Genomic DNA, 64,427 nt, shown 5'->3' on the forward strand with positions numbered 1-64,427 from the left:
ATAATGAAAACATGGACTGGACCTCTGTAATGTTCACTAGTAGGTTACACTACAGTAGTTATCAGTATAATGAAAACATGGACTGGACTATCAGTAATGTTCACTAGTAGGTTACACTACAGTAGTTATCAGTATAATGAAAACATGGACTGGTCCTCTGTAATGTTCACTAGTAGGTTACACTACAGTAGTTATCAGTATAATGAAAACATGGACTGGACTATCAGTAATGTTCACTAGTAGGTTACACTACAGTAGTTATCAGTATAATGAAAACATGGACTGGTCTGTAATGTTCACTAGTAGGTTACACTACAGTAGTTATCAGTATAATGAAAACATGGACTGGACTATCAGTAATGTTCACTAGTAGGTTACACTACAGTAGTTATCAGTATAATGAAAACATGGACTGGACCTTCTGTAATGTTCACTAGTAGGTTACACTACAGTAGTTATCAGTATAATGAAAACATGGACTGGACAGTAGTTATCAGTTGAAAATCAGTATAATGAAAACATGGACTGGACCACCAGTAATGTTCACTAGTTGGCTACACTACAGTAGTTATCAGTATAATGAAAACATGGACTGGACTACCAGTAATGTTCACTAGTTGGCTACACTACAGTAGTTATCAGTATAATGAAAACATGGACTGGACCTCTGTAATGTTCACTAGTTAGAATACACTACAGTAGTTATCAGTATAATGAAAACATGGACTGGACTAGACCAGTAATGTTCACTAGTAGGTTACACTACAGTAGTTATCAGTATAATGAAAACATGGACTGGACCTCTGTAATGTTCACTAGTAGGTTACACTACAGTAGTTATCAGTATAATGAAAACATGGACTGGAGACCAGTAATGTTCACTAGTAGGATACACTACAGTAGTTATCAGTATAATGAAAACATGGACTGGACTATCAGTAATGTTCACTAGTAGGATACACTACAGTAGTTATCAGTATAATGAAAACATGGACTGGACTACCAGTAATGTTCACTAGTAGGTTACACTACAGTAGTTATCAGTATAATGAAAACATGGACTGGACCTCTGTAATGTTCACTAGTAGAATACACTACAGTAGTTATCAGTATAATGAAAACATGGACTGCTAGACCAGTAATGTTCACTAGTAGGATACACTACAGTAGTTATCAGTATAATGAAAACATGGACTGGACGACCAGTAATGTTCACTAGTAGGTTACACTACAGTAGTTATCAGTATAATGAAAACATGGACTGGACTATCAGTAATGTTCACTAGTAGTTTACACTACAGTAGTTATCAGTATAATGAAAACATGGACTGGACCTCTGTAATGTTCACTAGTAGGTTACACTACAGTAGTTATCAGTATAATGAAAACATGGACTGGTAGACCAGTAATGTTCACTAGTAGGATACACTACAGTAGTTATCAGTATAATGAAAACATGGACTGGTAGACCAGTAATGTTCACTAGTAGGTTACACTACAGTAGTTATCAGTATAATGAAAACATGGACTGGACCTCTGTAATGTTCACTAGTAGGATACACTACAGTAGTTATCAGTATAATGAAAACATGGACTGGACTACCAGTAATGTTCACTAGTAGGATACACTACAGTAGTTATCAGTATAATCTGGACTGGAAATGTAAGGTCAGTAGTGTTCACTAGTTGGTACAACACAGTAATTATAATGTAATGCAAATGAAGGTATGTCCAACACTGCAATATCTGATAATTAATCTGACTGTATTAGTCCAGTGTGATAAATCAGTTGATTTAGATGGACTACTTGTAAAGGTGCACCATCATCATGTAATTTAGTTGACCATTTTCATGTCAGTAGTTTCTAATTAAATTCTTGTCACCAACTGTAGAGTTTAATTAGTTTCAGACAGTCTATAGACTGTAGTATTCACCACTCCACCATTTTAGGCCATATGTATCTGACGGAGAACCGGGATTCATTAAACCTCACAAGTAGCCTAGTAATTCATAAACACCTGACCCATTTTATTCAGAAAAAGTGACGTTTCAGATCTTGTTTTTGCAGTGACGCTACGAACTTATCAGATCTCACAGCGCCTGGAGAAGTATTCATCACGTCAGGAAACCCATTCATGTGACATAGCAATCTTGGTAACGCTTCATTTCAACGGATTCTAATTGCAGTGTAATTATATATGAGATGACACTAACAAGTATTGTCATTAATTGTAATAATTCATAGTTACACTGTAATAACAACATGCAACTGGTTGTAATTGCAGTCTGTAAGTCCAGGGATGTAACAGTGAATGGCTCTTACAGGGCTGTTACGGTGACCGTATTACAGCCGCACCGGCAGTCACGAGTCAGGAAGACAGTCAAATCCCACCTGACAATTTAGTCACGGTAATTAGGCTTCTCCAAGCTCTGATGCTGCTGATGGTCATTAGTAGCCTACCAAACCTGATAATGGCCTGGTACTCAGCACTCTATTGTCCCTCTAATCACTCTGACATCAAGGCAAATGTTATAAAAAATCTAAGAAAAAAACACTTGATGAGAGCCCAAGAGCTCATGTTGCTCAACATTTCTATAGGCTCTGAAATTGCATGAGAAAACAGTGATATTAAACAGAGGAGGATCCCATCAGGTTTCTATAGGCTAGGCTTACTATATTTATTTCTCAACTTGCCTAATATTAAGTGTAACAGTATAACTTCCGTCACACTCCTCACCCCAACCTGGGCTTTGAACCAGGGACCCTCTGCACACCTCAACTCCCTCGAAGCATAACCCTCGAAGCTCGTTACCCATCGCTCCACAAAAGCCGCAGCCGCGGCCCTTGCAGAGCAAGGGTAACCACTACTTCAAGGTCTCAAAGTGAGTGACGTCACCGATTGAAACGCTATTAGCGCGCACCACCGCTAACGAGCTAGCCATTTCACATCGGTTACATAAGTTGGGAAAAGAGTCCTCCAATCGCTATTTCAGTGCATAGACGACATGTATTGTTTTCCCCCCGCCCCTGTTTGAGACAGTTTTCAGCTGTGCTAACATAAGGGTTTTCTAATGATCAATTAGCCTTTTAAAATGATAAACTTGGATTAGCTAACACACCGTGCCATTGGAACACAGGAGTGATGGTTGCTGATAATGGGCCTCTGTATGCCTGTGTAGATATTCCATTAAATATCAGGCGTTTCCAGCTACAATAGTCATTTACAACATTAACAATGTCTACACTGTATTTCTGATCAATTCAATGTTATTTCAATGAAAAAAAAGGTGTTTTTCTTAAAATGTTTAAATAAATGTCCCCAAATGACCCCAAACTTTTGAAGGGTAGTGTGTGTATGTAATTATGTATGTATGTATATATATGTATGTATACATATATATGTATGTATATATATGTATACAGTGCCTTGCGAAAGTATTTGGCCCCCTTGAACTTTGCGACCTTTTGCCACATTTCAGGCTTCAAACATAAAGATATAAAACTGTATTTTTTTGTGAAGAATCAACAACAAGTAGGACACAATCATGAAGTGGAACGACATTTATTGGATATTTCAAACTTTTTTAACAAATCAAAAACTGAAAAATTGGGCGTGCAAAATAAAATTATTCACGCCCAATTTTTCTGTTTTTGATTTGTTAAAAAAGTTTGAAATATCCAATAAATGTTGTTCCACTTCATGATTATGTCCTACTTGTTGTTGATTCTTCACAAAAAAATACAGTTTTATATCTTTATGTTTGAAGCCTGAAATGTGGCAAAAGGTCGCAAAGTTCAAGAGGGCCGAATACTTTCGCAAGGCACTGTATGTAGTTCTCTGTTTCACTCTCTCTTTGTGTATTGACCTCTCTATTGTTTGAGCACCTCCATAGCACTTTGTCATCACCTGTGAGTATTGTTTTGGTTATGGTGTTTGTTTGTTTGCTGGTGGGAAAAGGGGGAACCAAGACAAGTCGCCCATGGGCATACACTACCCGTAGGTAAACTTTGTTAAATACACTAGTTAGAACTGGGCGGACCACCCACCGTATTTTGGTTAGTTAGTTAGCTGTTGTTAAAGTAGGCTAGTCTAGCTCAGGGGTGTTTTGGATGCTTATTGTTTCTTTCCTTGGGTCCAGCTCAGCCCCTTTTCCTGCTCCCCCCATTACCGTGTGTTTATTAATAAACCCTGAGTTTGACGGTAGATTTCAGTTGTCGTGGTTATTTCGTTCACACTTTTACTTTGTCACTATTGTAATTTGCATGAGTTATGTTACGGGTCTCATTACCATCCCCCCCTAGACTGTCGGGCCAAAAGGGATTCGTAACAGTATGCACAGTAGGCCGGAGGGAGGAGGAGGTGTCACTGGATGGAGTGGGCGGGTGGGTGTTTTGGAAGAGCAAAGTGGGATCCGTTTCAGGAGCTGAGTTAGCAGGTGATGGCTCAGGTGGCTATGAGAGAGGATGTGGATAGTATGAATAACTGGGTGAGAACAGCGTTAGTGGGGGCAGCTACTGAGGCTATACCTAAGAGTTCAGGGAGGAGGAAAGCAGTCCCGTGGTGGACGGAGGAGTGTGGGGCAGCGGTGAGGAGTAGGAACAGGGCATTAGAGTACTGAAAAGAAAGCATAACTTCCAACATCTGATTCAGTATCAGCAGGCCCTGGTGAGGAGAACTATCCGTCAGTCTGATTCAGTATAAACAGGCCCTGGTGAGGAGAACTATCCGTCAGTCTGATTCAGTATAAACAGGCCAGGCCCTGGTGAGGAGAACTATCCATCAGTCTGATTCAGTATAAACAGGCCCTGGTGAGGAGAACTATCCGTCAGTCTGATTCAGTATAAACAGGCCCTGGTGAGGAGAACTATCCATCAGTCTGATTCAGTATAAACAGGCCCTGGTGAGGAGAACTATCCATCAGTCTGATTCAGTATAAACAGGCCCTGGTGAGGAGAACTATCCATCAGTCTGATTCAGTATAAACAGGCCCTGGTGAGGAGAACTATCCATCAGTCTGATTCAGTATAAACAGGCCCTGGTGAGGAGAACTATCTGTCAGTCTGATTCAGTATAAACAGGCCCAGGCCCTGGTGAGGAGAACTATCCATCAGTCTGATTCAGTATAAACAGGCCCTGGTGAGGAGAACTATCCATCAGTCTGATTCAGTATAAACAGGCCCTGGTGAGGAGAACTATCTGTCAGTCTGATTCAGTATAAACAGGCCCTGGTGAGGAGAACTATCCGTCAGTCTGATTCAGTATAAACAGGCCCTGGTGAGGAGAACTATCCGTCAGTGTGATTCAGTATAAACAGGCCCTGGTGAGGAGAACTATCCGTCAGACAAAGAGGTCATGTTGGCTTCGTTTCTGTAACACAATTGAAAGGGCAACACCTGTGGGAGAAGTGTGGGTTATGATTAAGTGGATGAGTGGGGTCAGAGGGGAGTGGTATTATCCAGTGTTGTTGAGTGGGAAGGATGTGGCAGTAACAGATGAGGACAAGGCAGAGATGATGGCCGCGTTGGTCCAAGTGCATAGCTCTGTAAATTTGTCACAGGAGGGGCAGAGAGAGGACGAGAGAGGAGAATCCTAGAGTGCTGGATTGTAGGGAGGATGTAAATTATGCGTTGAATGCCCCATTTACCATGGCAGAGATGAAAAGGGCAATAGGTAAGGCTGTGTTAACTTCACCTGGAAAATATGAGTTGTGCTATGTTATGTTGGCCCATCTTAGTGTTGAGGCACTGGATAAGGTATTGGTGTTGTACAACAGAGTGTGGGAGGAGGAGAAACTTCCAGGCAGCTGGAAGGAGGCAGTAATGGTACCAATCCGGAAGCCAGGGAAGGACCCAACGAGGCCAACAAGCTAATGGCCAATAGCCTTAACATCACATGTATGTAAGGTTAAAGAGCGTATGATAACGGAGAGGCTAACTTACTTCCTGGAGAGCAGGGGGTTAGTATCGCCACATCAGAGTGGGTTCAGGAAGGGTAGGGGAACAATGGACCCAGTGTTCTGCTTAGAAGCAGAGGTCAGGAAGGCTCAGGTGAACAAGGAGACTGTTGTAGCTGTATATTTTGATGTGGAGAAGGTGTATGATATGATGTGGAAGGAGGGGCTGTTAATCAAGCTTGATATTATGGGAGTAGGAGGAGAAATGCACAACTGGATAAAGGAAGTCTATCAGGCAGCTACCTGGTGGATAATGTTACACCACAGGGGAGCGTGATTAGTCCTCTGTTGTTCTCAATCATGATCAATGATGTTAACTCTCAGGTACAGCTGGATATTGGGAGGTCGTTGATTGCAGATGATGGGGCCTTATGGAAGAGAGGACGAAATGTACCATACATAGTCAGGAAGGTACAGGAAGCAATACATGAGGTAGAGCGTTGGGCATTAAGGAGGGGATTCAGGTTCTCAGTAGAGAGAACTCAGACAGTGTTCTTTACCAGGAGGAAGGTGGGAGATGAGGTATGCTTGAGGTTATATGGGAGAAACTTGGAGAGGGTGGGGGCCTTCAGGTTCCTTGGGGTATACTTTGATACTAGAATGAGCTGGGCAGAACACATTGAGAGAGTGGTGGGAAAGTGTAAGAAGGTGCTAAATGTGATGCGCTGTCTGACAGCGAAGGAGTGGGGGGCTGGGCGTGCCTCATTGAAGACCATATATGTTGCATTGATCCGATCTGTAATAGACTATGGCAGTATAGCGTATGGTTCGGGGGTCCGGACATCCTTGGAAATGCTAGATGTCATACAGGGACAAGGACTCAGAATATGGACTGGGGCATTTCAGACGTCCCCAGTGGCTGCAGTACAGGTGAAGATGGGGGAATTGCCATTGCAGATTACGAGACAGCAGCTGGCAATGAATTATTGGGTCAACCTACAGGGACATGGGGTATCTCATCCTGCGAAAGGGATTTTACAGGCATGCTGGGAACATGAGCGAAGACAGAACACAAGCTTTGGGTGGGTGGGGTAATACCCAGGCAAAAGAGATGGGAATGTATAAATAAAGGTTCAATTAAAACATAAAATAATAATAATTATGGAAGTGAGTTTAGTCCAACGGTAGCTATTCCTGTAAATCCACCATGGCTCCTCCCACCTCCAGTAGTTGATCTAGAAGTGTTGGAGAGACTACAGGAAGTTAGGGAGGGTGTTGATCCATCTGATTGGTTTAAGAGACGTCTTGATACGTGCTACAAACCCATGGCTGGAGTAAACAAATGGGTAAACAGATCATATTTACATGGGTCCCAGCTCATGTGGGAGTGGAGGGGAACGAGGCAGTTGATGTACTGGCTAAACAAGCACTAAGTCGTGGGGATATTGATGTTATAGTTTCAATGAGCAAGGCAAGAGGGCAAAAAGCATGAAATGGACGGTGATGGTGGAGAAATGGCAGGAGCAGTGGAATAGAGATACTAAGGGCAGGCATTTATTTCAAATACAGAGGAAAGTTGGGAGAACTGCAGGAAGGGACAGAATAGAGGAAGCTATATTTACAAGATTAAGGGTGGGACACAGTCAGTTGAATAAGACCTTACATGTGATAGGAAAGCTTCCAACAGGAAAATGTGAGTATTTCCAGGAAACAGAGACAGTGGAGCATGTATTGATACAGTGTGGACATTATTGGAGGGAAAGAGAGAGGATGAGATCTAGTATGAGGGAGAAAGGGGATACAGGAAATTAGTTTAAAGAGTACATTGAGTAGAACGTCATTAGATACAGTCTCAAATATTTTGTTATCTTTTTTTTAAGAGCAACGGGGCTGGCAGGTAGGATTTTGTTGCTCCCTGTCTCTGGCCCACACTCCAGTACAGTAGGTGGCGGTAATGCACCATAACGTTGGATGCCAACCGCTGATAAACCCCACCGAAGAACATGTTCAGCTGGTGCCGAGACAAACTCGGTTCGTCGAACTGAACCAGTGCGCTCGTATAGTCTCTTAAAAAAGACTTTCATTTGAAAACCGAGAAGAAAGCGGCAATAGTCATGTTTGTCCATTTTGAGACGCGGTAACCTGTACTTTCTCAAAATAGTCAGAAGTGATTCTAACATAACTCAAGAAATCTGTCATTCATTTTGATGTTTTTGCGCAATTTTACATCTAACTAAGTATAGTGCAGTATTTTTCAATGAAAACGAGTCGTCTCCAGTTGGACGACAACAAAGACCTTATTGTAGAGTCCTACTGTTGACCAATCACCGAGGAAGGGGTGTACATAGACTTCGGCTCTGAACTTTGCATTGCCTCCAGAAAATGTTTTGTGTGCCCGAACATCCGATAAACCCTTGCCGACGTCCAAAACGTCAGAAAATGTCGTCATAATATATGCACGAACTTTCCCGGCTGGGAATTGTGTGGACGCCTTCGTTATTATTATTATAGGCTATGGTCAGCGGTGAAAATGGGTATTGTCTCTAAACCTGAAGTCAAAGCCGCAGTTTGGGTGCATTTTGGTTTTAAGCCAAACGGCAAAGGAGAGCCTCATACTCTTGATGAGACCGTTTACAGGTTATGTCGGATTGTTTGTGTCAAAAGTGGAAACACGAGTAATCTAAAACATCCTACTGTTTTTCTGAGTTTATATCGGCAATGGGATACTACTTCTCTGATCCATCATGTGAGTCTGCTCTGCTGTAAGTACACTGGCATTGAAATCTACATTCAAATGTTGAATTCCTAAAGTTTTGGAATTGTAGGATTCGATGTGTTTTTCCCCATGACTAAATTACCCAGTGTCGATTTCTCTCTCTCAATTTCACTCACTTCCATGCTGTGCATTTCGCATAGGCCAGTGGTATACCACGACGTTCTCTGTAGTTGTTTTCCTACATTTCCATGCAGCTCATCCATAGTACTCGATATTTAAATACTTGTATACATGTTTTTCTCACTTTTTTTTAAAGAACTGCACATTTGGTGACACTTGCAAAATTGAGCCCGGTATATCGAGTGCACGCATGCCACGACGGGGTAGGTTACTGGGCGGTCAGTAGAACGAGCGCACCCAAATTGAAAGACCAGCCCTCAACCGAGTGTAGGCTACTGCTAGGCGTAGATTATAATGGTCGGTCGTGAGAATGGATCTTGTCTCTAAACCCAAAGTCAAATCCGCAATTTGGGTGCATTTTGGTTTTAAGCCAAACGAGAAAGGAGAGCCTCAGAATATTGATGAGGCGGTTTGCCGGTTATGCCGGAGGATTGTTTTTGTCAAAGGAGGAAACACGAGCAATCTAAGACATCACCTGCGACTACGACACCCTGATATATTTTCTGAGTTTATATCGGCAACGTCTGGGCATGGGTACTATTTTGAGCCATCAGGTGAGTCTACATTCAAACGTTTTTAGAATTGTAGCCTATGCTTTTTTGGGACATAATATTGTCGATTTTTTTCTTTCACTCGCTGTCATGCATGATGTGCATTATATACAACTCAATACTTGAACATGATTTGCTAACGCACCAAAACGCCTGAATATGATTGGTCAACCAGAGATGTCAGTCAAACTCTGTCCTCGATGAGAAAGAAGTATCGGATATCGCCATTAAGGGTCATTGATATCGTACACATTAACTTGTTGTTCGTCGGATATGTTGCTGAATTTGTTGGCAATTAAGTAACAATGTACAGACGCGGTATATTCTGTAAACATTCTAAATTGGTAATTGTGTGTAAATCGATAACCGTTTAGGATTTCATCATCGGGAGGCCTAATCTTTAGGCTATATCGTGGTATCCAGGTAAACCTATTTCACTGTGCTAACTAGCAAATTTGAGCCATTGAACGATGGATCTAGTCTCAAAGAAACGAGCTACATCCACAGTCTGGGTTCATTTTGGTGTAAAACCAAATGATAAAGGGGAGCCTGAAAATAAGGAGGAGGCCATTTGTCGGTTGTGCCGAAGGATAGTTCCGTGCAAAACTGGGAGCCCGACAAACCTGAGATCACATTTAAGGGTTCGCCACCCTGATGTGTTTTATCAACTCATGTATGGTGATGGTGGTGTTGGATCCTCCATGCGTCAATCATCAGAGACATCAGGTGTGTAAATCAGCAAGTTATTTGCACCTTGTGTGTTGGGAATTGACAGGGACCTCACCATACGATATTATCACATAGGTGCCAATACGATATGTATTGCGATTCGATATTGTGATTCAATGTCCAAACATATAACATTGCTCACTGTCTGCTGCAAAGGGGCAAGAGAGCCATGAACATGAGTTCTGATCAGTCACGGGAAGTCCTGAGCAAAAACAACATCAGCGCTTATTTTCTTTCATCATTTTCTTAAACATGGAGGTCAAGCTATGAAGAAATAATACTGGAGTTTTGGTGCAGGTACAACTGACCAGCACAAGAAAATATTGCGATATTGTTAAAAAATATATATATTGTCAAATAATATCTCTATGTAACTGTATATATCCCCCCCCCCCCCATAGTGTGTGTGTAAGAGAGGGAAAGAGACTGCAGTCTGCTTGCTCATGTTCTATTTCTGGGGGTAGAGAACAGGGGTGTCCTGCTGCCAGCCTGAATCCGGTGTGCATTTTCCTCCATCCACAGTCCAGACAGCTTCTACTAATTCCCTCTCCACCTCTACCCAGGTTCAGAGCAGAGTCACCACTACAACAACGACAACGGCTCCCAAGGCAACTTCGGCAGTGGCCATGGTAACTTCGGTGGTGGCCACGGTAATGACAGACCGCTTCACTTCATCCCAGACATGGTGGTCTGCGGTGAGCCATGGTTGGAGGGCGGTGACCCCCGTGCGGTGGGTTCCATCCCCCCGTGCCTCAGCCTGCGGAGGTGGGGCAGTGGGCCTGTGCCTGGGGGGTCAGCGGAGGAGGAAGAGACTGGGGTGTTTGCCAAGACCCTGTCACTGCATCAGGGGTGGACGTTTGGACCCTTTGTAGGAGAGTTGACCCGCGGCCCTCTGAGTTGCCTCAAATACGCCTGGGCTGTGAGTATGGAAAGATGGATATTAGCCTGGGCTGTCAGTATGGACAGGGGGATATTGGCCTGGGCTGTCAGTATGGACAGATGGATATTAGCCTGGGCTGTCAGTAGGGACAGGGGGATATTAGCCTGGGCTGTCAGTATGGACAGGGGGATATTAGCCTGGGCTGTCAGTAGGGACAGGGGGATATTAGCCTGGGCTGTCAGTATGGACAGATGGATATTAGCCTGGGCTGTCAGTATGGACAGATGGATATTAGCCTGGGCTGTCAGTATGGACAGATGGATATTAGCCTGGGCTGTCAGTATGGACAGGGGGATATTAGCCTGGGCTGTCGGTATGGACAGGGGGATATTAGCCTGGGCTGTCAGTATGGACAGATGGATATTAGCCTGGGCTGTCAGTATGGACAGATGGATATTAGCCTGGGCTGTCAGTATGGACAGATGGATATTAGCCTGGGCTGTCGGTATGGACAGGGGGATATTAGCCTGGGCTGTCAGTATGGACAGGGGGATATTAGCCTGGGCTGTCAGTATGGACAGGGGGATATTAGCCTGGGCTGTCAGTATGGACAGGGGGATATTAGCCTGGGCTGTCAGTATGGACAGATGGATATTAGCCTGGGCTGTCAGTATGGACAGATGGATATTAGCCTGGGCTGTCAGTATGGACAGATGGATATTAGCCTGGGCTGTCAGTATGGACAGATGGATATTAGCCTGGGCTGTGAGTATGGACAGATGGATATTAGCCTGGGCTGTCAGTATGGACAGATGGATATTAGCCTGGGCTGTCAGTATGGACAGGGGGATATTAGCCTGGGCTGTCAGTATGGACAGGGGGATATTAGCCTGGGCTGTCAGTATGGACAGATGGATATTAGCCTGGGCTCTCAGTATGGACAGATGGATATTAGCCTGGGCTGTGAGTATGGACAGATGGATATTAGCCTGGGCTGTCAGTATGGACAGATGGATATTAGCCTGGGCTGTCGGTATGGACAGGGGGATATTGGCCTGGGCTGTCAGTATGGACAGGGGGATATTAGTCTGGGCTGTGAGTATGGACAGGGGGATATTAGCCTGGGCTGTCAGTACGGACAGATGGATATTAGCCTGGGCTGTCAGTATGGACAGATGGATATTAGCCTGGGCTGTCAGTATGGACAGATGGATATTAGCCTGGGCTCTCAGTATGGACAGATGGATATTAGTCTGGGCTGTGAGTATGGACAGGGGGATATTGGCCTGGGCTGTCAGTACGGACAGATGGATATTAGCCTGGGCTGTCAGTATGGACAGGGGGATATTAGTCTGGGCTGTCAGTATGGACAGGGGGATATTAGCCTGGGCTGTCAGTAGGGACAGGGGGATATTAGTCTGGGCTGTGAGTATGGACAGATGGATATTAGCCTGGGCTGTCAGTACGGACAGATGGATATTAGCCTGGGCTGTCAGTATGGACAGATGGATATTAGCCTGGGCTGTCAGTATGGACAGATGGATATTAGCCTGGGCTCTCAGTATGGACAGATGGATATTAGTCTGGGCTGTGAGTATGGACAGGGGGATATTGGCCTGGGCTGTCAGTATGGACAGATGGATATTAGCCTGGGCTGTCAGTATGGACAGATGGATATTAGCCTGGGCTGTCAGTATGGACAGATGGATATTAGCCTGGGCTCTCAGTATGGACAGATGGATATTAGCCTGGGCTGTGAGTATGGACAGGGGGATATTGGCCTGGGCTGTCAGTATGGACAGATGGATATTAGCCTGATCCACCATCCTGACTAAATCACTGTGTAGAATAGGTAAGCGGTGTAACTGAATATTGTAGCGACCCTGGTTTATAAGTGCGGATATCGACTCTGCCCCTTCAGCATGCTTTTGTGGCACAGTCGATGGCGCGCTGGGCGTCTAGCCAGAAGGTTGAGGGTTGGAGCCTTCCTCCCTGCCGGTTTCATTACAGTATAGAAGCTGTGTGCCAGAGTTCAGGGCCGTCAGAAAGTATTCACACCCGAGACTTATTCCACATGTTGTTGTTATAGCCTGAAATCACAGAATATTCCAGAATGACAAAGTGATAAAATGTCTATAAACATGTTTTCCATGTATTGAAAATGAAAGACAGAAATATTCACAGAAATATTCATACCCCTGAGTGGAAGCAAATTTGGCAGTGATTACAGCTATGAGTCGTTCTAGGTAAGCCTCTCTAAAAGCTTTCCACACATGAATTGTGCAACATTTGCCCATTATTTTTTTCAAAAATGTTCAAGCTCCGTGAAATGGTTTGTTGATCATTGCTAGACAACTATTTTCAGGTCTTTCCATACATTTTGCAGTTTGGGGGACATTTAAAATGTTTTGCTCGTGTGGTGGGGTGTGTATGAACGTGGTTACACAGACCCACAAGCCACTGTGGACCCTCGTGATGACTTCCCTGCTATACAATATGGAGAGTGGTACTCAGTAATGTGTTGTATTGAATTTGCCCCCAACGTTTTCAGGACTAAAAGTTAATGACTTTGCCACATTTTATACAGTATTACTTTACTTTAGGCTTCCTTCTTTTCACTCTGTCATGTAGGTTAGTATTGTGGAGTAACTACAATGTTGATCCATCCTCAGTGTTCTCCTATCAGACATTAAACTCTTAGCTGTTTTTAAAGTCACCATTTGCCTCATGGTGAAATCCCTGAGCGGTTTCCTTCCTCTCTGGTAACTGAGTTAAGAGGTACGCCTGTATCTTTGTAGTGACTGGGTGTATTGATACACCATCCAAAGGGTAATTGATAACTTCACCAGGCTCAAAGGAATATTCAGTGTCTGCTGTTTTTATTTTCACCTATTTACAGTAGTTGCCCTTCGCAAGGCATTGGAAAATCTCCCTGGTCTTTGTGGTTGAATCTGTTTTGAAATGTACTGCTCAACTGAGGGACCTTACATATATTTATGTGTAGGGTACAGAGATGAGGTAGTCATTCAAAAATCATGTTGAACACTTATTGCACACAGTGAGTCCATTCAGCACATTTGTACTCCTGAATTGGAGGCTTGCCACAAGGTTGAATACTTATTGACTCAAGACAGTTCAGCTCTAATTTGATATTTATTTGTAAAAATGTCTAAACATAATTCCACTTTAACATTGTGGGGTAATGTGTGTAGGCCTGTGACACATCTCCATTAAATCCATTTTAAATTCAGGCTGCAACAACATGTTGAAAACATCAACGGGTGTGAATACTTTCTGAAAGCGTTGTAAACTGTGTAACAGAATTTTATTTTTTACAATTAACTAGGCAAGTCAGATACGAACAAATTCTTATTTACAATGACGGCCTACCGGGGAACAGTGGGTTAACTGCCTTGTTCAGGGGCAGAACGGCAGATTTTTACCTTGTCAGCTTGGGGATTCGATCCAGCAATCAAATGACGTTGGTGGCGGCTTATGGTAGAGAAATGAACATTAAATTATATGCCAACAGCTCTGCTGGACATTCCAGCAGTCAGCATGCCAATTGCATGTTCCATCACCGTGAGACATCTGTGGCATTGTATTGTCTGCAAATTTTAGTGGCATTTTATTGTCCCCAGCACAAGCTGCACCTGTGTTGTTTAATTAGCTTCTTGATATGCCAGACCTGTCAGCTGGATTATATTGGAGGAGAGATACTTGCTAACAGGGATGTAAACACATTTCTGCACACATTTTGTGAACATTTCTGTGATCTTTTATTTCAGTTCATAAAACATGGGACCAACACATGTTGCATTTACATTTTGTTCCAGTATAGTCTTGATAAAGGCTGACCTATACACTGTAAACTACATGCAAATGTGGTCAGTTTGGTCTACAAATCAGCTAATAGTTGATTCTCTTCTCTTGTTCCCAGATCAAAGAAAATGATTCCTACTACTTTGTAGATGCCTCGGATGAAAACAAATCAAACTGGATGAGGTGAGAAGTTAAGTTTGAAACAATGATGTCTGCATTTAGTCTTTCAGGTTGTTTGCGATCTGTTGAAACTTTTTCAATTTAAACATGGATTCCTGTGGCGATCTTATTAGTTAACCCAGTGAATATGTCATTTATATTTCTAATGTCTAAACAGACAACCCTACTTCATATTTTTCATATCTATGTGAATATCATCTTTAGTCAAGATACATTTAGGGCTTGTTTCCAGGACACAGATGAAGTCTTGTCCTGGACTGAAAAGCAAGATCAATGGAGAATATATTTTTAGTCCAGGATTAGACTTAATCTGTGTCTGAGGAAACTGCTCCATTGGCTTTGCAACGTTAATATCACTGCATTGTCATGTCTCTCATCCCTGTTCAGGTATGTAGCGTGTGCTGCCTGCGAGGAAGAACACAACCTGACGGTGTTCCAGTACCGCGGTCAGATCTTCTACAGGGTCTCCCAGCCCATCCCTGAGGGGACAGAACTCAAGGTCTGGATTGGCCAGGAGTACGCTGCCATGCTGGGTCTAGGGATCGGTACGTTTGGTGACTGGGAGTTCTAGCGCAACGGAATTAACGTTGTTAGGCGTTATTAACTGGTATAATATTATTTATTACTTGATAACAATTGGAGCTTCCTAATAATCGTCCCATGTGATGGAAAAGTAAGTTTTTGGTAATTATGGAATTACGCTGTTATCTTGTAGTTAAAAGGAAGCTGATCAAGGAGATGCAAAATAAAGCATTACCTATATTTTAACTCACACAAACACTGTTATTAAACACAATATTCTCTCTCTTACTGTCACTCTCACAGGCGAGAACATCAAGTGTGAATTCGGGGACAAGGAAATCCTCCTGCGGATCTTCCGTGACATCCAGGTCGTGCCAGTGGGCGGAGCTAGCAGTCTCCCAGACGCCAATGGCTCTTACAGCTGGTCAGACAACAGCCAATCAGGGAGCCCCCTGCCAGTCATCAGTGATGTCAGTAGCGGGTTACAGACGGATACCACTGACCCCACCCCTGTCCTCAACCCACCTCAAAACACCAATCAGACGGGACTGGCAACAACCGTGAAGTACGACTTTGTAAAGGGTGCTGAGATACTGTTGAGCCCCTCTCAGCCCAACAGCCCCGTATGGGAGTTCTTTGGGTTTGAGCCGGACCCCAACGGCCAGCCGCTGGACAAGGACAAAGTCATGTGCAAGCTGTGTGGTCAACAGGTGGACTACAGTGCTACGGTCACCCACCTGGAGAACCACCTGGTCCAGATGCACCATATGAAGCGTCGGGACGTCATCAAGGACGGCAACAAGCCCTGTGTTTGGTCCTCGCGCTCCAGGCCTTACCCCACTACGGGCGGCAGAGCAGCTCGTTCTAGCAGCCCCTCAACCCACAGACCCACCAACAGCAACTACAGTAATGAGGACTGGACTTGGAGTGGGAACGGCAGCACAGCAGTGACCGATACTGTGACCGCGGTTTCCACCGCTACACCGGGACAGAGGACGCTCTCTAACCTCCTGACCAATCAAACCACCACAGCCATCACTAACTTCCTCATCAAAGACTTGTTGCCCCCGGATACAGTGGAGGGGGAGGGCTTCAAGCAGCTGATCCAGACCCTGCTGCCGTCCTGCAAGGAGATTCCTTCAGCATCTCTACTGGAGGAGGTGCTGAGGGACGTCCACACAGAGGGAAGAAAGACCTGGGCCAAGCTGCTGACCAACAGCACTGGGTTCAATGAGGAAGACACTTCCATGCCTAATATTCCAGTTCAATTCAAACCCAGCTCCTCAACAAGAAAAGCTGCCCGTTTCCGCTCACAGATCCAGAACCAAGTATCTCACCACGTAGCTGTTAGTGCTGACGTGTGGTGTCATGACTGGCAGGGAGACCAGGAGAGATACGCCACCCTGTGGGCCCATTTCATCAACGCTGACTTGACTTCCCATAACCTGGCTTTGGCCACGCAGCGTCTGGGTGAGACGGGAACTGGGGATATGGATGTGAGCGTGGTCGAGGCTACAGTGAGGTCCATGGCTCAGGAGTGGGACATCTCTCAGCCCAGTTTCATCCTGCTTGGGGGCGAAGAGATGGAAAAGACCAAGGTAGGTGCGAAGAAGAGAGAGAGAAGTGGAGAAGGGGTTGGAGGTGCCCGTCACCACCACCCGAACTCCACCACATTCCTGGAGATGGAGGACTCCATATCCTCTGATGATCTCTCAGGTTTGGAACGAGCGATCGAACGAGCCAACTCCACCAGCGAGGAGTCCCACTCTCCACCCATACCCTGTTTCTTCACAGCTGTTCAGAGCTGCATAGAGGAAGTCATGAGTCATTCCATCATCTCAAAGACCCTCTGTGTATTCCAGCACCTTCTCTACAGCCTCTTCTCCCTCCATGATAAAGACATGGTAACTCTTCACCCAGCCAGGAAACTGATCGTAGTCCTACAGAAGCAGGAGACGGCTGAGCTGAAGGCTTGGGCCTATGGGAAACCAGGCTGGAATGGGCTTTACAGTGTGGTTAAGACGCTCCTCCGCTATCAAAACATGATCTCTGAGACACTAAAACAAATAGACAGTGAGATCCAAACTGGACAAGACACAGGAAGTCCCACTGACTTGGATTCGGGGGCGACTGCCGCTTTGAAAACCGCTGACAAACATGACACAAACTCCACTTCCGCTGGCCGTGCTAACTCTGCCACCACCGACAGCTCCAACTCATCGGTCCCCGTGCCTCCCAAGCGATCTGACTGGAAGGTGTTGGAGGATCTCTCCTCCTTGCTGAAACCCCTAGACGTGGCGTGTCGTACCCTGGCCAAGGAGCCGTTCCCCAGGCTCTCGCTGGTCAAGCCCATCCTTACCGGCCTGCTCGGCCGACATTTCGCCCCCCACCCCCGCCATCGCAACGACTCCACCATCTTGAAGGAACTCAGAAAGAAGATAAGGAGGGGCCTTTCCTGCCGATACAACGACCCCCAGATCAACCAGGTATTGTGTGTAGCGTGCGCCCTCGACCCCCAGTTTCACGGCCTGGGCTTCATGGACGTCAGAGAGCAGGCGACCACCTTCGCCTGGCTGAAGAAAGAAGTGGTCCGGATCGTAGAGGAGGACCGGAGGAGGGCCGAGGCAGCGTCTCCAGGGGGCAGGAAGAGGAAGAAGAGGGGATCCTCCTCAGGAGAGATGGAGGCAGACGTCCTAAGAAGAAGCAAAAGGCTGAAGGAGATCACCCCGGTCAGTTTCAAAGAGAGAACAGAGAGTGATTCAGACGAGGAAGCCACCGCTAGCTCTGTGAACGACGACAGTGAGAGTGATAACATGGAGCCGAAACTGGAGCCCACCTCCCAGCAGACTGGCATGGAGTTCCTTCTAGGGGACCTATTCGGCTCCCAGTCCCAGAACAAGCAGCCCTCAGTGGAAGAGACAGTGGACATTGAGCTGTCCGTCTTCAGAGCAGAGAAGGGGGCCACCCTGGGCGTGGAGCCTTTACAGTGGTGGAAGGCTAGGTCAGGACAGCTCCCCCTGCTGGCCAAAGTGGCACGTGCCTACCTAGCTGCCCCGGCTGTCGCAGGCAGTGCCGTCCAGATGTTCCTGCAGGATGGAGGAGGGGTGATGCAGAGGAAGAGAACCAATATTCCTCCAGAGGGCCTTGACCAGATGCTGTTTCTGCACCATAACGGTCTGACCGCGACCACACAGGGTTACACAACGGTCTGACCGCGACCACACAGGGTTACACAACGGTCTGACCGCGACCACACAGGGTTACACAACGGTCTGAGCGGATGAACACAACTTGCTGACTATCACTCAATACATAGATTTAACTATGGGGCTTCTCTCTCTCTCCAAGTTGATGAGATGGACTTTGTGAAGACTATCACTCAATCTCTGAAACTTGAAAGACTTAACCTTTCTTGGTTAAAATGTTGGACTGTTATACATGTTACTGTTGTGTCTTCAGTATGTAGATATAAACTAAATTCAGCGAGAGAAGTCCCTTTTCGGTTAGTGCCTTATCATTCTTTGAACTGTTAGCATAACTACTGTACACATGTATTGTTTAAGTAAAAAAAGTTTTACTGAATGCATATACTGTTGTTTAAGCTAGTTTACCGTCCGAAGTCTGATGGGACTCCTACTTCTGAACCTATTCTTTGTTTTAGGAAAAAACTCTAGATTTATATTTTTTACATTTCAGAATTTTATATATACATATTTGGTTAACCAACAAGGTTGAATTTTCATAGTGTCTGTAGGATTAATTTAGTTCTCTGAGAATAACACTAAAATATATTGCAGCTGTACCTTTTTATAGTCTTAACTGTTTAATCAAATGTTCCAAGGCTTAAATGTTAGAATAGTAAAGTAACACATTTGTAATCCTAAACGTGTTCACATCATCAGTTCTTCATCCTGTGTTTGCATGTTAGAATGGCTGTTCTTTATGAAAGAAAGTATATCTGATCAGTTTGTTTGGTCATACAAATAGCATTTATCACTGTGTACATTCTTACTGTCAATGGCTTTTGGGTATTTGTAAGTAAACTTTGTTTTAGAGATATTTCAATGGGTCTTTTCATTGACACTCATATCAGGGTTTACTTCAGCCAACTGTTAGCATGGAGGAGTAGTAGCTATGAGTGAGTGAATTAGATGCTGTAGCAAAACATTTTGCAACTAAAAGGGTCCCTCCCTGTCCCTGTTCTATATTTAACTGAAAAAAAAACATTTTCTTCTGTTTGGTCTTCACCTGGGAGTTACTGGTGATGTCATTGCTGGTCTGGCCATGCAGGTGACTGGTTTAGCTGCTGCGGGTGAGACTTGTCAGAGATTTACTAGTGTTACTATGGGTTTGGATACTATACTGGGTTTGGATACTATACTGGTGCTTTGGATGATACCACAGGCATGTAAACTAGTCACAGAGGATGTTTCACTGTTTGGCCTGTAGATGGTGCTGTGACTCTACCAGGAGTTGTGCACCTCACTACAGGTGCCTGGAACAAGGTCAGAGGCTGTCCCACTCACTGGTTGGCTACAATCATAACAACAGGCCTGGGACTTGTTCTTCCTGCTGACCCACGCTGCATTCTAACAACAGTGCCTATTCTTGTTCTTGCTGCTACAGCACTCCCTGGCCCTGACACAAGCTGCAGCACCGCAGTACCTCCAGGCTCTGATCAGGCCCTACACCCAAGCAAGGGCACTGCGTTCATCCACCTCTGGCCCTGTTACCATTGAGGAAGTACAGTTCCCGCTCAGCCCAGTCAAAACTGTTCGCTGCTCTGGCCCCCCAATGGTGGAACAAACTCCCTCACGACGCCAGGACAGCGGAGTCAATCACCACCTTCCGGAGACACCTGAAACCCCACCTCTTCAAGGAATACCTAGGATAGGATAAGTAATCCTTCTCACCACCCCCCTTAATGATTTAGATGCACTATTGTAAAGTGGCTGTTCCACTGGATGTCAGAAGGTGAATTCACCAATTTGTAAGTCGCTCTGGATAAGAGCGTCTGCTAAATGACTTAAATGTAAATGTAACTGGTCCTAGACCTGTTCTTGGTGCTGACAAGCTGCGTTATAACAACTGGTCCAAGTCCTGTATTCCCTGCTACAGCACTCCCCGGCCCTGACAAGTTGCAGTCTGACAACTGGTCCTAGACCTGTATTCCCTGCTCCAACACTCCCTGACACAAGCTGGTGTCTATGGAGTGTACGACTAGACACTGACAGAAGTAGTCAGACAGGAACACGTCTTCTTTCAACATCACTCTGACTTCTTCATTGTGATCCTCCTCTTCTGCTGGAACTGTCTGTGTCTCCGTCTCCTCGTCACAGCTGTGGTGATCCAGTTCAGACCTGTAAAACTAACAGGTCACACCTGAACGAAGGCAGTTTGGGTTTGACCTGGACTGTCCTAGTCTTCGCCTCCAATCCAGATGACAGTTCAACTTTGACCCACGGGGGTGGACGGTTCGACGCCGTGCTCAACATTAAGGTGTCTCTCCCTGGTGAACGCCCGCAGGCACATGGATCTTCCCGGACTTGGGCTCTGTAACGGGTACGGCAGTGGAGGGAGAGGCGGTCGGCCAGAGGAATCCCTCGCCGCGGTCGGGACAGACGTAGGGCGTATCCTCTGAGTGGAGCTTCAGGTGATGGGGTGTCTTGTTGCAGTCCTCAAAGGCGTGGTCACTGTTCTCCATGTGGTGGACCTAATACAGGGAACAATGTTGAGTTTCTCACGGCGACATTTAGCTATTCTCATCGCCAGTCCTTTTATACGCCAATATATTTTATAAAATATATAGAATTTCAAAAACAACCATTCTCAAAGCATACCTATAGTATACTATTGTGTGTAGTATTGTTTAGAGTAAATACGGGAGTCCACATCTCTCCAACACTTCCTCAAACCATTATGAACAGTGTTTCCTACCTACATGTACTGACAGCAAAACCAGGGACCAGTCCTCTCAACCTAACTTGACTGACCTTGTGGTTATGCAGAATCCTGGCAGTCCTGAAGGCCTTGGGACACTTCTCACACAGGAAGGGCCTTGTCACCAGCTGATGACTCAGATCATACACTGTTCTGAAGAAATTGTCACACTGGGGACACGGGTGAGGTTGCTCAGTCAGGTGGCACAGGGCGTGCGCCTTCATTTTACCGGCGGTCGTAAATGTCTTCTCACAGTACTGTGTGTTTGATTACAATCAATTATACAGCAGTAAGCTACACACATATTGGACAATGTTTTGTATGTTATATTGATTCAGTGTGTGTAGAATGAACTACCTGTGTCTGTGCCATCGTTGTAACTGACGTCTTCATTTTCAGCTTCTTCCGCCGCTAACTGAAGTACTCTGCTCTCTCCGTTCTCGGTACTGGACCTTTAACGGTAAGAACGTCGGCGACCTGACTTTGACAGCTCGGTTATCTCCGCCAGTAACGCTTTTTGCAGAGAACCCATACAACGAGCCAACGGCCCTTCAGAGATGGACAGAAATAAAGCCACGACTTCCTCTGTTGACATGTAAAGATCCGTTCAGTTGTTTTTGAAGTTGTGTAAAACTAGATCGCATCACTTCGATCACTTCATCCACCGTTCGACTCGGAATAAAATTGTAGCTAATACGTGGTTTCCTCCATTTCAAAAGCTGTTGTGAAACTCCGGATATTGGGTGTTCATCGGCAATTTCAACTCTTGCCTACACGAGACGAAAACCTTGAATACCAATCTTTATCAGCCTAAATTTATATGTGATCCCCAACTGGTTTGTTTTGGACTGCGTGATTCAATTTAACCGGAAACCAGTTTGTTTTCATTGTCATGCCGGAAGTCGTCAGTCTGCTATGACTTATGCTTAAAAATGAGGACACAATAATGGATAATCATTTTTATTGACAACTATCCAACAAAACATACTGATGGAATATGGGATTACTGTAAAACAAGTATAAAAAAGCATTTTATTATTTGACATTTTCACATATTCCCTTTCAACAATTAGAAATAAGACAATTCCTGTTTCCCTTGGCTCAGGACCATCATGTAATGTCCCCTACATTTTGGCCTCAGCCAATGTGATGGCAGCACCGCCGGCCATATCCTCCCTCTGATTGGTCAGTTTCCTGCAGTGGTAGAAGATGTTGATTGGATGGATGAACGCCAGTAGAGTGAGGAGAGTCAGAGCGATGTTCACCTGAGGAGGAAAGACGACAAAGACAGCCCTATTGAGAGCGTAGCCTTAACCTTACACAAAGTAGGCCAACTGCAAGTTACACGGTTTCTGTGTTATGAGGTTCAACAAAGACAGCCCTTTTGAGAGCGTAGCCTTAACCTTACACAAAGTAGGCCAACTGCAAGTTACACGGTTTCTGTGTTATGAGGTTCAACAAAGACAGCCCTTTTGAGAGCGTAGCCTTAACCTTACACAAAGTAGGCCAACTGCAAGTTACACGGTTTCTGTGTTATGAGGTTCAACAAAGACAGCCCTATTGAGAGCGTAGCCTTAACCTTACACAAAGTAGGCCAACTGCAAGTTACACGGTTTCTGTGTTATGAGGTTCAACAAAGACAGCCCTATTGAGAGCATAGCCTTAACCTTACACAAAGTAGGTCAACTGCAAGTTACACGGTTTCTGTGTTATGAGGTTCAACAAAGACAGCCCTATTGAGAGCGTAGCCTTAACCTTACACAAAGTAGGCCAACTGCAAGTTACACGGTTTCTGTGTTATGAGGTTCAACAAAGACAGTTCAATATTTACTTTGTGGCAAGTACAGCACAGTACATCTACTAATCTCATCCACCCTGTGGTTCTCTCCTGATAGCAACTGATCCTGGGGACGAGGTTAGTCATCTAGTGACTGTATGTATGTATGACCCACTCACATAGAAGGGGTCTCCACCTAGGGCTCCTTTGACCAGGGCGAAACAGGGGTACTGCAGCAGTGACACCACGGCAGACAGAGACATCACCAAACCATACAGCTTCCCAAAGTGGACCCCAGGAAAACTGGTGAGAGAGGGCAGGAAGGAGAAAGACATCACCAAACTAAAGCTTCCCAAAGTGGACCCCAGGAAAACTGGTGAGAGAGGGCTGGAAGGAGAAAGACATCACCAAACCATACAGCTTCCCAAAGTGGACCCCAGGAAAACTTATTTCCTTCCTGTTAGATCTCTCTATTAATGCCACTCTGCCCCAACGATCTGTCTCTATCACTCACGCGATGCTGATGAAGGCTGCGTTGCCTCCGTAGAGGAAGGAGCGGTTGAGGACCTGCAGGATGAAGGTGAGGTACTGGAGAGGGAGGAGAGGCGAGGAGGCGCAGATGGAGAAGAGGAGGCACTGGAGAGAGGTGAGGAAGAGGGAGAGAGAGGAGGAGCTCAGGTCTGCCTCCTTATCTGTTTCTCCTATAGAGGGAGAAGGTGAGAGAAAGGTTGGGTGAGGATGATGATGATGGACACACACACCAGAACCATGGCCATGCTCATGAGGCATGAAATAGGATTAAAATGTATATATTCTAGACTGAAACAGAAGGTAGGCCTACTACCTGGACAAATAAGGATACCCATTTTTGTCTTTAATTGCTTAACATTTAGCTACTTTGTGCTCTATTGAACACCATCCTGTTGTTGCTAAGCTAGAGCCATGTGACCCACCTGGAGCCAGAGGCTTCCCCTTGTGTCTGTCCATGATGAGGCCGTTCCAGGGAGCACAGAGGACCCCACAGAGCTGGGTGAAGGCAAAGGCATTGGTGTACTGACTCACTGAGAGAGAGGGAGAGAAAGTATTTAGATTATTTCAGTGAACCTATGCTTTGGTGTGTGCATGCGTGTGTTCATGTGTGTGGTTTACCCAGGGCTGAGTCGTTGTCGGCCAACCGGTTGAGCATGGGGTTCAGTGTTCCGATGAAGAGGTAGTGTCTCAGCTGCATGACAGACAGCCACACCAGATGCCACAGGAAGAACCACGACTGCACACAGCTCCTGAAACTGGCCACTGAGAGAGAGAGGAGAACATTTGAGTCAATAATAATAATAATAATATATCCCATTTAGCAGACGCTTTTGTCCAAAGCGACTTACAAGTCGGCTGGGGCCACTACTTTTACATATGGGTGGCCCCAGCGGGAATCGAACCCACGGCGCTTGGCGTTGCAAGCGCCATGCTCTACCGACTGAGCCACACAGCACCTTCCATTCCCCAGCCAGATTAAAGATTGTAGTTGGCCAAACGACACCTTTCCCAGAGTCTTCCGACTGCTGCCCATCATCAGGCTGTAGGGGCATGTCGTCGGTCTCAGCTGGCCCCTCCCCCTCCGATGTCATCCCCGTCTCTCGCGTCTTCTCAATCTCCTCTACGTTGTAGCTGTTGGACTTCCCAGGGCTTACGCTGTTGAAAAGGAAGCATCAGAGTATAATGAAATATGTTTTATCATCAGGGTCACCCATCTGATATGAATGGATGGCATTGAGACGAACCTAACAATTCAATACCATTTGTTAAATGCCAAACACTAATAATCATTTAATTTCGTTTTGCATTTATCTATGAACATGTACAGGACTTTTTCCTGCCCAAGTAATCTGAAAGGGAAACACTCCATGGTCTGGAAACCCCCCAGGCCCTATGTGAGTCGTAGTTCTCTAGGTGACAACTACAACCCCCATACATACTATGGCATTATGTATCATAGGGCCTGGTCAGATGAATACTGTCGTATGTGTGGGAGTTGTAGTTCTGACCCATAGGTGAAGCCCTTAGGGAGTGGGTAGGGGATGTGGGTGGGAGTTCTCACCCATAGGTGAAGCCCTCAGGGAGTGGGTAGGGGATGTGGGTGGGAGTTCTCACCCATAGGTGAAGCCCTCAGGGAGTGGGTAGGGGATGTGGGTGGGAGTTCTCACCCATAGGTGAAGCCCTCAGGGAGTGGGTAGTTGGTGTGGGTGGGAGTTCTCACCCATAGGTGAAGCCCTCAGGGAGTGGGTAGGGGATGTGGGTGGGAGTTCTCACCCATAGGTGAAGCCCTCAGGGAGTGGGTAGGGGTGTGGGTGGGAGTTCTCACCCATAGGTGAAGCCCTCAGGGAGTGGGTAGGGGATGTGGGTGGGAGTTCTCACCCATAGGTGAAGCCCTCAGGTAGTGGGTAGGGGATGTGGGTGGGAGTTCTCACCCATAGGTGAAGCCCTCAGGTAGTGGGTAGGGGATGTGGGTGGGAGTTCTCACCCATAGGTGAAGCCCTCAGGGAGTGGGTAGGGGATGTGGGTGGGAGTTCTCACCCATAGGTGAAGCCCTCAGGGAGTGGGTAGGGGATGTGGGTGGGAGTTCTCACCCATAGGTGAAGCCCTCAGGGAGTGGGTAGGGGATGTGGGTGTTGGGCATGAGGAAGAACGTCCTGAGGAGGTGGATGACACTGCAGACAGAGAGAATGAGGAAGGAGGAGCGGAGGGAGACCCCTCCTTCATACATCACCTGAGACAGAGGGAGAGAGAGATGGACAAGCTGAGCCACCAATGGATAGCTATTAAACCACCATGACTACATATAATACAAATATAATCAATATATGGGATATATCTACAATATATACAAATTTAATCAATATATGAGATATATCTACAATATATACAAATATAATCAATATATGGGATATATCTACAATATATACAAATATAATCAATATATGGGATATATCTACAATATATACAAATATAATCAATATATGGGATATATCTACAATATATACAAATATAATCAATATATGGGATATATCTACAATATATACAAATTTAATCAATATATGAGATATATCTACAATATATACAAATATAATCAATATATGGGATATCTACAATATATACAAATATAATCAATATATGGGATATATCTACAATATATACAAATATAATCAATATATGGGATATATCTACAATATATACAAATATAATCAATATATGGGATATATCTACAATATATACAAATATAATCAATATATGGGATATATCTACAATATATACAAATGTAATCAATATATGGGATATATCTACAATATATACAAATATAATCAATATATGGGATATATCTACAATATATACAAATATAATCAATATATGGGATATATCTACAATATATACAAATGTAATCAATATATGGGATATATCTACAATATATACAAATATAATCAATATATGGGATATATCTACAATATATACAAATATAATCAATATATGGGATATATCTACAATATATACAAATATAATCAATATATGGGATATATCTACAATATATACAAATATAATCAATATATGGGATATATCTACAATATATACAAATGTAATCAATATATGGGATATATCTACAATATATACAAATTCATCTGTTTTATACACTTGGCCTTTTTAAGGCAGTTATCTAGTAACCTGACGAGCAGAACATTTTTCTCTCAGAGGCCTCTGTCCTGTAGGCTACAGTATGTGTGCGTTCTGTGATACCTTGATGATGAGGAAGACAGCAGAGGAAGAGTCGAAGGCTCCATTATAGAGGGTGATGATGGTGGAACGATGGGAGCCAAATAGGTTCCCAACCTATGGTAGCAAACAACAGTTCAACAACTGTGGACATTCATCCAAGAAGAATACATCCACCCATATAGTACACAGTATAAATACAGTGTCCATATAGTACACAGTATAAATACAGTATCCATTTAGTATACAGAGAAATACAGTATCCATTTAGTATACAGAGAAATACAGTATCCATTTAGTATACAGAGAAATACAGTATCCATATAGTACACAGTATAAATACAGTATTTACTGAATAAATATCAGTTTTATGTGTCAGACAAAATAGTGTGACATACACCTGTTACACAGACAAAATAGTGTGACATACACCTGTTACACAGATGTAATGAATAGTGTTTGTCCTGTCTGGAGCTGAAACTGAGGAGTCATGGCAAGCTGCTGTACCTGTATGTTTGTGATGAGGAACATTATACCTCCCACTGCGATGAAGGACAGGGCTGGGAACAGCAGCATGGACAGAGCTATGAGAGAGAGACACAGACAGCATAGGCCAAGTTCAGCCTGGATCAATATTTACTCATCCAACATCCAACACTAGGAATGTGCTCTTCCTAATGCTTTTGCAGGTCCCCGTCCCGAGTCCACCTGGTCGTACTGCTGCTCCAGTTTCTGCTGGTCTGCCTGACGTGCTACCTTATCCAGGACCTGCTGTTTCAACCCTCTCTCTCCTTCTCCCGGTGTCTCTCTCTCTTGACCTCTCTCTCTCCTTCTCCCGGTGTCTCTCTCTCTCGACCTCTCTCTCTCCTTCTCCCGGTATCTCTCGATCTCTCTCTCACTCCTTCTCCCAGTGTCCCTCTCTCTCTCCTTCTCCCGGTGTCCCTCTCTCTCGACCTCTCTCTCTCCTTCTCCCGGTGTCTCTCGATCTCTCTCTCACTCCTTCTCCCAGTGTCCCTCTCTCTCGACCTCTCTCTCTCCTTCTCCCGGTGTCCCTCTCTCTCGACCTCTCTCTCTCCTTCTCCCGGTGTCCCTCTCTCTCTCCTTCTCCCGGTGTCTCTCTCTCGACCTCTCTCTCTCCTTCTCCCAGTGTCTCTCTCTCTCGACCCTCTCTCTCCTTCTCCCGGTGTCCCTCTCTCTCGACCTCTCTCTCTCCTTCTCCCGGTGTCCCTCTCTCTCTCCTTCTCCCGGTGTCTCTCTCTCTCGACCTCTCTCTCTCCTTCTCCCGGTGTCTGTCTCTCTCGACCTCTCTCTCTCCTTCTCCCGGTGTCTCTCTCTCTCGACCTCTCTCTCACCTTCTCCCGGTGTCTCTCTCTCTCGACCTCTCTCTCCTTCTCCCGGTGTCTCTCTCTCTCGACCTCTCTCTCTCCTTCTCCCGGTGTCTCTCTCTCTCGATCTCTGAATGCTCGGCAATGAAAAGCCAACTGACACTTACTCCTGAGGTGCTGACCTGCTGCACCCTCTACAACCACTGTGATTATTATTTGACCCTGCTGGTCATCTATGAACGTTCGAACATCTTGAAGAACGATCTGGCCTTAATGGCCATGTACTCTTATAATTTCCACCGGGAACAGCCAGAGCCTGGTTCCTCTCTAGGTTTTGGGCTTTCTATGGAGTTTTTCCTAGCCACTGTGCTTCTACATCTGCAGTGCTTGCTGTTTAGGGTTTTAGACTGGGTTTCCTTACAAGCCCTTTGTGTCATCTGCTGATGTAAATAGAGCTTTAGAAATACATTTGATTGATTGTCTTTGTTCATTTATCAAATACACGAACACCAAGAGCTGTTCTGATTGAATAACAACCGTTCTACTGTGCAGTCTATGTTCACCTGAACTGGAGAAGGCAACCATCAGTGTACCAGTGGTGTAGAGACATCTGAGGGGAATACAGAGCAGAGGTGGATATAGAGGTGTCACACAGTGGGTTATGGTCTGTTAAACTTTAGTCGTGACACATTTCTCAGTGGGTCAGAAGACAACCTCAATAACCGTGTAGAACTAAGATTAAAATATGCACACACATTCTACAACAACAATGACTGAGTAAACCAGGACTGGACCCTCACCTTCCCACCCCCTTTAGACTCAGTGACTCTCTCTGGTCTAGGCGACGGTCTAGGTATAAACTGCCTACACACATTCTACAACAACAATGACTGAGTAAACCAGGAATGGACCCTCACCTTCCCACCCCCTTTAGACTCAGTGACTCTCTCTGGTCTCGCCGACGGTCTAGGTATAAACTTACTGAAGACTTGTAATTTATTGACTATGTGTAAATAAAACTCTGAGGATGTCCTGGAAATACTGGTCAGAGGTCAGGACCTCGTTATACTCTTTAAATGTTGACATTGTAAGAATTATTTGCAATGGATATGCCATACATCACATTGTATATGGGTATATTGCCATCCTTACCTGACCAGGGCAGGAAAAACTATGGGCCCTAGCAATGAAGCCTGGATTTCTGTAGTTGAAAAAAAGACTCACATTCCCAGAAGCCTCGTTGCCATGGTGCCGAAGCGGTCGAAGATGAATCCGTTGGGAAGCGTGAGGAAGTTGTTCATAAAGGAGGTGACGGTGAAGACCAGAGAGAATTGTGCATCCTGTCCACTACAGTCTGAGAGAGATGGAGGGATGGGGAGAGAGATTAGAGATGATGAAGACCAGAGAGAACTGTACATCATGTCCACTACAGTCTGAGAGAGATGGAGGGATGGGGAGAGAGATTAGAGATGATGAAGACCAGAGAGAACTGTGCATCATGTCCACTACAGTCTGAGAGAGATGGAGGGATGGGGAGAGAGATTAGAGATGATGAAGACCAGAGAGAACTGTGCATCATGTCCACTACAGTCTGAGAGAGATGGAGGGATGGGGAGAGAGATTAGAGATGATGAAGACCAGAGAGAACTGTGCATCATGTCCACTACAGTCTGAGAGATGGAGGGATGGGGAGAGAGATTAGAGATGATGAAGACCAGAGAGAACTGTGCATCATGTCCACTACAGTCTGAGAGAGATGGAGGGATGGGGAGAGAGATTAGAGATGATGAAGACCAGAGAGAACTGTGCATCATGTCCACTACAGTCAGAGAGATGGAGGGATGGGGAGAGAGATTAGAGATGATGAAGACCAGAGAGAACTGTGCATCATGTCCACTACAGTCTGAGAGAGATGGAGGGATGGGGAGAGAGATTAGAGATGATGAAGACCAGGGAGAACTGTGCATCATGTCCACTACAGTCAGAGAGAGATGGAGGGATGGGGAGAGAGATTAGAGATGATGAAGACCAGAGAGAACTGTGCATCATGTCCACTACAGTCTGAGAGATGGAGGGATGGGGAGAGAGATTAGAGATGATGAAGACCAGAGAGAACTGTGCATCATGTCCACTACAGTCAGAGAGATGGAGGGATGGGGAGAGAGATTAGAGATGATGAAGACCAGAGAGAACTGTGCATCATGTCCACTACAGTCTGAGAGAGATGGAGGGATGGGGAGAGAGATTAGAGATGATGAAGACCAGGGAGAACTGTGCATCATGTCCACTACAGTCAGAGAGAGATGGAGGGATGGGGAGAGAGATTAGAGATGATGAAGACCAGAGAGAACTGTGCATCATGTCCACTACAGTCTGAGAGATGGAGGGATGGGGAGAGAGATTAGAGATGATGAAGACCAGAGAGAGATGGAGGGATGGGGAGAGAGATTAGAGATGATGAAGACCAGAGAGAACTGTGCATCATGTCCACTACAGTCAGAGAGATGGAGGGATGGGGAGAGAGATTAGAGATGATGAAGACCAGGGAGAACTGTGCATCATGTCCACTACAGTCAGAGAGAGAGATGGAGGGATGGGGAGAGAGATTAGAGATGATGAAGACCAGAGAGATGGAGGGAGAACTGTGCATCATGTCCACTACAGTCAGAGAGATGGAGGGATGGGGAGAGAGATTAGAGATGATGAAGACCAGGGAGAATGCATCATGAGGAGATGGGGATGGGGAGAGAGAGAGGATGGAGGGATGGGGGAGAGAGATTAGAGATGATGAAGACCAGAGAGAACTGTGCATCATGTCCACTACAGTCAGAGAGAGAGATGGAGGGATGGGGAGAGAGATTAGAGATGATGAAGACCAGAGAGAACTGTGCATCATGTCCACTACAGTCAGAGAGAGAGATGGAGGGATGGGGAGAGAGATTAGAGATGATGAAGACCAGAGAGAATTGTGCATCCTGTCCACTACAGTCTGAGAGATGGAGGGATGGGGAGAGAGATTAGAGATGATGAAGACCAGAGAGAGATGGAGGGATGGGGAGAGAGATTAGAGATGATGAAGACCAGAGAGAACTGTGCATCATGTCCACTACAGTCTGAGAGAGATGGAGGGATGGGGAGAGAGATTAGAGATGATGAAGACCAGGGAGAACTGTGCATCATGTCCACTACAGTCTGAGAGAGATGGAGGGATGGGGAGAGAGATTAGAGATGATGAAGACCAGAGAGAACTGTGCATCATGTCCACTACAGTCAGAGAGATGGAGGGATGGGGAGAGAGATTAGAGATGATGAAGACCAGAGATAACTGTGCATCCTGTCCACTACAGTCAGAGAGATGGAGGGATGGGGAGAGAGATTAGAGATGATGAAGACCAGAGATAACTGTGCATCATGTCCACTACAGTCAGAGAGATGGAGGGATGGGGAGAGAGATTAGAGATGATGAAGACCAGGGAGAACTGTGCATCATGTCCACTACAGTCTGAGAGAGAGATGGAGGGATGGGGAGAGAGATTAGAGATGATGAAGACCAGGGAGAACTGTGAATCATGTCCACTACAGTCTGAGAGAGAGATGGAGGGATGGGGAGAGAGATTAGAGATGATGAAGACCAGGGAGAACTGTGCATCATGTCCACTACAGTCTGAGAGAGAGATGGAGGGATGGGGAGAGAGATTAGAGATGATGAAGACCAGGGAGAACTGTGCATCATGTCCACTACAGTCTGAGAGAGAGATGGAGGGATGGGGAGAGAGATTAGAGATGATGAAGACCAGGGAGAACTGTGCATCATGTCCACTACAGTCAGAGAGATGGAGGGATGGGGAGAGAGATTAGAGATGATGAAGACCAGAGAGAACTGTGCATCATGTCCACTACAGTCAGAGAGAGATGGAGGGATGGGGAGAGAGATTAGAGATGATGAAGACCAGAGAGAACTGTGCATCTTGTCCACTACAGTCAGAGAGATGGAGGGATGGGGAGAGATTAGAGATGATGAAGACCAGAGAGAACTGTGCATCATGTCCACTACAGTCAGAGAGAGAGATGGAGGGATGGGGAGAGAGATTAGAGATGATGAAGACCAGAGAGAACTGTGCATCATGTCCACTACAGTCTGAGAGAGATGGAGGGATGGGGAGAGAGATTAGAGATGATGAAGACCAGAGAGAACTGTGCATCATGTCCACTACAGTCAGAGAGAGAGATGGAGGGATGGGGAGAGAGATTAGAGATGATGAAGACCAGGGAGAACTGTGCATCCTCTCCACTACAGTCTGAGAGAGATGGAGGGATGGGGAGAGAGATTAGAGATGATGAAGACCAGGGAGAACTGTGCATCCTCTCCACTACAGTCAGAGAGATGGAGGGATGGGGAGAGAGATTAGAGATGATGAAGACCAGAGAGAACTGTGCATCATGTCCACTACAGTCAGAGAGATGGAGGGATGGGGAGAGAGATTAGAGATGATGAAGACCAGGGAGAACTGTGCATCATGTCCACTACAGTCTGAGAGATGGAGGGATGGGGAGAGAGATTAGAGATGATGAAGACCAGAGAGAACTGTGCATCATGTCCACTACAGTCTGAGAGATGGAGGGATGGGGAGAGAGATTAGAGATGATGAAGACCAGAGAGAACTGTGCATCATGTCCACTACAGTCAGAGAGAGAGATGGAGGGATGGGGAGAGAGATTAGAGATGATGAAGACCAGAGAGAACTGTGCATCATGTCCACTACAGTCAGAGAGAGATGGAGGGATGGGGAGAGAGATTAGAGATGATGAAGACCAGGGAGAACTGTGCATCTTGTCCACTACAGTCTGAGAGATGGAGGGATGGGGAGAGAGATTAGAGATGATGAAGACCAGAGAGAACTGTGCATCATGTCCACTACAGTCTGAGAGATGGAGGGATGGGGAGAGAGATTAGAGATGATGAAGACCAGAGAGAACTGTGCATCTTGTCCACTACAGTCTGAGAGATGGAGGGATGGGGAGAGAGATTAGAGATGATGAAGACCAGGGAGAACTGTGCATCTTGTCCACTACAGTCTGAGAGATGGAGGGATGGGGAGAGAGATTAGAGATGATGAAGACCAGAGAGAACTGTGCATCATGTCCACTACAGTCAGAGAGAGATGGAGGGATGGGGAGAGAGATTAGAGATGATGAAGACCAGAGAGAACTGTGCATCTTGTCCACTACAGTCAGAGAGAGATGGAGGGATGGGGAGAGAGATTAGAGATGATGAAGACCAGAGAGAACTGTGCATCATGTCCACTACAGTCAGAGAGATGGAGGGATGGGGAGAGAGATTAGAGATGATGAAGACCAGAGAGAACTGTGCATCATGTCCACTACAGTCAGAGAGAGAGATGGAGGGATGGGGAGAGAGATTAGAGATGATGAAGACCAGAGATAACTGTGCATCATGTCCACTACAGTCTGAGAGAGATGGAGGGATGGGGAGAGAGATTAGAGATGATGAAGACCAGAGAGAACTGTGCATATTCTCCACTACAGTCTGAGAGAGAGATGGAGGGATGGGGAGAGAGATTAGAGATGATGAAGACCAGGGAGAACTGTGCATATTCTCCACTACAGTCTGAGAGAGAGATGATGAAGACCAGAGAGAACTGTGCATATTCTCCACTACAGTCTGAGAGAGAGATGGAGGGATGGGGAGAGAGATTAGAGATGATGAAGACCAGGGAGAACTGTGCATCATGTCCACTACAGTCAGAGAGAGATGGAGGGATGGGGAGAGAGATTAGAGATGATGAAGACCAGAGAGAACTGTGCATCATGTCCACTACAGTCAGAGAGAGAGATGGAGGGATGGGGAGAGAGATTAGAGATGATGAAGACCAGAGAGAACTGTGCATCATGTCCACTACAGTCTGAGAGAGATGGAGGGATGGGGAGAGAGATTAGAGATGATGAAGACCAGGGAGAACTGTGCATCATGTCCACTACAGTCAGAGAGATGGATGGATGAGGAGGGAGAGTGTGGGGGAGGGGGATGGGGCAGAGAGAGAGATGAATATAGAGAGAAGTAGAGATCCAGGTCATTCAGTTTTCTAGTATGAACTCCTCAGCTGTGCTTCGTATTCTATTATATTCCAATCTATACTATTGTATTCTATGTCATATTGAACTGAATAGCATTGAACTACTCACCTGTTTCCACTGTACTGTTGGGTCCAGTAGTCAGATTGACACACAGGTCAGTGAAGTATCCATCTGTCTTCAGGACGAAGACCAGCGATGCCCAGCCGAAGACCACGCCGGCAAAACACAGACACTCCACCAGCCCTGTGGCCAGGGTCAGCCTGTACCGCAACCCCACTCCCCCCCCACCGCATCCCAGCATCCTCCCTGATTAACAGGCTGGCTGACTGGCTGGCTAGCTACCTGCCTGGCTGACTGAGTCCTTGCTCTGACTGGCTGGCTGGCTGACCGACTGATAGCTACCTGCCTGGCTGACTCCCTGCTCTGATTGGCTGGCTGACCGACTGATAGCTACCTGCCTGGCTGACTCCCTGCTCTGACTGGCTGCCTGTTTAACTGTCACTCAAAGGACTGTTCTTGTTGTCTTATTACTGTGGGGTTTATTGGGTCACTGTATTCAGAGACCCTTTTTTCTATCCTCTGACTCCTCTTAATTTTTCTATACGCCCTCCCTCTCTCTCTCTCTCTCCCTCGCTCTCTCTCTCTCCCTCGCGCTCTCTCTCCCTCGCGCTCTCTCTCCCTCTCTCTCTCTCTCCCTCGCTCTCTCTCTCCCTCTCTCTCTCTCTCTCTCTCCCTCGCTCTCTCTCTCCCTCTCGCTCTCTCTCTCCCTCGCGCTCTGTCTCTCCCTCGCTCTCTCTCTCTCCCTCTCTCTCTCTCTCCCTCGCTCTCTCTCTCCCTCTCGCTCTCTCTGTCCCTCGCGCTCTGTCTCTCCCTCGCTCTCTCTCTCTCCCTCTCTCTCTCTCTCTCTCTCTCTCTCTCCCTCTCTATCCCTCTTGATAGTTGTTTTGAGTATTAGAGAGTGTCTGGCTGAAAAGTAGTTGTATCACTAGAGAGAACTGCTGGGTGGGAGAGATAAGGCGTTGCATTCCAATTCAAACTGCACTTATCAGAAAATATACGGGTTAACTCCCCTTCTCAACAAGTTCTTTAAAATGTATTTTTTAGGATAGAAGACTGTGTTACTCTGGATAAGAGCCTCTGCTAAATGACCTAAATGTAGAAGAACAGTAGACTGTCTATAGAATGACTTGCAGTATCAGAAGAAGTTACAGATAACACATTTTATGACACATTTCAAACAACTCTTTCTTGAAGTGGTAGTGGTGGCCGCAGTAGAATTTGAGTTCATGGCACACGAACACGAGTTGTCATAATAGTAGGCCTAGTGGTTAAACCCACGAGGAGTGTGACGTTTCTCAACCTGCAGTGTAAACTGATGAAAGTTTGCTCTAATAGCCCCTCTGTCTGTAGATGTGTTTCTCTTCCTCTTTCTTTCTCACTTCCTCTCCTTTCGGGCCCACTTTGTGTTTATTTCCCTCTCTTTTCTTCAGTGTGTAACTCATGACTTTTGTTCATTCCTTTGTTGCCATTTCATAAATGATCCTGTCATTTGCTTTGAGAGAGAGGCGATTGTTCATCTTCCCCCTAAAATATACAAGTAAAGAGGCATCACAACACGTGGCAAGTGTAATAATGCAATAACAATTAATAATACATAGTGCACATCAAACACTTTAAGGATAAATAATTATAATACAATAATACAGCCTACATTACAGTGCGGGAAGACTACAGACGACACAGTACACTCGCCATATAACGGTAAACCACATCAGATTAGCTACAGACTAATCCGCCATGCGGTCATTGCATTACTGTGTTTTCTTTGCGCGCAATCTGTAGTATGGTGCCAAAACGCCTAACAATAGACAGTAAAATAGTTCGGTTATAGCGGGACGTTGACCAGTATACGACACAGTGCTGTCATAAAACAATAAAAACGTGTATGGCTATGGTAGAGCAACTTTTATGACCATTATTACACTGGCCACAGTTCAACCATGCAGCATTGATCATAAATCGTAGGCTATGAAAACGATGCCATACATAGGCTGTAGCCTATACATTCAGATATTAGCCTATATACCAGCCACTCACCTTGTTTAATGATCCCACTTAGTTCAATGTCGATCCTCTTGTTGATTTCACTTAGTTCAATGTCGATCCTCTTGTTGATTTGTGGTCGAACTCTAAACAGAACTCGTCATTACGCGCAGGCGCCGCGATGTGCCTGTCCATTCGCTGTCTGTCTTTCCACCTGCGCTGCATGGTGCACGCGACGCAAGCGTTGGCCAGGCATTGGGGACTTGGCTAAATGACCATGTTGGAACCATGGCCATGGACCAAAATATGGTGGTGAGCGGTGAGTTGTCTCCAGTTGCTTATATCTAATTATCAACTGGGTGGTAGAGCCCTGAGTGCTAATTTGCTGAAAGCCATGGTATATTAGACATATACCAGGGGTATGACAAAACATGCATTTTTCCTGTTCTAATTACACTTGTAACCAGTTTATAACAGCAATAAGGCACCTCGGGGGTTTGGCCAATATACCACGGCTAGGGGCTGTGTCCAGACACTCCGTGTTGTGCCTAAGAACAGCTCTGTGTGGGATTTCTGATGATAATGTCATTAATTGTAAAATGGAAATACAAACTTGGAATATTATTTGACAGCAATAATAAAATACATCTTCTGGAATTAAAAAGTAACTTGACCAATGAAAGCAGCTATCTCAACCATCAGCATTTTACTCAGAAACTGCCTAGCAACACAGCAGGCTACAATAAAGGCCAATCCACAGAACAGAAGTCTACTGTATGTATTGAACTCTTGAATTTACGTGGAATCCCCCCTTTTAAAACTGGTTCAAGTCTTTCCACATAAAACTTTAGATCATATGTAAAACAAGAAGTCAATTACATCACACACACAGGGCACTTCCATCACGTGTGTGTCTTCATGTGAGCTCGGAGGTGTGCGCCATGCGAGAAGTGGCGTCCACATAGTGTGCAGGCCAAGGGTCGGACCCCCGTGTGCAGCAGTTCATGTCTCCTCAGGTGACTGGGTCTGATGAAGCTCCGCCCACACATGGAACAGTGATGCGTCCTCTCTCTCGTGTGGTTGAGGGCGTGCCGCTTAAGGCAGCTGATGTAGGGGAAACCCTTCCCACAATGCTTGCATACGAACCTCCCCTCCTTCTCTTTACTGAGGGGAGCTCGAATTCTGACAGTCCCACCATTTCCTCTTTGGTCTCCATGGTGACCAGGCATGAAGGTGACAACAGAGTTTTTCCCCGGGAACGATGCGTAATCCTCTGTGGTCGTTGTCAAGGAGGAAGTGTGTTGTTGTAGTTGGTTTTCTGACGAGTAGGTGAAAAATAGACCAGAGGTGTCTGTGTAGCCACCGTACCCCAGGTTCAGTGCTGCATACTCGGGGTACGTTTGGCCCAGATCCCCCTGGTCGACCTCCAGGCCTGGTTCTCCTCCCGGTAGTGGGTTGAGGTCTGGACATGGGCTCTCTGGCTCCCTCTTGAGGCAGATCTCAACTACTACAGGCTGTTCCTGGTCAAGGCAGTGAGAGCTGCTACTGAGGTCATGGTCCAGAGTTCTATGTTCCAGTTCTATGTGGTGTCCCATAGTTCTATGTTCCTGTTCTATGTGGTGTCCCATAGTTCTATGTTCCACTTCTATGTTGTGTTCCATAGAGTCAGTGAGCTCATCTCTACCCCCTGGTGGTGTACTCTGGAACCCCCAGTCCTCCTCAAAACTGCTCTGATCAGTGGGATGCGGTTGCCGGGCGACCAGTGGAGTGGTGGAACGCTCAGGAGCTTACATGTAGGAGAGGGGACAACAGGGGATAGAGAACAGAAGGCAATGTCATCATCATCATCCTCACCACCACAATCATCATCATCACTATCAACATGCAATATTGCATTTTGCTGGCTGGATGTTTGAATTTGGCCTCTCTTCCTCCCTCATTTCATTTAAGCTCTTTCCTTCTCTCTCGGTAGCTTGGTTTCCATCCAATTTAATGTCAATATTCTCAAATCTGCATACGAAAATATGTACATTTTCCCACCAGCGGTGTGTTTCCACCAAACGGACTTGTTGCGGATAAAAAACAGGAACTCAGTCTGGCTTTCAACTGAACAGTAGAAGGCACAAGGTGCAACTTCTAAATTGGGTAGTACATTATCAGTTCCTCTTGTCATGTCAGTCATTGTGTAGCAGTATAACTTTAGACCGTCCCTCGCCCTTACCCGGGCGCGAACCAGGGACCCTCTGCACACATCAACAACAGTCACCCACGAAGCATCGTTACCCATCGCTCCACAGAAGCCGCGGCCCTTGCAGAGCAAGGGGAACCACTACTTCAAGGTCTCAGAGCAAGTGACGTCACCGATTGAAACGCTAACGAGCCGTTTCACATCCGTTACACTTGCACACCTTAGAGAGCTATTTATAACTTGTCAGAAACGTCCAGATCAACTAAACATTTTTTTTGCTAGGTTTTTTAGCCCATAGATTTTGTTGAGTCACTCAAATATCACATGAATACACATTAGACATGGCAAAATGTAAAGAATTGCAAGAAAATTACCTTTAAAAACAGCAAAATATTCTCTGCACCCCATTACAAAATGTGTAGAATTGCTGGAAATAAACTTTAAACCTAAATGATTATGGAGCTAGAATATTTGTCAAACGGCAGTCAAGCATCCCCAGAATCAGACCAATGATATTAATCAGAAAGGAGCAGCACCACCCTGAAGTTCATCATGTTATTTCATCTGTAGCCTAATAAACTGCATGATTTCCCGAGTCGTAGTGGGAGTACACACACACACAACATATCATCACGTGACTCCAAGTTCACCTCGATAAAACGGTTATAATTTCAATATTGGCGCAGAGGCGTTTCAATACCCATTTCTCGCATAATTCATTTTACAGACAAAAAGGTCCCACCATGTCGAATGAACAAATGATCGGTTGGCATTTAGAAAATTGTACCGAAACGTCCCGTTTCCATCCATCGTGATAAAATAAAGTTCGGTATGACTTTCCTTGTATAAAAACTGTGGATAGAAACGTGGTTCGTCTCTCTCACCATTCATCCTCAGTTCATTTGGAGCACCACATTCCCCTGGGCCGTCCTCCAGTCTCTCTTGTTTGATGGTAACAGGTTCAGCCGTCTTGTCTGTTACAGTGGTCTGTTAACGGACAGACGGTGATAGTGTGATCAATGCATTGTTAATGGAAGGCGAATTACATAAACACTTACTTGTATGTATGCCTGTGTAATGCATTAATACCTTTACCCTATGAGCCTGTTTTTGACAATGTTTTATCAATCCTTATGTAAATTATTAGACCTTATAATTCAGCTGTAAATAATATCAATGCCATGCCCACGATTAACTATTTTACTGCTGATAAAACAAAAAAGTGTAATGTGCGGCTACACTACCTCGTCCGTTCTTAGTCCCGCCCGCGCCGCGGGTCCATGACTCCACTCGCTGCTGCAACCCTGCTGCGTAAAGACTGGGTCGGGCTTGTGTTCTCTGTTGGTTTCTACATGGAAAGAGAAGGGGCCACATTACTTCATTTTCGACTATCGATTTTAAATCACCAAGCATTTAAAATGAAATACATAAACACGTACGGGGCGTGTGGTGCGGTAGGGAACCCCCGTTCCAAAGTCTCTCGCGCAGCACAGCGCCAACTCCGTCCCCACCGTGTTCAATCGTAGATGTCCTTTTCCGGTGTCGGTTTTCAACTACTTTCAGCTTTTTCATCAGGATTTCGTTATCGTGTTTTTTCCGTGACAGTTCTCCACGTAAAAACGCGGAGTACTCGTCCACCAGTTTGGTTATCTCCGCCATGGCGGCGGTGGATAGAGCTTCCATGATGGACGACAACTGCGTCTGAAACATTACGGTCTCCGACATTCTAGCTAGGATAGCCTAGCTAGCTAGATATCAATAATGGCAATTTTTAAAGGGGAAAAAAGCGATATTGAATTGTAATATGTTTAAACACCGTGGCCTGTAAGTGGACACCTGGTTGGGTAGTTTAAACCCCAGATCATAGCGGTTAACAAATCCCTGTTCCTGTGTCTACAATAATAATGCAACATGACGTGGTGACGTCTCATTCAATTTACCGTAAGTACATGAGAGTTGCATGAGAATTTGGGTTTTTATTTATTTAACCTTTATTTAACTAGGCAAGTCAGTTAGGAACAAATTATTATTTACAATGACGGCCTACCCCGGGCAAACCCTCCCCTAACCCAGAGGACGCTGGGCCAACTGTGCATCGCCCTATGGGACTCCCGATCACGGCCGGTTGTGATACATCCCGGGATCAAACCAGGGTCTGTAGTGACGCCTCTAGCACTGAGATGCAGTGCCTTAGACCGCTGCGTCACTTGGGAGCCACATATTTAACCCATTGTGATTTCTATTTTGACCATTCAAACCTAAATTATACTTTAGACTTTGTTGTTTCACAGTTTAGTTGTATTCTTTATTACAATCAGACAGGTTAACACACACATTACAGTAGGTCTTCACTTTGGTCACTGTCCTCCTTTGCCCTGCCTTGAACAGTCAGTGGCATTGTTCATGATGTAGTGTCAATTGTCCTGGATGCATCCCAACAGTCTAAAGATGCTTTCTCTCCTCGTCTCCTCTCCTTCACCTACATCGGACAAGTGAAAGCAAGATGGCGAAGGGAAGGCAGAGGCACATGTTTGTGCCCCAATGCACCCTATTCCCTAATATAGGGCACTACTTTTAACCAGGGCCCATCAAAAGTAATGCCTTATATAGGGGATAGGGCACTATTTGGGACACAGACCCTGTTTTCCACCAATTTTATCAGATCAATGTTATCAAAGGAAAGGAGACAAGGAGACAAGGAGAGGAAGCGACTTTAGACTATTGAGACGCACAACTACTGTTGTTGGTTGTAGTCACATCCCCACCAGCCTGTTGCACGTGACCGTTGACCCTGAGTTTGTCACTTCCTGTTCGAACCTAGCCCTCCTCTGACTGGCTAGAGAGCGGCAGTGGAGGTGGACATGGAGGGGGTGGATGAAGGTGAGGAGGGTGAGGAGGGTCAGACCCACGTTCACCTGGAGGAGAGGTGGGAAGAAGAACACAAAGATTAAGCCCCCATGTGCAGAGCCTGTGGTCTATCAGTTTCCCAAAACATCCTCTCCAGTACTCCAGCCATTCTACTTACTTAATGTATTACAGTTCTAGCACATCTGATTCCATCAATCTAGTCATCACCAAGCCCCTCACTAGTTGAAACAGTTAGTTCTGGAATACACCAAGTACGTAGAACCACAGCGGTTACTCGATGAGAGGCTTGGTAAACACTCAAAGGTATATAACCCGAGTTCATTACACAGGTATGAGGCCCCTACTGTTTTCTGTAGGATAAAGAATTTGACTGACTGACTCACATAGATAGGGTCTCCATGCAGCAACTCTCTGATGAGGCGTAGAACAGGGAACTGGAGAAGCAGAACCACAGCTGACAGAGATGTTATCAGACCAGACAACTTACCAAAATGGCAGCCGGGAAACCTGGTGGGGAGACGAGAGGAAAAGAAGAAGGCAGACGGATTAAACAAATGGATGACTAGTGGAGATTTCTTTTGTTGAATTTAATTAATTTTGGGTAACAGACATATACAACAAACTGTACAATGTGGACCCAGAGGATATCACTTGAAAGTATTCATTAAAATGATTATTTACAAAGTGGTCCTCAATGGTTAAAGCAATAGTAGTAATGGTGGTCGAGGTAGGGTTAAATTGTGATGGTGGGGCTGGGGGTGCTTTAGGATAGGAGACATAACACACATACACACAGTGTTAACGTACGCAATGGTGAGGAAGGCTTGGTGTCCACCATAGATGAAGGCACTGTTGAGGACTTGCAGGATGAAGGTGAGGTACTGGAGAGGAAGGAGAGGAGAGGAGACGCAGACGTAGAAGAGGAGGCACTGGAGGGAGGTGAGGAAGAGGGAGAGAGAAGAGGAGCGCAGGTCGGCTTCTTGCTTCGTTTCTCCTTTCGGGAGAGAGAGAGACGGAGAGAAAAGGGAGAGAGTGAGAAAGAATGAAGGAGGTGAGAGGTAGGGAGGGAGGTGAGAGGTAGGGAGGGAGGTGAGAGGTAGGGAGGGAGGTGAGAGGTAGGGAGGGAGGTGAGAGGTAGAGAGGGAGGTGAGAGGTAGGGAGGGAGGTGAGAGGTAGAGAGGGAGGTGAGAGGGAGGGAGGGAGGTGAGAGGGAGGGAGGGAGGTGAGAGGGAGAGAGAGGAGGGCAGGTCGGCTTCTTGCTTCGTCTCCTTTGTGGAGAGAAAGAAGGTGAGAGAGAAGGGAGAGTGTGTCAGAGGGAGGCGGGAGGGGAAAGACATAGAAAGAGGGGGGTGAGGATGAAATGTTGATTGAGATACTTCTGACTTTCATTTAAACTGCTTGTTGCTTGGGTCTACTGTGTTGAACTAGATGGAGTCCATCTTTAACTGCTTGTTGCTTGGGTCTACTGTGTTGAAATAAATGGAGTCCATCTTTAACTGCTTGTTGCTTGGGTCTACTGTGTTGAAATAAATGGAGTCCATCTTTAACTGCTTGTTGCTTGGATCTACTGTGTTGAAATAAATGGAGTCCATCTTTAACTGCTTGTTGCTTGGGTATACTGTGTTGAAATAAATGGAGTCCATCTTTAACTGCTTGTTGCTTTGATCTACTGTGTTGAACTAAATGGAGTCCATCTTTAACTGCTTGTTGCTTGGGTCTACTGTGTTGAAATAAATGGAGTCCATCTTTAACTGCTTGTTGCTTGGGTCTACTGTGTTGAACTAAATGGAGTCCATCTTTAACTGCTTGTTGCTTGGGTCTACTGTGTTGAAATAAATGGAGTCCATCTTTAACTGCTTGTTGCTTGGGTCTACTGTGTTGAAATAAATGGAGTCCATCTTTAACTGCTTGTTGCTTGGGTCTACTGTGTTGAACTAAATGGAGTCCATCTTTAACTGCTTGTTGCTTGGGTATACTGTGTTGAACTAAATGGAGTCCATCTTTAACTGCTTGTTGCTTGGGTCTACTGTGTTGAACTATATGGAGTCCATCTTTAACTACAGCTGTAAGCTTTTCCAGGACTTATTCACCATCTAAATCTACAAAGCATTACATGGGCTTGCTCCTACCTATCTCTCTGATTTGGTCCTGCCGTACATACCTACACGTACGCTACGGTCACAAGACGCAGGCCTCCTAATTGTCCCTAGAATTTCTAAGCAAACAGCTGGAGGCAGGGCTTTCTCCTATAGAGCTCTATTTTTATGGAACGGTCTGCCTACCCATGTAAGAGACGCAAACTCAGTCTCAACCTTTAAGTCTTTACTGAAGACTCATCTCTTCAGTGGGTCATATGGTTAAGTGTAGTCTGGCCCAGGTACTCTTAATGATCGGCCATGAAAAGCCAACTGACATTTACTCCCGAGGTGCTGACTTGCTGCACCCTCGACAACTACTGTGATTATTATTATTTGACCATGCTGGTCATTTAGGAACATTTGAACATCTTGGCCATGTTCTGTTATCATCTCCACCCGGCACAGCCAGAAGAGGACTGGCCACCCCTCATAGCCTGGTTCCTCTCTAGGTTTCATCCTTGGTTTCTGTCTTCCTAGGGAGTTTTTCCTAGCCACCGTGCTTCTACACCTGAATTGTTTGCTGTTTGGGGTTTTAGGCTGGGTTTCTGTACAGCACTTTGATATATCAGCTGATGGAAGAAGGGCGAAATAAATCAATTCGATTTGATTTGAAATCAATAAATGTATCAACATAAACAACAGTTATCACAAAGTGCAACTGCAGATCCACAGCCAGCAGTCAGGCCAGACTACTTCACAAAATGGCCACCTAACGACACCTAATTAAGCAATAAGACCCGAGGGGGTTTGAGGTAAATGGTCAATATACCACGGATAAGCGCTGTTCTTATACACGATGCAACGCCTGTGTACAGCCCTTAGCCGTGGTATATTGGCCATTTACCACAAACCTGAGGTGCCTTATTGCTGTTATAAACTGCTTACCAACGTTATTAGAGTCGTAAAAATACATGTTTTGTCATACCCATGGAATACGGTCTGATATATCACGGCTGTCTGCCAATCAGCATTCAGGGCTCGAACCAGCCAGTTTATAATATAATGAATATAATGTATGTACACTTTGTTTAAACCTCATTGTCTGTATTCTGTCTCTAAATGTTGTCTATCACTAGCAGCACCATATCACCATGTAACATTGTGACTATGTGTTGTCGATCACTAGCAGCACCATATCACCAGGTAACATTGTGACTATGTGTTGTCGATCACTAGCAGCACCATATCACCAGGTAACATTGTGACTATGTGTTGTCTATCACTAGCAGCACCATATCACCAGGTAACATTGTGACTATGTGTTGTCTATCACTAGCAGCACCATATCACCAGGTAACATTGTGACTATGTGTTGTCTATCAATAGCAGCACCATATCACCAGGTAACATTGTGACTATGTGTTGTCTATCAATAGCAGCACCATATCACCAGGTAACATTGTGACTATGTGTTGTCTATCACTAGCAGCACCATATCACCAGGTAACATTGTGACTATGTGTTGTCGATCACTAGCAGCACCATATCACCAGGTAACATTGTGACTATGTGTTGTCGATCACTAGCAGCACCATATCACCAGGTAACATTGTGACTGTGTGTTGTCGATCACTAGCAGCACCATATCACCAGGTAACATTGTGACTATGTGTTGTCTATCAATAGCAGCACCATATCACCAGGTAACATTGTGACTATGTGTTGTCTATCAATAGCAGCACCATATCACCAGGTAACATTGTGACTATGTGTTGTCTATCACTAGCAGCACCATATCACCAGGTAACATTGTGACTATGTGTTGTCGATCACTAGCAGCACCATATCACCAGGTAACATTGTGACTATGTGTTGTCGATCACTAGCAGCACCATATCACCAGGTAACATTGTGACTGTGTGTTGTCGATCACTAGCAGCACCATATCACCAGGTAACATTGTGACTATGTGTTGTCTATCAATAGCAGCACCATATCACCAGGTAACATTGTGACTATGTGTTGTCTATCAATAGCAGCACCATATCACCAGGTAACATTGTGACTATGTGTTGTCTATCACTAGCAGCACCATATCACCAGGTAACATTGTGACTATGTGTTGTCGATCACTAGCAGCACCATATCACCAGGTAACATTGTGACTATGTGTTGTCGATCACTAGCAGCACCATATCACCAGGTAACATTGTGACTGTGTGTTGTCGATCACTAGCAGCACCATATCACCATGTAACATTGTGACTGTGTGTTGTCGATCACTAGCAGCACCATATCACCAGGTAACATTGTGACTGTGTGTTGTCGATCACTAGCAGCACCATATCACCAGGTAACATTGTGACTGTGTGTAAATGTTGTCTATCAATAGCAGCACCATATCACCAGGTAACATTGTGACTATGTGTTGTCTATCAATAGCAGCACCATATCACCAGGTAACATTGTGACTATGTGTTGTCTATCACTAGCAGCACCACATCACCAGGTAACATTGTGACTATGTGTTGTCGATCACTAGCAGCACCATATCACCAGGTAACATTGTGACTATGTGTTGTCGATCACTAGCAGCACCATATCACCAGGTAACATTGTGACTATGTGTTGTCTATCACTAGAAGCACCATATCACCAGGTAACATTGTGACTCTGTGTTGTCGATCACTAGCAGCACCATATCACCATGTAACATTGTGACTGTGTGTTGTCGATCACTAGCAGCACCATATCACCAGGTAACATTGTGACTGTGTGTAAATGTTGTCTATCAATAGCAGCACCATATCACCAGGTAACATTGTGACTATGTGTTGTCGATCACTAGCAGCACCATATCACCAGGTAACATTGTGACTGTGTGTAAATGTTGTCTATCAATAGCAGCACCATATCACCAGGTAACATTGTGACTATGTGTTGTCGATCACTAGCAGCACCATATCACCAGGTAACATTGTGACTGTGTGTAAATGTTGTCTATCAATAGCAGCACCATATCACCAGGTAACATTGTGACTATGTGTTGTCTATCAATAGCAGCACCATATCACCAGGTAACATTGTGACTATGTGTTGTCTATCACTAGCAGCACCATATCACCAGGTAACATTGTGACTATGTGTTGTCGATCACTAGCAGCACCATATCACCAGGTAACATTGTGACTATGTGTTGTCGATCACTAGCAGCACCATATCACCAGGTAACATTGTGACTATGTGTTGTCTATCACTAGAAGCACCATATCACCAGGTAACATTGTGACTCTGTGTTGTCGATCACTAGCAGCACCATATCACCATGTAACATTGTGACTGTGTGTTGTCGATCACTAGCAGCACCATATCACCAGGTAACATTGTGACTGTGTGTAAATGTTGTCTATCAATAGCAGCACCATATCACCAGGTAACATTGTGACTATGTGTTGTCGATCACTAGCAGCACTATATCACCAGGTAACATTGTGACTGTGTGTAAATGTTGTCTATCAATAGCAGCACCATATCACCAGGTAACATTGTGACTATGTGTTGTCGATCACTAGCAGCACCATATCACCAGGTAACATTGTGACTGTGTGTAAATGTTGTCTATCAATAGCAGCACCATCTTATTCGAATGCCCACACCGTCACCTGCCCTTAATGTCTATGATGTCACCCACCTGGAGCCAGTGGCTTCCCCTTGTGTCTGTCCATGATGAGGCCATTCCAGGGACCACAGAGGACCCCACAGAGCTGGGTGAAGGCAAAGGCATTGGTGTACTGACTCACTGAAAGAAAGAGACAGAGAGAGAGAGAGAGAGAGAGAGAGAGAGAGAGAGACAGGGTGGGGGTAGAGATAGAGAGACAGAGAGAGACAGAGAGAGAGAGAGAAGGTGGGGGTAGAGATAGAGAGAGACAGAGACAGAGAGAGACAGAGAGAGAGAGAAGGTGGGGGGTAGAGATAGAGAGAGACAGAGAGAGAGAGAGAGAAGGTGGGGGTAGAGAGAGAGACAGAGAGAGAGAGAAAGTGGGGGTAGAGATAGAGAACAAGAGACAGGCGAAGGAAGAGAGAGAGAGAGAGAGAGAGAGAGAGAAAAGAACAGCATTGATAACCATTAAATTAGAGAAGTAGTCTACACAGAGGCAGAAAAATAGTTGTATTTGTGTTTTTCTGTTAGTTTTTACCCAGGGTCTGGTCTCTGTTGGCCAGCCGGTTGAGCATGGGGTTCACCGTGGCGATGAACAGGAAGTGACAGAACTGCATGACAGCCACCCAGACCAGGTGCCACAGGAAGAACCAGGACAAGACACAACTCCTAAAACTGGTAACTGAGAGAGAGAGAGAAGGAGGGGGTGAAGGACAGAGAGAGAGAAGGGGGAGAGAGAGAGAGAGAGAGAGAAGGAGTGGCGTGAAGGATTGAGAGAGAGAGAGAAGGAGTGGCGTGAAGGACAGAGAGAGAGAGAGAAGGAGGGGGGTGAAGGACAGAGAGACAGAGAGAAGGAGTGGCGTGAAGGACAGAGAGAGAGAGAAGGAGGGGGTGAAGAATAGAGAGAGAGAGAAAGAGGGGGGTGAAGGACAGAGCGAGAGAGAAGGAGGGGGTGAAGGACAGAGAGAGAGAGAAGGAGGGGGTGAAGGACAGAGAGAGAGAGAAGGAGGGGGTGAAGGACAGAGAGAGAGAGAAGGAGGGGTGAAGGACAGAGAGAGAGAGAGAGAGAAGGAGGGGGTGAAGGACAGAGAGAGAGAGAAGGAGGGGGTGAAGGACAGAGAGAGAGAGAAGGAGGGGGTGAAGGACAGAGAGAGAGAGAAGGAGGGGGTGAAGGACAGAGAGAGAGAGAAGGAGGGGGTGAAGGACAGAGAGACAGAGAGAAGGAGTGGCGTGAAGGACAGAGAGAGAGAGAAGGAGGGGGTGAAGAATAGAGAGAGAGAGAAGGAGGAGGTGAAGGACAGAGAGAGAGAGAGAGAGAGGACAGAGAGAGAGAAGGGGGGTGAAGGACAGAGAGAGAGAGAGAAGGAGGGCGTGAAGGACAGAGAGAGAGAGAAGGAGGGGGTGAAGGACAGAGAGAGAGAGAAGGAGGGGGTGAAGGACAGAGAGAGAGAGAAGGAGGGGGGTGAAGGACAGAGAGAGAGAGAGAGAGAAGGAGTGGCGTGAAGGACAGAGAGAGAGGGGAGGGGGTGAAAGACAGAGAGAGAGAGAAGGAGGGGGTGAAGGACAGAGAGAGAGAGAGAAGGAGGGGGTGAAGGACAGAGAGAGAGAGAAGGAGGGGGTGAAGGACAGAGAGAGAGAGAAGGAGGGGGTGAAGGACAGAGAGAGAGAGAAGGAGGGGGTGAAGGACAGAGAGAGAGACAGAGAGAAGGAGTGGCGTGAAGGACAGAGAGAGAGAGAAGGAGGGGGTGAAGGACAGAGAGAGAGAGAAGGAGGGGGTGAAGGACAGAGAGAGAGAGAAGGAGGGGGTGAAGGACAGAGAGATAGACAGAGAGAAGGAGTGGTGTGAAGGACAGAGAGAGAGAGAAGGAGTGGCGTGAAGGACAGAGAGAGAGAGAAGGAGGGGGGTGAAGGACAGAGAGAGAGAGACGGAGGGGGGTGAAGGACAGAGAGAGAGAAGGAGTGGCGTGAAGGACAGAGAGAGAGAGAAGGAGGGGGTGAAGGACAGAGAGAGAGGAGGAGGGGTGTGAAGGACAGAGAGAGGGAGAAGGAGGGGGTGAAGGACAGAGAGAGAGAAGGAGGGGGTGAAGAACAGAGAGAGAGAGAAAGAGGGGGTGAAGGACAGAGCGAGAGAGAAGGAGAGAGGAGAGAGGGGGTGAAGGAGAGAGAGAAGGAGGGGGTGAAGGACAGAGAGAGAGAGAAGGAGGGGGTGAAGGACAGAGAGAGAGAGAGAGAGAGAAGGAGTGGCGAGAAGGAAGGACAGAGAGAGAGAGAGGGGGAGGGGGTGAAAGACAGAGAGAGAGAGAGGAGGGGGGTGAAGGACAGAGAGAGAGAGAAGGAGGGGGTGAAGGACAGAGAGAGAGAGAAGGAGGGGGTGAAGGACAGAGAGATAGACAGAGAGAAGGAGTGGTGTGAAGGACAGAGAGAGAGAGAAGGAGGGGCGTGAAGGACAGAGAGAGAGAAGGAGGGGGTGAAGGACAGAGACAGAGAGAGAGAGGACGGAGGGGGTGAAGGACAGAGAGAGAGAAGGAGTGGCGTGAAGGACAGAGAGAGAGAGAAGGAGGGGGGTGAAGGACAGAGAGAGAGGAGGAGGGGTGTGAAGGACAGAGAGAGGGAGAAGGAGGGGGTGAAGGACAGAGAGAGAGAGAAGGAGGGGGTGAAGAATAGAGAGAGAGAGAAAGAGGGGGGTGAAGGACAGAGCGAGAGAGAAGGAGGGGGTGAAGGACAGAGAGAGAGAGAGAAGGAGGGGGTGAAGGACAGAGGAGAGAGAAGGAGGGGGTGAAGGACAGAGAGAGAAGGAGGGGGTGAAGGACAGAGAGAGAGAGAAGGAGGGGGTGAAGGACAGAGAAGGAGGGAAGGAGGGGGAGAAGGACAGAGAGACAGAGAGAAGGAGTGGGCGTGAAGGACAGAGAGAGAGAAGGAGGGGGTGAAGAATAGAGAGAGAGAGAGAAAGAGGGGGTGAAGGACAGAGCGAGAGAGAAGGAGGGGGTGAAGGACAGGAGAGAGAGAGAGAAGGAGGGGGTGAAGGACAGAGAGAGAGAGAAGGGGGGGTGAAGGACAGAGAGAGAGAGAGAAGGAGTGGCGTGAAGGACAGAGAGAGAGGGGAGGGGGTGAAAGACAGAGAGAGAGAGAAGGAGGGGGTGAAGGACAGAGAGAGAGAGAAGGAGGGGGTGAAGGACAGAGCGAGAGAGAAGGAGTGGGGTGAAGGACAGAGAGAGAGAGAAGGAGGGGGTGAAGGACAGAGAGAGAGAGGAGGAGGAGGGGGTGACAGGACAGAGAGAGAGACAGAGAGAAGGAGTGGTGTGAAGGACAGAGAGAGAGAGAAGGAGTGGCGTGAAGGACAGAGAGAGAGAGAAGGAGGGGGTGAAGGACAGAGAGAGAGAGACGGAGGGGTGGGGTGAAGGACAGAGAGAGAGAGAAGGAGTGGCGTGAAGGACAGAGAGAGAGAGAAGGAGGGGGTGAAGGACAGAGAGAGAGAAGGAGGGGTGTGAAGGACAGAGAGAGGGAGAAGGAGGGGGTGAAGGACAGAGAGAGAGAGAAGGAGGGGGGTGAAGGACAGAGAGAGAGAGAAGGAGGGGGGTGAAGGACAGAGAGAGAGAGAAGGAGGGGGTGAAGGACAGAGAGAGAGAGAAGGAGGGGGTGAAGGACAGAGAGAGAGAGAGAGAGAGAGGCAGAGGAAGGGAGGAGGACAGAGAGCGAGGGAGAGACGGAGGAAGGGAGGAGGACAAAGAGACAGAGGAAGGGAGGAGGACAGAGAGAGAGGGAGAGACGGAGGAAGGGAGGAGGACAGAGAGAGGGAGAGACGGAGGAAGGGAGGAGGACAGAGAGAGAGGGAGGGACGGAGGAAGGGAGGACAGAGAGAGAGGGAGAGACGGAGGAAGGGAGGAGGACAGAGAGAGAGGGAGAGACAGAGGAAGGGAGGAGGACAGAGAGAGAGGGAGAGACGGAGGAAGGGAGGAGGACAGAGAGAGAGGGAGAGACAGAGGAAGGGAGGAGGACAGAGAGAGAGGGAGAGACGGAGGAAGGGAGGAGGACAGAGAGAGGGAGAGACGGAGGAAGGGAGGAGGACAGAGAGAGAGGAAGAGACGGAGGAAGGGAGGACAAAGAGAGAGGGAGAGACAGAGGAAGGGAGGACAGAGAGAGAGGGAGAGACGGAGGAAGGGAGGAGGACAGAGAGAGAGGGAGAGACGGAGGAAGGGAGGAGGACAGAGAGAGAGGGCGAGACGGAGGAAGGGAGAAGGACAGAGAGAGAGGGAGAGACGGAGGAAGGGAGGAGGACAGAGAGAGAGGGAGAGAAGGAGGAAGGGAGGACAGAGAGAGAGGGAGAGACGGAGTAAGGGAGGATGACAGAGAGAGAAGGAGAGACGGAGGAAGGGAGGAAGGGAGGAGGACAAAGAGAGAGGGAGAGACGGAGGAAGGGAGGAGGACAGAGACTGGGTGTTGGTTGGGGCAATATTCTATGATGCTTGTGTGGCTGTATGAGGTGTCTGTGAGCGAATGACTTTGCTCACTTTCTCAGTGCTTTTTAATAACCTTTACAATATGTAGGACTATTTCATGCCAATAAAGCCCTTTGTATTTAATTGAATTGACTGGGATGACCAGGTTTCTTACCTCTCTCAGGCTGATCGGGTCTGGAAGGTCCTGCTTTGTGCTGCAACTGCAGCGGGACACTCTCAGCCTTCTGTAACACAGCATTCTTCTGATATTTGGCATTCACATCTCCTTTTCTCTCTCCTCCTCCTCCGTCCTTTCTCCTCTCTCTCCCCCTCTCTCCCAACGCCGGCCACCGCAGCTCACCCTGTCACAAAGAGCTCAGTCAGAGTCACCTCTTTAAAATCATGGCGGCGACAGTCCTGTTTGGTATCCATAGTGGCCGGTCACCATGGTGACTGTTAGTCTGGTTGTGTGGTGTGGTGGTGCATCGTGGGAGTCATAGTTCTTCTGACCCATAAGCGTATCTGTCGGGGAGTGGGTAGGGGATGTGGGTCTTGGGCATGAGGAAGAACGTCCGGAAGACATGGATGATGCTGCAGATGGAGAGAACGAGGAAGGAGGAGTGGAAAGAGACCCCTCTTTCATACAAAAACTTCAGAGAGAGGAAGAGGAAGAGGGAGAGAGAGGAAGAGGAAGAGGGAGAGAGAGGAAGAGGGAGAGAGAGAAAGAGGGAGAGAGAGAGAGAGAAAGAGGGAGGGAGAGAGAGAGAGAAAGGGGGAGAGAGAAAGAGGGAGATGTTATATACAACATGTATGAATCCTTACTTCACCGCTTTTGATTATCAGTGATTCCTTAAATCATGAATGTTTTTGCCTGAGCTCAGTTTGCATCTGTCACAATGGAATTAAGCAGTCAGTCAAGGAAGAGTCATAAGGAAACCTGTCCCACACTGAGGAATAGTCATAAGGAAACCTGTCCCACACTGAGGAATAGTCATAAGGAAACCTGTCCCACACTGAGGAATAGTCATAAGGAAACCTGTCCCACACTGAGGAATAGTCATAAGGAAACCTGTCCCACATTGAGGAATAGTCATAAGGAAACCTGTCCCACATTGAGGAATAGTCATAAGGAAACCTGTCCCACATTGAGGAATAGTCATAAGGAAACCTGTCCCACATTGAGGAATAGTCATAAGGAAACCTGTCCCACATTGAGGAATAGTCATAAGGAAACCTGTCCCACATTGAGGAATAGTCATAAGGAAATCTGTCCCACAATGAGGAATATTCAGGAAGTCAGAAGGTTTTAGTTCAAACCCTCATTAAACCTGTCCCACATTGAGGAGTATTGAGGAAGTCAGGAGGTTTCCAACAGTATAAACCCTCATTAAACCTGTCCCACATTGAGGAAGAGTCATAAGGAAACCTGTCCCACACTGAGGAATAGTCATAAGGAAACCTGTCCCACATTGAGGAATAGTCATAAGGAAACCTGTCCCACATTGAGGAAGAGTCATAAGGAAACCTGTCCCACATTGAGGAATAGTCATAAGGAAACCTGTCCCACATTGAGGAAGAGTCATAAGGAAACCTGTCCCACATTGAGGAATAGTCATAAGGAAACCTGTCCCACACTGAGGAATAGTCATAAGGAAACCTGTCCCACACTGAGGAATAGTCATAAGGAAACCTGTCCCACATTGAGGAATAGTCATAAGGAAACCTGTCCCACATTGAGGAATAGTCATAAGGAAACCTGTCCCACACTGAGGAATAGTCATAAGGAAACCTGTCCCACATTGAGGAATAGTCATAAGGAAACCTGTCCCACACTGAGGAATAGTCATAAGGAAACCTGTCCCACATTGAGGAATAGTCATAAGGAAACCTGTCCCACATTGAGGAATAGTCATAAGGAAGATGCTGTGTTACCTTGATGATGAGGAAGACAGCGGCGGAGGAGTCGAAGGCCCCGGCGTAGACCGATATGACCGTGGAACGGTGGCTGTCGAACAGGTTCCCCACCTGAAGAAGACAGAGGTACAGAGATGACCACTAGTTTTCCATCTGTTGACCAAATGCATGTCATGACATGGAGATGACAGACTGTAGCTTTGAAAGAGACCAACCTGAGCGTTGGTGGTGTAGAACAACATTCCAGATGTGATCAGGCACGAGATGGCAGGAAACAGCAACGCTGACTGCTCTGTGTGTGTGAGAGAGAAGCGGGGGGGGGGGGACAAAGCAATAATTCCTCAATAAAAAAATAAAATGTCAATTAAAGACTGAAGGTCAAGACACGCTAACTGACATTTCAATATGTTATAAAAATACCTGGACTGGAGACAGTTATCAACAAGGTCCCCGTGGTGTACAGACATCTAGAAAAGAAGACGCAGGCAGGGAGGGAGGGTGGTAGGGGCGAGGGAGGGTATGAGCATAGGTAGTTTGTGATGATTTGGTGTCATGATAACATTGATTTAGAGACACAGTGCTTTCGGATAGTATTCAGACCCCTTGACTTTATCCACAAAGCCATATTCTAAAAATATATTTAAAACAAATCCTCAGCAATCTACACACAATACCCCATAATGATGAAGTGAAAACAGTTTTTAGTAATAAAATAAATACCTTATTTGCATAAGTATTCAGACCCTTTGCTACGAGACTCGAAATTGATCCCAGGTGTATCCTGTTTCCATTGATCATCCTAGAGATGTTTCTACAACTTGATTGGAATCCACCTGTGGTAAATTCAATTGATTGGACATGATTTGGAAAGGCACACACCTGTCTATATAAGGTCCCACAGTAGACAGTGCATGTCAGAGCAAAAACCAAGCCATGACGCCAAAGGAATTGTCCATAGAGCTCCGAGACAGGATTATGTCAAGGCACAGATCTGTGGAAGGGTACAAAAACATTCTGAAGCATTCAAGTCCCCAAGACCACATTGGCCATCATTCTTAAATGGAAGACGTTTGGAACCACCGAGACTCTTCCTAGAGTTGGCCGCCCGGCCAAACTGAGCAATCGGGGGAGAAGGGCCTTGGTCAGGGAGGTGATCAAAAACCCAATGGTCACTCTGACAGAGCTCTATAGGTCTTCTGTGGAGATGGGAGAAACTTCCAGAAGGACAACCATCTCTGCTGCACTCCACCAATTAGGCCTTCAGAGTAGAGTGGCCAGACGGAAACCACTCCACAGTAAAAGGCACATGACATCCCGCTTGGAGTTTGCCAAAAGGCACCTAAAGACTCTCAGACCATGAGAAACAAAATGTTGGCCTGAATGCCAAGCGTCACATTTGTACAAAACCTGGCACCATCCCTACAGTGAAGCATCATCATGGTGGTGGCATCATCATGCTGTGGGGATGTTTTTCAGCGGCAGGGACTGGGAGACTAGTCAGGATCGAGGGAAACCTGAACGGAGCAAAGTACAGAGAGGTCCTTGATGAAAACCTGCTCCAGAGCGCTCAGGACCTCAGACTGGGGTGAAGGTTCACCTTCCAACAGGACGATGACCCTATGCACACAGCCAAGACAACACAGGAGTGGCTTCGGGACAAGTCTCAATGTCATGCAGTGGCCCAGACATGAATCTGATCTAAAATGTCTGAAGAGACCTGAAAAAAGCTGTGCAGCAACGCTCCCCATCCAACCTGACAGAGGATCTGCAAAGAATGGGAGAAACTCCCCAAATACAGGTGTGCCAAGCTGGTAGCGACATACCAAAGAAGACTCAATGCTGTAATCGCTGCCAAAGGTGCTTCAACAAAGTACTGAGTAAAAGGTCTGAATACCTATGTAAATGTGATATCAGTTTTTTATTTTGAATAAATTAGCAAACATTTCCAAAAACCAGTTTTTGCTTTGTCATTATGGGGTATTGTGATGTCATTATGGGGTATTGTGATGTCATTATGGGGTATTGTGATGTCATTATGGGGTATTGTGTGCAAATTGATGAGGGGGAAAAACAATGTAATACATTTTTTGAGTAAGGCTGTAACGTAACAAAATGTGTAAAATACCATCACCATTGTCATCATGTAAACAGCCCATCTATCTACCTCATCCCCATACTGTATTTATTTATCTTGCTCCTTTGCACCCCAGTATCTCTACTTGCACAATCATCTTCTGCACATCTATCACTCCAGTGTTTAATTGGTATATTGTAATTACTTCGCCACTATGGCCTATTTATTGCCTTAACTCCCTTATCCTACCCCATTTGCACTCACTGTATATAGACTTTTTGTTTTGTTTCTTTCTACTGTATTATTGACTGTATGTTTGTTTACTCCATGTGTAACTCTGTGTTGTCTGTTCACACTGCTATGCTTTATCTTGGCCAGGTCGCAGTTGCAAATGAGAACTTGTTCTCAACTAGCCTACCTGGTTAAATAAAGGTGAAATAAAAAATTCAACAATTAAATAAAATCATTGTCAGCGGGATAAATCTATAAACACACTGTCTGTATCTGAAATGACAGCCTGTAATGGGAAATGATTGGAGAAATGATTTTCTTGTAATTAATTTTCTGTTGATATGGAATGATATGTAATAAACAGGATTGTATGGAGACAGATGCTTTCCTTTGGGGAGGGGAACAGGAGTTAACCATGTTTAATTAACCCTGTTAGTCTATAATTATCGGTTGGAACTAAGTACTGACCCACTGGACAAAAAGTGGTTGAATCCATGTTGTTTCCACATCATTTCAAGCCAAAACATCTACGTAATTGACATTGAATCAACGTGGAAAACGAATTGGATTTGACAAGTATTCAACGTCAGATTATGTCATATATTGTCACCCCAAACGTTTTACTTAAATCCAACGACGTGGTGATTTTTTTGGTTTGTTATTGATTTAGCGTTGAATTCACGTCAGTTGACAACTCAACCAAATGTGAATCAAAACTAGAGGTTGAACTGACGTCTGTGCCCATGTAACGGATGTGAAATGGCTAGCTAGTTAGCGGTGCGCGCTAGTGGCGTTTCAATCGGTGACATCACTTGCTCTGAGACCTTGAAGTAGTTGTTCCCCTTGCTCTGCAAGGGTCGTGGCTGTTGTGGAGCGATGGATAACGACGCTTCGAGTGTGACTGTTGTTGATGTGTGTAGAGGGTCCCTGGTTCGCGCCCGGGTATAGGCGAGTGGGGACATCCCAACCTTTGACCTGTTTAACTGCCGGTATAAATGTCTGCTGGTGTTGTGACACTGTGATTCTGTAGCAGCTGATGATGAGGATTCCTACAAGTCTCTCAGGCTGGTGTTTCCAGAATCTTCTGTGACAATGTGATTAACATTAGAAATGTTCTCTGCTTCTGTTCTGGAGGTTCTCCCTTAACTCTTGGAATAAACCGGATAGATTTTTGATAGATTTTTATCAATAACTGCTCTCCTTTTGGTTCACCTGGAAATTAATTTCACACCCTGTCCCAGTGCACTACTTTAGACCAGGGCTCATAGTGTAGGGCTCTGGTCAACAGTAGTACACTAATAGGGAATAGGGTGCTATTTCAGACAAAGTGCACTACTTTAGACCAGGGCTCATAGTGTAGGGCTCTGGTCAACAGTAGTACACTAATAGGGAATAGGGTGCTATTTCAGACAAAGTGCACTACTTTAGACCAGGGCTCATAGTGTAGGGCTCTGGTCAACAGTAGTACACTAATAGGGAATAGGGTGCTATTTCAGACAAAGTGCACTACTTTAGACCAGGGCTCATAGTGTAGGGCTCTGGTCAAGAGTAGGAGACTAATAGGGAATAGGGTGCTATTTCAGACAAAGTGCACTACTTTAGACCAGGGCTCATAGTGTAGGGCTCTGGTCAACAGTAGGACACTAACAGGGAATAGGGTGCTATTTCAGACAAAGCCATTGTTGCAAAAACGACACTCACCAGTTAGTTGACCCCCAAAAATACATTTTATTTTTACAATAATAAAACATTCTCACGTGGCCAGGAGCCTGGTCGCCATTGTGCCGAAGCGGTCGAACAGGAAGCCCAGAGGAAAACGCAGGAAGTTCATGGAGAAGGAGGCGACCGTGAAGACCAGAGAGAACTGTTCATCTTGGCCACTACAGTCTGAGAGAGAGAGAGAGAGAGAGAGAGAGAGAGAGAGAGAGAGAGAGAGAGAGAGAGAGAGAGAGAGAGACAGAGAGAGAGAGAGAGAGAGAAAGAGAGAGAGAGAGAGAGAGAGAGAGAGAGAGAGAGAAAGAGAGAGAGAGAGAGAGAGAGAGAGAGAGAGAGAGAGAGAGAGAGAGAGAGAAAGAGAGAGAGAGAGAAAGAGAGAGAGAGAGAGAGAGAGAGAGAGAAAGAGAGAGAAAGAGAGAGAGAGAGAGAGAGAGAGAGAAAGAGAGAGAAATGAGCGGGAAGAGAGAGAGAAGGAGAGTTCAGAAAGAGAGAGAGAGACTAGAGAAGAGAGAGAGAGAAAAAAGAAAGATGGAGGGCTGGGGAGGAAAGCTGGAGGGCTGGGATTGAGAGAGAGAAAGGTGGAGGCTGGGAGAGAGAGGAAAGGTGGAGGGCTGGGATTGGAGAGAGGCGAGAAGGAAAGAGTGGATGGAGAGACCAGAGAGAACTGTGCATCCTGTGTACTGGTGTCAGAGAGAGAGAGGGAGACAGAGAGGGGACAGGAGCAGAGAGACAGTGAGCTTCAAGAGACTTTTGTGTGTGTGAGAAAGAGGTTGTGTGTGTGTGAAAGAGAAAGTGTGTGTGTGCGAGCTCATGACTCACCTGACTGTATGTTGTTATCACCGGGCCGCTCCCCTGACAACGTGATAATGTCACCGGGGTCGGTGGTGTTGGCAGTGATGTCACAGACAGAGAGGTCACTGAAGTAGCCCTGGTTCTTAAGGATGAACACCAGCGACGCCCAGCCGTACGCTATCCCCGAGAAACACAGGTTTTCAACCAATCCCGAGGCCACCGTCAAACTGTGGCGCAGCTTGGCCCCGCCCCCACATCCCAGCATGCTTTCTGCTGCCACTGCAGCTTACTTCCTGCTTCACTTCCGGGTTCCTCCTATGGGACTTTGTGTTGCTGGTCAGAGGGGTGTTGGTGAAGCTCGGTAGAGTGGTGGTGGGTCCCTCAATTTCTGACCACAGCATTGGTGCCCCCTTTCAGCCCCAGGGGTATTTTTGGAAAGTAAGAGGAGATGAGGCGGGACAGAGCGCCAAAATATGAAGTACTAAAATAAATGAGGGCAGTGAACCCCCCTGCAGCTAGTTTACCTCACACTTCACTGTGTTGATCTGCATTGACTAGAATTAGTAGAACATGAACACAAACTAGTAGACCTTGAAAGGAACTACTGACAGCCTGTTAGAGAACACAGGTGAGTCCGTCATGTTTACTACAAATGTGTCCCAAACGGCATACTATTCCCTATATAGTGCACTACCTTTGACCAGCCCTGGCCCTGGTAGTGCACTACCTTTGACCAGCCCTGGCCCTGGTAGTGCACTACCTTTGACCAGCCCTGGCCCTGGTAGTAAATAGGGAATAGGGGTCCATCAGGAACTCGGCAGGATTAAAGCCAGTATTAACCTTAACCTTTCTTTCACTACATCTGGCACTATAGCACTATGTTTCTACACACAGACACACAGTACACAAGTACACACAGTACACACAGTACACACAGTACACACAGTACACACAGAGGGCACTGCTCCTGAAACTCTGTTACATAGTATTGCTATGTAACAGCAAATACACTGTTAACCCAGATACACTGGGCACAAAAGCAAACATACTCACAAGATGCATACTATGCACACACACACACTCTACCTGTAGAAGGGCCAACAGTGGAAGCGTCTGTCGTCTTCTCTCTCAGAACACAGTGTTCATCGTAGTTCTCTGGTCTCTATAGTACCACATAGTTCTCTCTGTCTGCTCACTGGTTCACCTCATCTGACTTGCTCACTGGTTCTAACTGGTTCACTGGTTCTAACTGGTTCTAACTGGTTCACTGGTTCTAACTGTCTCACTGGTTCTAACTGATTCACTGTTTCTAACTGTCTCACTGATTCTAACTGGTTCACTGGTTCTAACTGGTCGCTCTGGAAAGGTGGAGGTCTCTAAATGACTTAAATGTAAAGGTCTAACTGGTTCACTGGTTTAAATTGCTGGGCCTCCAGGTTCCCAAAGTCCATGTTGTCGGCTGGAGAGAATGCCTCAGTGTGTTCCGTGTTGTCGGCTGGTTGGAGAATGCCTCAGTGTGTTCCATGTTGTCGGCTGGAGAGAATGCCTCAGTGTGTTCCATGTTGGCTGGTGTCCCAGTTGGCAGTTTTAGTGGAGTCACTGACTGAGGTTGTGTCTGGGGGTTGGAGAGGTTGCAGGTGGTGTGCAGGCTGGAGACAGGAAAGGCCTGAGAGAATGCAGTGTGTTCCATGTTGTATCAGACACATTATTGTTCCAGTGGTGGAGGGTGGAGGGAGGGGGTGTGGGGGTTGTGTGTCGAATCAGAATAGGCTCTCATGTAGTTCATTGGAGTGCCTTGGCTCCTCCCAGTGTGTCTGTCTGTGGCTGTGACTGTCTTATCCTGAAAGATCCTGGCTCTCAGACACACATGCGAGTTCCTCTGTCTGCCTTCCACAACAGTCAACCAGACCAGAGGAGGCTGTGAGCTGTGACAAGGTCAGTGTCGTCTACATCCCTACATGAGCTGTCAGAACTAACAGCTAACAGGTTACAAAGGTTTGTGTTGTTTCCAGTGTGTTTGTTTAGCTCTGGCTCTGGTCCATAGCATCTGTTTGTTTACCTCTGGCTCTGGTCCATATCATATGTTTGTTTACACCTAGCTCTGGTCCATAGCATCTGTTTGTTTACACCTAGCTCTGGTCCATGCATCTGTTTGTTTCTAGCTCTGGTCCATAGCATCTGTTTGTTTACACCTAGTAGACCTGGTCCATAGCATCTGTTTGTTTGTTCATAGCATCCATGTTGTCTGGTCCATAGCATCTGTTTGTTTCCTCAGGCTCTGGTCCATAGCATCTGTTTGTTTACACCTAGCTCTGGTCCATAGCATCTGGAGAGTTTACACCTAGCTCTGGTTCATAGCATCTGTTTGTGCTCTGGTCCATAGCATCTGTTTGTTTACCTCTGGCTCAGGTCCATATCATCTGTTTGTTTACCTCTGCTCTGGTCCATAGCATCTGTTTGTTTACACCTAGCTCTGGTCCATAGCATCTGTTTGTTTACCTCTGGCTCTGGTCCATAGCATCTGTTTGTTTACACCTAGCTCTGGTCCATAGCATCTGTTTGTTTACCTCTGGCTCTGGTCCATAGCATCTGGTTTACACCTGGCTCTGGTCCATAGCATCTGTTTGTTTAGCCCTGGCTCTGGTCCTAGCATCTGTTTGTTTACACCTAGCTCTGATCCATAGCATCTGTTTGTTTACCTCTGGCTCAGGTCCATAGCATCTGTTTGTTTAGCTCTGGCTCTGGTCCATAGCATCTGTTTGTTTACACCTAGCTCTGGTCCATAGCATCTGTTTGTTTGCCCTCTCTGGTCCATAGCATCTGTTTGTTTACACCTCAGCTGTGGTCCATAGCATCTGTTTGTTTACCTCTGGCTCAGGTCCATAGCATCTGTTTGTTTCCCCTGCTCTGGTCCATAGCATCTGTTGTGTTCCATGGTCCATAGCATCTGTTTGTTTACACCTGCTCTGGTCCATAGCATCTGTTTTGTTTCGCTCTGGTCCATAGCATCTGTTTGTTTCCATGTAGCTCTGGTCCATAGCATCTGTTTGTTTACATGTAGCTCTGGTTCATAGCATCTGTTTGTTTCCATGTTGCTCTGGTCCATAGCATCTGTTTGTTTACCATGTTCTGGCTCTGGTCCATAGCATCTGTTTGTTTACACCTAGCTCTGGTCCATAGCATCTGTTTGTTTACCTCTGGCTCTGGTCCATAGCATCTGTTTGTTTCCATGTCTGGTTCATAGCATCTGTTTGTTTCCTTAGCTCTGGTCCATAGCATCTGTTTGTTTACCTTGGCTCAGGTCACATGACTCATCTGTTTGTTGCAGCTCTGGCTCTGGTCCATAGCATCTGTTTGTTTCACACCATTATTGGCTCTGGTCCATAGCATCTGTTTGTTTACCTCTGGCTCTGGTCCATAGCATCTGTTTGTTTACACCTAGCTCTGGTCCATAGCATCTGTTTGTTTATCCCCTGGCTCTGGTCCATAGCATCTGTTTGTTTACACCAGCTCAGATCCATAGCATCTGTTTGTTTACCTCTGGCTCAGGTCCATAGCATCTGTTTGTTTAGCTCTGGCTCTGGTTTCCATAGCATCTGTTTGTTTACACCTAGCTCTGGTCCATAGCATCTGTTTGTTTACCCTGGCTCTGGTCCATAGCATCTGTTTGTTTACCTCTGGCTCTGGTCCATAGCATCTGTTTGTTTACCTCTGGCTCTGGTCCATAGCATCTGTTTGTTTACCCTGGCTCTGGTCCATATCATCTGTTTGTTTACTTCTAGCTCTGGTCCATAGCATCTGTTTGTTTACCTAGCTGGCTCTGGTCCATAGCATCTGTTTGTTTACCTCTGGCTCTGGTCCATAGCATCTGTTTGTTTACACTCTGGCTCTGGTCCATAGCATCTGTTTGTTTACACCTAGCTCTGGTCCATAGCATCTGTTTGTTTACTTCTAGCTCTGGTCCATAGCATCTGTTTGTTTACCTCTGGCTCTGGTCCATAGCATCTGTTTGTTTACCTCTGGCTCTGGTCCATAGCATCTGTTTGTTTACCTCTGGCTCTGGTCCATAGCATCTGTTTGTTTACACTCTAGCTCTGGTCCATAGCATCTGTTTGTTTACACTCTGGCACTGGTCCATAGCATCTGTTTGTTTACCTCTAGGCTCTGGTCCATAGCATCTGTTTGTTTACCTCTAGCTCTGGTCCATAGCATCTGTTTGTTTACCTCTAGCTCTGGTCCATAGCATCTGTTTGTTTACCTCTAGGTCTGGTCCATAGCATCTGTTTGTTTACACTCTAGCTCTGGTCCATAGCATCTGTTTGTTTACCTCTGGCTCTGGTCCATAGCATCTGTTTGTTTACCTCTAGCTCTGGTCCATAGCATCTGTTTGTTTACCTCTGGCTCTGGTCCATAGCATCTGTTTGTTTACCTCTAGCTCTGGTCCATAGCATCTGTTTGTTTACCTCTGGCTCTGGTCCATAGCATCTGTTTGTTTACCTCTGGCTCTGGTCCATAGCATCTGTTTGTTTACCTCTGGCTCTGGTCCATAGCATCTGTTTGTTTACCTCTGGCACTGGTCCATAGCATCTGTTTGTTTACCTCTAGCTCTGGTCCATAGCATCTGTTTGTTTACCTCTGGCTCTGGTCCATAGCATCTGTTTGTTTACCTCTGGCACTGGTCCATAGCATCTGTTTGTTTACCTCTAGGTCTGGTCCATAGCATCTGTTTGTTTACCTCTAGCTCCTCTGGTCCATAGAATCTGTTTGTTTACCTCTAGGTCTGGTCCATAGCATCTGTTTGTTTAGCTCTGGCTCTGGTCCATAGCATCTGTTTGTTTACACCAAGCTCTGTGGGTTGAGGTATGTCCTCAAAAATTGCATCGTATTAACACATGAATCATTTACCACCACATAATCTTTATCTCAATAATTCCCCCACCTGCAAATCAAAATGTGTTTACACACACACGCAAGCATGCACACACCCCTGATGAAAAAATATTACAGTCAGAGTGCAGTATAACTGCAGTGTTCTGCCAACACTGCGTCCAAAATACGTTTTTTTATGCAATAATTTTGCAGTGTAACTGCAGTTATCTATAATTACTGTCTCCAAAATACCAGTCGACTGCATTCACTGCACTTTTACTGCAGTTTCAAAACTGCAATCTGTTTTTGTAAGGGACATAAATGCATATTGCAACAATAACAGCTGTTGATAATAGATGTCATGATCAATGGCATATACATTTGCAGTTTTGAAAAACATTTGGTTTGAAGTAGGCTACTGTAGGCCTCGTTGTAATCCTGCAAACAGGTCTTTGGAAACATCAGTAAAGCTAAATTAGCATCATAAAGCAGCCTAATAAATATTCGCCTCCATATCGTCTCATTTGGTTTACGTTGAAATTCACATCACTAGGCTACATATATGAATAACCTACCTCGTTCTCATCTCTGTTAAATCGAATGGAGTAGGCCTAGACCAGGGTTTGTGAGACATGGCTGTTTTTGTTCTTTAGGTAGGCCTAGATTACAATATGCAGTTGAAGTCAGAGGTTTACATACACTTAGATTTGAGTCATTATAGCTTGTTTTTCAACCTCTCCACAAATTTCTTGTTAACAAACTATAGTTTTGGAAAGTCGGTCAGGACATCCACTGCATGACACAAGTCATTTTTCCAACTATTGTTTACTGTAACGAATCTCTTCTTCGTCTGAGGAAGAGAAGTCAAGATCGGACCAATATGCAGCGTGGTAAGTGTCCATGTTAATTTACTAGAACTGAACACACAAAACAACATAACAAAGTGAATGACAGAAACGAAACAGTTCTGTCAGGTGATACACACAAAACAACTACCCACAAATCATAGTGGGAACACAGACTACCTAAGTATGGTTCTCAGAGACAACGATTGACAGCTGCCTCTGATTGGCAGCTGTCAGAGACAACCCCCCCCCCCCAGAATGGGGGCACCTGCTTACACATACTGCTTTGTCTGAATGTATCTATGCAGTGCCAATAGGACACAATCTACTGCCATTACTGTACTAC

At 46.0% G+C, this 64,427-nt stretch overlaps 3 protein-coding genes and 1 pseudogene across 7 annotated transcripts; 1 reads left to right on the forward strand and 3 right to left on the reverse strand.

The window, feature by feature from the left end:
* Nucleotides 1-7,897: 7,897 nt before the first annotated feature.
* On the forward strand, nucleotides 7,898-19,534 carry LOC135537908 (uncharacterized). 3 transcript variants are annotated; one of them, XM_064963918.1, is made up of 5 exons: nucleotides 7,898-8,657; nucleotides 10,635-10,990; nucleotides 14,892-14,956; nucleotides 15,341-15,498; nucleotides 15,779-19,534. In XM_064963918.1, exons 1-5 carry the CDS (start codon nucleotides 8,426-8,428, stop codon nucleotides 18,685-18,687), a joined length of 3,720 nt encoding a protein of 1,239 aa, XP_064819990.1. In that variant the 5' UTR covers nucleotides 7,898-8,425; the 3' UTR covers nucleotides 18,688-19,534. The 3 variants fall into 3 exon arrangements, with proteins under 3 accessions (XP_064819990.1, XP_064819989.1, XP_064819988.1); XM_064963917.1 differs by lacking the exon at nucleotides 7,898-8,657 and adding an exon at nucleotides 8,695-9,345; XM_064963916.1 differs by lacking the exon at nucleotides 7,898-8,657 and adding an exon at nucleotides 9,547-10,068.
* Nucleotides 19,535-20,413: 879 nt separating this feature from the next.
* On the reverse strand, nucleotides 20,414-22,276 carry LOC135537914 (zinc finger protein 214-like). The gene is made up of 3 exons (XM_064963924.1): nucleotides 21,773-22,276; nucleotides 21,469-21,672; nucleotides 20,414-21,188 (listed from the first exon to the last, which is right to left on the reverse strand). Exons 1-3 carry the CDS (start codon nucleotides 21,806-21,808, stop codon nucleotides 20,970-20,972), a joined length of 459 nt encoding a protein of 152 aa, XP_064819996.1. The 5' UTR covers nucleotides 21,809-22,276; the 3' UTR covers nucleotides 20,414-20,969.
* Nucleotides 22,277-22,359: 83 nt separating this feature from the next.
* LOC135537903 (equilibrative nucleobase transporter 1-like) lies at nucleotides 22,360-40,722 on the reverse strand. 3 transcript variants are annotated; one of them, XM_064963912.1, is made up of 13 exons: nucleotides 36,467-36,611; nucleotides 34,478-35,953; nucleotides 29,498-29,627; nucleotides 28,837-28,883; nucleotides 27,456-27,532; nucleotides 26,973-27,065; nucleotides 25,814-25,953; nucleotides 24,727-24,878; nucleotides 24,342-24,485; nucleotides 24,146-24,253; nucleotides 23,707-23,893; nucleotides 23,372-23,495; nucleotides 22,360-22,680 (listed from the first exon to the last, which is right to left on the reverse strand). In XM_064963912.1, the coding sequence occupies exons 2-13, from the start codon at nucleotides 34,668-34,670 to the stop codon at nucleotides 22,540-22,542; spliced, it is 1,536 nt and encodes a 511-aa protein (XP_064819984.1). In that variant the 5' UTR covers nucleotides 34,671-35,953; nucleotides 36,467-36,611; the 3' UTR covers nucleotides 22,360-22,539. The 3 variants fall into 3 exon arrangements, 2 of the variants coding, with proteins under 2 accessions (XP_064819984.1, XP_064819985.1); XM_064963913.1 differs by lacking the exons at nucleotides 22,360-22,680; nucleotides 23,372-23,495 and adding an exon at nucleotides 23,502-23,637 and having other exon boundaries at nucleotides 36,467-36,621; XR_010455296.1 differs by lacking the exons at nucleotides 22,360-22,680; nucleotides 23,372-23,495; nucleotides 23,707-23,893; ... (6 more) ...; nucleotides 28,837-28,883; nucleotides 29,498-29,627 and adding exons at nucleotides 39,485-39,587; nucleotides 39,845-39,948; nucleotides 40,040-40,722 and having other exon boundaries at nucleotides 35,575-35,953; nucleotides 36,467-38,198.
* Nucleotides 40,723-40,753: 31 nt separating this feature from the next.
* Nucleotides 40,754-58,632, reverse strand: LOC135537904 (equilibrative nucleobase transporter 1-like; annotated as a pseudogene).
* Between the last annotated feature and the right edge of the window lie 5,795 nt (nucleotides 58,633-64,427).

Source organism: Oncorhynchus masou, unplaced genomic scaffold, assembly GCF_036934945.1.
Source record: "Oncorhynchus masou masou isolate Uvic2021 unplaced genomic scaffold, UVic_Omas_1.1 unplaced_scaffold_871, whole genome shotgun sequence".
In the NCBI taxonomy this organism is placed as follows: Eukaryota; Metazoa; Chordata; class Actinopteri; order Salmoniformes; family Salmonidae; genus Oncorhynchus; species Oncorhynchus masou.

Excerpts from the sequence above, each read along its gene's own strand:
- LOC135537908 (XM_064963916.1), top strand. The coding sequence starts at position 9,813 with ATGGATCTAGTCTCAAAGAAACGAGCTACATCCACAGTCTGGGTTCAT. Across the intron at positions 14,957-15,340 it reads AACAAATCAAACTGGATGAG|GTATGTAGCGTGTGCTGCCT; the intron begins GTGAGAAGTTAA and ends ATCCCTGTTCAG. Across the intron at positions 15,499-15,778 it reads CATGCTGGGTCTAGGGATCG|GCGAGAACATCAAGTGTGAA; the intron begins GTACGTTTGGTG and ends TCACTCTCACAG.
- LOC135537914 (XM_064963924.1), bottom strand. The coding sequence starts at position 21,808 with ATGAAGACGTCAGTTACAACGATGGCACAGACACAG. Across the intron at positions 21,673-21,772 it reads CAACGATGGCACAGACACAG|TACTGTGAGAAGACATTTAC; the intron begins GTAGTTCATTCT and ends TCAAACACACAG. Across the intron at positions 21,189-21,468 it reads GGATTCTGCATAACCACAAG|GTCCACCACATGGAGAACAG; the intron begins GTCAGTCAAGTT and ends TCCCTGTATTAG.
- LOC135537903 (XM_064963912.1), bottom strand. The coding sequence starts at position 34,670 with ATGCTGGGATGCGGTGGGGGGGGAGTGGGGTTGCGGTACAGGCTGACC. Across the intron at positions 27,533-28,836 it reads GGTTGCCTTCTCCAGTTCAG|CTCTGTCCATGCTGCTGTTC; the intron begins GTGAACATAGAC and ends TCTCTCTCATAG. Across the intron at positions 23,496-23,706 it reads GCAGCCTTCATCAGCATCGC|TTTTCCTGGGGTCCACTTTG; the intron begins GTGAGTGATAGA and ends CTCTCTCACCAG.